Source organism: Dasypus novemcinctus, chromosome 13 (assembly GCF_030445035.2).
Source record: "Dasypus novemcinctus isolate mDasNov1 chromosome 13, mDasNov1.1.hap2, whole genome shotgun sequence".
Classification (NCBI taxonomy): Eukaryota; Metazoa; Chordata; class Mammalia; order Cingulata; family Dasypodidae; genus Dasypus; species Dasypus novemcinctus.
In genome coordinates, this window is record NC_080685.1 from 34,514,642 (window position 1) to 34,586,730 (window position 72,089).

Below are 72,089 nucleotides of genomic sequence, written 5' to 3' on the forward strand. Positions count from 1 at the left end.
GGCTAACAGGGCAGGAGGCCTTCGCAGACTGATTTGGGGAGACAGAGAGGAGTTTTATTGAGAGGCGGGGAATTTTTGATTGCGGATACAAATAATAGTGCTTCCAGCTAGAGCCCCGCCCCCAAGGCCGGCTGCTGATCTGCAGCGGCCTTAAATTGCTCACAATAAAGAGACGTCACCAGGAGGCTGTTTCAGGGACCTGCAGAGTGGGAGAAGTCTGGAAGCCGATTAGGGGAATCTTTTGTGAGGCGTGGGAATTTCGGTTTCGGACACTGATACCGGTGCTTCCAGCTGGAGCCCTGCCCCCTGGGCCTGGCTGCTGATCTGCAGCGGCATTAAATTGGCTGCAGTATAGAGGCGCCCCCAGGTGGCTGTCTCAGGGGCTTGCAGGGCGGGAGGTGTCCTGAAGTCGAATTGGTGAAACAGGCGCAGAAGAGACCCTAGTGAGAGGGTGAATTACGGGGTTCTGACACATAGGTCAGAGTTTGCGGATGTGACCTGCCTCATAGGGCTGGCACCCAGCTGCAGGGATCCCTGAAGGCTGTGTTGCACTGTGGTGCTCCCAGACTCCCTGTTAACCAGATTTGAGGTTGCCAGGTCTGTGTCCCCTAAACCCTGGTAGCCCACACCCCAGAGACTCACACCTCTTGAGTCTGCGATATCACAGACTTTCCATCCCTGAATCCACCACACTCTGAGGTCCATCTGAGGTCCCTGAATGTCCTAGCCCTCAATATTTGAGTTTTTTTTTTAATTTTTTATTTTTTATTGTCCTGATTGCTAATATTGCATTATCTCCTAGTCTTTTCTCCCATTGTATTGCCCAAGGTCTTTTTTTATCCATTTATTTAGGGTTTTTTTTTTTGTTGTTGTTGCTGCTGTTGTTGTTCTATATCTTTTTTTCATTACCTTGTTTGTTCCCCTCCCTTTACCCACCCCCCTTTTTCTCTCTTTCTTTCTTCTCTCTTTTTTTTCTCTCTTGTCCCTCATTTTTTTCTTATTTTATTTTATCTTAATTATACAATAGGTGCTGCAGGAAACACCTCACATTGGCTGGGTTTCCTCATCCTTCGTTGCCTCATTTCTGTGTGAATTGATTTTGGCTACCTACACTATCCCCTTACCCCCACATCTTGATATCCTCCATCATCTACTGTCTCTCCTATATTCCACCTCCCTTTCTTTGATCCCCAAATTGTCTAACTCTTAATTTCTAATACCTTTGTTTTGTTTTCTGTCTTTAATCCACTCTTGAAACTATTGCCTTTCTTTTCTCTTTCCCTCTCTCACGAAAACACTAGCTTTTTAATTCATACCATATTCCTTCCATATTCAGTCAACTACCTCATTATAGGTACTCTACTTACTGCTATAACTCTACACAACTTACATGAATGTAATATCCATCCTCCCAGATCTCATATTGTTGCTCTGTTAGCATTTATTACCAATACTACTTTACACATTTTCCTTGCTTACACAATTGCCTTTCCCTGGCCCTAATACTTTCCTTCAAAGTGAACTCAGCCAGCAAAAAGAAATTAGAATAAGAAAAACAAAGTGACAAAAAGAAGATATAACACTTATGCAAAAACAACAGCTAATTAATCCCCATGACTAGACAAAGAAGCTAAGGAACTGATTAAACCCTTCAATATAAAATGATGACCAGACAGCAACAAAAATCTACAAGCCAAACCAGTAATCAGGAAAACATGGCTGAATCCAATGAACAAACTGAAAATCAGGAAGGGGAGCAGAACTTTGCACAAGTAATTAAAGATCTCAGAACATATATCACCAACAAATTTAATGAAGTAAAGGAAGAGGTTAACAATATGAAGACAACATTCAGAGGGGAAATTGCAGACATAAACAGAAAGATAACAGATATGATGGGAATGAACACCACAATTTAAGAAATCAAAAATACACTCGCAGCAAATTGCAGCAGATTAGAAGAGGTAGACAGAGAATTAGCGATGTGGAAGACAGTATATTGGAAATCAAACAGATAGTAGAATTGATCAATAAAAAGATAGAAAAAGTCCAGATAGGACTTAGGGACCTGAATGACAATGCAAAATGCTCAAACATACGTATTATAGGCATCCCAGAAGGCAAAGAGAAGGGAAAGGAATAAGAAGGAGTGTTGCAGGAAATAATGTCTGAACACTTCCTAAATCTATTGAAAGAGACAGATGTACATATCCAAGAAGCACAATGCTCCCCAAACATCATAAACCCCAACAGGCCCACCCCAAGACATATACTTGTCAAAATATCCAACGCTCAAGGCAAAGAGAAAATTCTAAAGGCAGCAAGAGAAAAGAAAACCATCACATACAAGGGAAGCTCCATAAGATTAAGTGCTGATTTCTCATCTGAAACCATGGAGGCAAGAAGGCAGTGGTATGATATAGTCAAAGTACTAAAAGAAAAAATTTCCAACCAAGAATACTCTACCCAGCTAAACTAGCATTCAAAAATGATGGAAAGTTCAAAATATTCACAGATAAACAGAAATTGAAAGAGTATGCCAACAAGAAACCTCCCCTTCAAGAAATTCTAAAGGGAGTTCTGCAGGAAGAAAGAAAAAACAGGAGAGGCAGAGTTGGAGGAGAGTGTAAGAGCAGCAAAAAAGACAAAAAGAGAAGAAAAAACAAACAAAAAACAAAATATGACAAACACAAGTCCAATCAAAATATGGCTAACATAAATAATTCCCTGAAAGTAATAACACTGAATGTCAACAGATTAAACTCACCTGTCAAAAGATTCAGACTGGGACATTGGATAAGGAAATATGACCCATTTATATGCTGTCTACAAGAAACACATCTTAGACCCAGAGACTCATGGAGGCTGAAAGTGAATGGCTGGAAAACAATCTTACAAACAAACAATAACCAAAAAAATGCAGGAGCAGCTATATTAATATCAGACAAAATAGACTTTAAATGCAAAACAATTGTGAGAGATAAAGAAGGATACTACATTTTAGTGAAAGGGACACTCTCTCAAGAAGAACAAACAATCATATATATTTATGCTCCTAACAAGGGCGCCTCTAAATACATGAGGCAAACGCTGGAAAAACTAAGTGAAAGATTAGATACATCTACAATTATAGTGGGGGATTTTAATACACCACTATCAACTCTGGACAGATCATCTCAAAAGAGAATCACTAAAGAAACAAAATATTTGAACGGTATATTAGAGGAGCTTGATCTAATAGACATATACAGATCACTGCACCCAAACACAGCAGGATATACATTTTTCTCAAGCACACATGGATCATTCTCCAAGATAGATCATACACTAGGCCACAAAGAAAGGCTTAATAAATTCAGAAAGATCGAAATCATACAAAATAATATCTCTGACCACAGTGGAGTGAAGCTGGAAATCTGCAAGGGCAAGAGACCCATATTTCACACCAAGATATGGAAATTAAACAACACACTTCTAGAAAAACAGTGAGTCAAAGAGGAAATCTCAAAAGAAATCAATGACTATCTTGAAACAAATGATAATGATAACACAACATACCAAAATTTATTGGATGCAGCAAAAGCAGTACTGAGAGGGAAATTTATAGCCATAAATTCATACATCAAAAAAGAAGAAAGAGCAAAAATTGAAGAACTAACTGCACATTTGGAGGAATTAGAATAAAAACAACAAAGTAATCGAACAGGAAGAAGGAAGGAAATAACAAAGATAAGAGAGAACTAAATGAAATAGAAAATAAGAAAGCACTTGAAAATATAAACAAGACCAAGAGCTGGTTTTTTGAGAAGATCAATAAAATTGACAAACCTTTAGCAAGACTAACAAAGAAAAAAAGAAAGAAGATGCAAATACACAAAATAAGAAATGAGAAAGGAGATATCACCACTGACCCCACAGAAATAAAGACTATCATAAGAGGATACTTTGAAAAACTATATTCCAACAAAAATGACAATTCAGAGGAAATGGACAAATTCCTAGAAACACATAAGCAGCCTATATTGACAAAAGAAGAAACTGATGATCTCAACAAAGCAATCACAAGTAAGGGGATAGAATCAGTCATTAAAAACCTCCCAACTAAGAAGAGCCCAGGGTAAGACGGCTTCGCAGGTGAATTCTACAGAACATTCCAGAAAGAACTAACACCAATCCTGCTGAAACTCTTGCAAAAAAAAATCGAAACAGAAGGAACATTGCCTAACTCATTCTATGATGCCAAAATTACCGTAGTACCAAAGCCAAAGAAAGACACCACAAGAAAGGAAAATTACAGACCAATTTCTCTAATGAACCTAGACACAAAAATACTTAACAAAATACTTGCTAATCGTATTCAACAACACATTAAATGAATTATACACCACGACCAAGTGGGATTCATTCCACGTATGCAAGGGTGGTTCAACATAAGAAAATCAATCAATGTAATACACCATATAAACAAATTGAAGGGAAAAAAATCACATGATTATATCTATAGATGCAGAAAAAGCATTTGACAAAATACAGCACCCTTTCTTGATAAAAACACTCCAAAAGATTGGAATACAAGGAAAGTTTTTGAACATGATGAAGAGTATATATGAAAAACCCACAGCCAACATCATTTACAATGGAGAAATCCTAAAACCCTTCCCTCTAAAGTCAGGAACAAGACAAGGATGCCCACTCGCTCCCCTTCTATTTAACATTGTCTTAGAAGTACTTGCTCGAGCACTGAGGCAAGAACCAGATATAAAAGGCATTCAAATTGGAAAGGAACAAGTCAAAATTTCATTATTTGCAGATGACATGATCCTATACACAGAAAACCCTGAGAGGTCTACAACAAAGCTTCTAGAACTCATAAATGAGTTTAGTAAAGTCGCAGGCTATAAGATCAATGCACAAAAATCAGTAGCATTTCTGTACACCAATAATGAGCAGGATCAGGAGGAAATCAAGAAACAAATACCATTCACAATAGTAAATTAAAAAAACTCAAATATTTAGGAATAAATTTAACTAAAGATGTAAAAAACTTATACATCGAATACTATACAAGACTGTTCAAGGAAATCAAAGAAGACCTAAATAAATGGAAGAATATTCCCTGTTCATGGATAGGAAGACTAAATATTATTAAGATGTCTATCCTACCAAAGCTGATCTACACATTCAATGCAATCCCAATAAAAATCAACACAGCCTTCTTTAAGGAACTAGAAAAACTAACTATGAAATTTATTTGGAAAGGAAAGAGGCCCCTAATAGCCAAAGACATATTGAAAAAGAAAAACGAAACTGGAGGAATCACACTACCTGACCTCAAAACATACTACAAAGCTACAGTAGTGAAAACAGCATGGTATTGGCATAAGGAGAGACACACAGACCAATGGTATCGAATTGAAAGTTCTGATATAGAACCTCATATATATAGCCATATAATATTCGATAAAGCCACCAAACCCTTTCAACTGGGAGAGAATGGCCTATTCAGCAAATGGTGCCTGGAGAACTGGATATCCATATGTAGAAGAATGAAAGAGGATTACCATCTCACACCCTATTCAAAGATCAACTCAAGATGGATCAAAGACCTAAATATAAGAGCCAAGACCATAAAGACCTTGGAAAGCAGTGTAGGGAAACATCTACAAGACCTTGTAATAGGAAATGGCTTCATGAACATCACACCAAAAGCACAAGCAGCAAAAGAACAAATAGATAAATGGGACTTCCTCAAAATTAAAACCTTCTGCACCTCAAAGGAGTTTGTCAAGAAAGTAAAAAGGGAGCCTACACAATGGGAGAAAATATTTGGCAACCATATATCCGATAAGAGACTTATAACTTGCATATATAAAGAATTCCTATATCTTGAAAATAAAAAGATAAACAACCCATTTAAAAAATGGGAAAAAGATTTAAACGGACACTTCTCCAAAGAAGAAATACAAATGGCTAAAAAGCACATGAAAAAATGCTCCAAATCTCTAGCTATCAGGGAAATGCAAATCAAAACTACAATGAGATACCATCTTACTCCCATAAGATTGGCAGCTATGAAAAAAACAGAAGAATACAAGTGCTGTAGAGGATGTGAAGAAATGGGAACACTCATCCACTGCTCGTGGGAATGCAGAAGTATCCAACCATTCTGGAGGACAGTTTGGCGGTTTCTCAAAAATACTAAGCATAGATTTGCCATATGACCCAGCAATACCACTGCTAGGTATATACCCCGCAGAACTGAAAACAAGGACACAAACCGATATATGCACACCAATGTTCATAGCAGCACTGTTCACTATCACCAAAAGTTGGAATCGACCCAAATGCCCGTCAACAGATGAGTGGATCAATAAAATGTGGTATATACACACAATGGAATAGTACTCGGCTTTAAGAACAAATACACTACAAACACAACTGATAACATGGATGACTCTTGAGAACTTTATGTTGAGTGAAGCAACCCAGGCATTGAAGGACAAATACTACATGACCTCAATGATATGAAATAAGCAAGCTGCCTCAGAGAGCTAGAGACTGGAAGATAGGCTTACAGGAAATTGAGGGGTAGAGGAAGGATGTAAGCTGACATCTACATGGGTGAAATCTATGATAAGCTGGAGGTAAGTATGTGTACAAGGAAGAGATAAAATGGGGGCATAGGGTTACCTTTGGGTGGGGCTTTGCGGGTTTGAGGGGGACTAGGGATGGGCGGATGGGTAATATTGCCCAAGAAATTGGGGGGAGGGTGGGGCAACAGACAAACATAGGAGATTGTCAGGTGTTGGTTGAGACTATAATGCTGAGAAAACCTTTTCAAAATATAATTAGGAAAGTTACCTGTTTAAGATACTCAAAGGGGATAATCTGATGCAGGACAGACTCCTAGGGAATATCTGAATGCTCATTTTGCCAGAGTGGGTTATACCATTGGGTAGAGACCCATATAATGAGAGTGAAGGTAGACCCACATCCTGGGGAGGACTAATGCCATCAAATAGAGGGAACTGTATCTCTCAAGAGAAAGGGTGGTTCCCAGGGCATTAGGGCAGTTGAGCAAGTCAAGCCCTCAACACTGTTGCAAGTATCTCTGAACGTGGCTCCTCAAGAAATGAAGTTAGACTGTCACTGTGGGGCCCAAGGGGAGCGGGAAGTAGATATTGAATAGATGGAACCAAAGTAAATGTGAGGGCAAAAGAAGTGTTTCACAAGAGTACACAAAGAAGGATATAAAAGATGTAATATTACACCAAAATCATATAGGGGACGACAGACTAATAATGTAAACCATAGTGTAAAACATAGGATAACCTAAAAATTTAGAAAATTGTATAGCCTAAATTATAAACCACAATGTAAACACAAATGTTACCTTGTTTGAAAGCTATTGTCTCAATATCTCTTTTGTCAGTAAAGGCTTTTCCTTTCCCTACAATAAAAACCTGATATTCAGATAACTAAAACAAAAGAAAACTATGACTTTTCTTTATGAGGCATATTACAAGTACATCTGAGATTACTTATTAAAGACTGCACATATATTATAGTTTATTTCCCTTAAAGTTAGCACTCTAGTTAAATGTAACATTTTACAGAAATTTTCTGTAAAATGTTATAAATAATTAAAATACAAGCCTGAAAAGAAACTAATCTTTCAAGCTTGTATTTTAACCATTTAACATTGAAAATATAACTTCCTTGTAGGATATCCTGTCAGAAGAAGTATACTGCCGGCTTTAATTTCTATCTTCTTTCAAAAAAAAAAGATCCCACTTTTGTAGTGATAGAAATGCTAGAAAATGGCCTTCAAAGCCCGACGGTAACTTTCATAGTCTGTAGGTGACACGTTTGAAACACTGTATAGAGGGAACTCTGATTGCAAGGGTATTTTGTTAGACAAGTGATTTTTCCCATTGTTTGGGGGAAAGAAAAGGTAATTGGAGGTTTTGAAGGGAAAATCCCCCCTTCCCGGAGAAAAGAGATGGTGAGCTGGGGTCTGAGATGCCACTCACAGCAAAAACAAATTCCAAGTCAGCGCTCCTTAGGCTGTTGGTGGTTCAGGACAGAGTTGTGAATGGGAATTGATGAGGTACAGAGCTAAAACCGTGGGAGCTTTGATTTATGTGGGGGAAATGGATTATTATCCCTCAAGGAACATGCCAACTTGGGCATTCCTTTGGAATGAGCGACCTGGCACCACCAGCCAGCCATGTAGGAAGAACCTTCACTAATGACATGGGGATAGCAGGAAGGATCAACCAGTAGCACATGTTGAACCGGCTGCAGTTCTCTACCTGCCTTGGTATGGAAACGACTCCGACTCCATTTTTAACTGTGCAAATTGCTGGGCTTTCTGAAAATCTCAGGGGTAGAATGCTTCAAAAAGGAAAGAATGAATTTCTTGTATTAAAGCATCTGTGTGTGTGTTGTGTGTCAAACAATAAATGGGAAAAACAAGAGTTGGACCTGCAGATACACCTTTATTTGTGTAGCAAGTCATAAAATTATGTGGCATTATTTAAGGAAAATTAATCAACTAAACAATCATAATTTTAGCACAGTTCACTTTTTTTTTCATATTATGTCTCTAACCCCTCATCCACAAGGAAAAAAAATATTTGACAAAGTTGAGAACATACAGTAGAAGCTCTTTCATCTAACCCATTAGGGCAAGGGAGTTGGTTGATTAATCCAGAAAGTCTGGTAGAACAGAAAATCAAAAGAATGATTTAACTTAAATGGTTTATTTCAAATGAAAACATCTAAATATACTATATATTTATAAATACTTTTATTTAGGGATAAGGCTTTTATTTGAAAGTATTACACTACTGATTGGAGCTCTTCAGGGTTTATGTAGCATAAGACCACCTGTAATGCCTTAGATAAATTCTGATGAATTTAAAGATGACCAGGAACTTATGACACTTGCAAAATAATTCATTTAAATAATACTTCTGGATTTCAATTATTTTGCTTTCTTTTGTGATTCTCTGGCTCACATTTCATCTTTCCAAAGCCCTCAACTTGGCAGTATTAGAAACAAACTTTTGTGCAATCATACCTTGTTATTTTATATAACACAACATTACATTTCATGGTGAAATAAATACAATAACAAAGTCACCACTGTACATGGCTTTAGGAAAACACACATGTGACAACTTGTAGACACACTAGAAAGTAATCTATTAAACATGACTGTTCATTGCGCCATGAGAATGAGTCAGGGTGCTTTAGAGAAGGCATAGAGGATTATAGCTATTCTGTTATATAAAATCATTTTCCTTGTTTACATGTAATTTTCATGGAAATTCAGTTAGTTATAACATAGTCTTTCATTTTTGTGTTGTAACTTAATTTTAATAAGTCAGGAGGTTTTCTTCTAGTATGGGTCAGGATGATGAAATAAAAAAAAGTTTTAATTTATAATTATTGACTCATTGAACTAGAAGACAGGCATCATGCAAAGTAGATAAGTTAAATATCCATTCAGAAAATTCTCAGTGGTCCAGAAGAAAAAATTCAAGGCTCACCAGCTTTAAAAGTTTTAAATAATTTGTCTCAAATTGCATGCTTGTTTTCAATAGAGTTGGGATTCAAAATCAATTCTGTATAGCAATTATAGTCCAAATTATTGCAATAATAAAAGATAGATCCTTATAATGTTTCTATTATAACCATTGTAGACATGGTCAACTGAAAGCTTAGATCCATTCCTGTCTTTTCAAAGCACTATGTTCCACCTGAGCAGCAAGTGTGATGATGTACGTAGTAGTTGTTTTTGGTCCATTATTAAAATAAAGTTACATCTTCTGAAAGACTTAAACATATCGCTATATCTAGACAAAGCAAAGCAACAAATGAAAAATCAAATATGTTCAATTTATAATTAGCATAATAAAAAATCTAACATCAAATTTTGAAAAAGCCAACAATTCTGATAATATTGACCAATGATTTGTTACTGGAAAATCCAGTTACCTACCATTGATATCTTGCTCTCCCTTAAATGCCTAGTTCAAATTTTTTCTCTCTTTCTCTCATTCTACCTTCTCTGAATCTTTTTTTCTTTCAAAAGGAATTAAATACTTCTTTTGGTTCTTATAACTCTTCAACAGATTGATTATCTTGCATTACCATATTTTAAAGTTGCCTGTTTTTTTTAATCTATTCATTCCCCTACCTCCATAAGTCATCAATTTAATCAATTTAGTCATCTTAATTTTTCACTTAGCATGAAACCTACTGTAAAGTGGATTTATTAAATAAATGCCTGTACCCTGAATAAGATGCTTCTAATAACTTCAGATCCTTTTTTCTTAATCCAACCAGGAAAATAATCCTTGACATCCTTTCAACTTAGTATTGTGTCTTCCCTTGAAAAACTATGATGATTTTCTCTCTTTACCAAGTGTAAGGTATGAGTCCTTCTTTCAGTCAGACAATAGACAAGTGCAGATTGACCTCTACCTTTTCTGGAACAGGAGGTAAGGAAAAGGCAACAGTGGTCTTAATCTTTGGAAAATTGCCCAAATTATGTCTGAACTGACACAGGAACAGAGAAAACGTCTTGCCTTTCACTTCTTCTCTGTCTTCCCTAGTTCATTTTTACATGTTTCTTTAGATCACCTTGGTTGCCACAGGCATTGCCAGAACTCTTTTTAGTGCAGTCTTCACCTCCTGGTTCCTCAAACTGTAGACAAGAGGATTAAGTAGAGGTGTAACCACAGTATAGGTCACTGCCACCAACTGATCTTTGTCTGAAGCAGACTTGGACTTGGGCCGAAGGTAGATGATTGAGGCACAGCCATAGTGTACAAAGACCACCGTGAGGTGTGAGGCACAGGTGGCAAAGGCTTTTCTCTTGCCCTCAGCTGAGGGGATTTTCAGGATGGTATTAACAATGAAGCCATAGGATATGAGAATTAACAGAAAAGGCACCATGATCACCAGGATGCTGAGGCTGAATAGTGCCAGCTCTTTAACATGGGTGTCCGTGCAGGCCAACTTGATAACAGGTGCCATGTCACAGAAATAATGGTTGATCCTATTGGGACCACAAAAAGGCATGTCACAGATGAGGTTGGTGGCTACCAAAGCAATAAAGAAACCTGTTACTCCCGACAGAGAAACCAATCCCAACCCTAGCCTTTTGTTCATGATGAGTGTGTACCTCAGAGGATGGCAAATTGCCACATAACGATCATATCCCATCACTGCAATGAGAAAGCAGTTGGTACAGGCAAAGCCAAGGAAGAAGAAAAGTTGAGTGGCACAGGCAACAAAAGAGATGGTCTTGTTGGCTGAGAGAAGGTGTGCCAGAAGCTGAGGAATGATGACAAAAGTATAGCAGGACTCAGAGAAGGAGAGGATGAATAGAAAACCATACATGGGAGTGTGTAGAGTCCAGCTGAAGTGGATGACTGCCATGATGGTTGCATTGGCTACCAAAATTGTCAAGTACAGGAGAAGGAAGATGACAAAAAGCAGCAGCTGAAGCTCCCCTAGGCTGGAGAAGCCTATCAGAATGAACTGTGAAACCACAGTGGTTTTGTTGAAATCTTGCATCTGAATAATTTCTCTCTGTGAATGAGTGTAGAAGAGACAAAAGAATAACTATCAATGTAATAAGAGCATTTCTCCCATGCCTTCATTTTAATCATGTTGTTAGACCAGAACATTGGTGTTACTTACATTCTCAATCTATCTAGATATAGATATTTGCTTTGATGATTTTTATAAGAAATTATTAATTTCCAATAATAGGGAATGGCTAATTATATTAGAGAAATATACAAAAGTTAAAAACAGCAACGATTTAGTATTTTCAGTCTGACATGAGAAAAGTTTCCCAGTATAAATAGAATATAAAGCCATATTTATAATATGGTCAGAGGTGATTTTAGTTTAGTTTCTGATATATTTTTATATTTTCAAAAGGTTTAACAATAAGCATATTTTAACTTTATGATCCTAAATGTACTTCGTTTTTATGCAGCCCAGACTCTTTACATCTCTTTTTGGCTGCTGTCCAAACATAAACAAGGTTAATCTGCTGCCTCCAAAATTGGTATTATTATTTTCCAAAACCAAAACCAAGTTATTAATACTTTTGGAATACACAGGTACCTAAGTTATACATGCCATTTCTAACATCTATTTGTGCAGATAATTATTATAGCATATATACTTGTCCTCTTATCACTTACAGTCACAATTGATGGGGCAATTGGGATGGGACAAGTAAGGGCAGCACATATCAGTGGCCAAATGGAATCAGCAGATAGAAACAATGACAAATGTAATCTAATTATTATTTTTTAATAATACAAAATCCTGACTGAGACCAGTCAGTGAGTCCAGTTCCTATCATTTGACCTACATCAGAAGGCAACATTGAAGAGTCATGATAAGTATGGTGATTCCAGGGAGGAAGGGGTATTTCTATTGCTGTGATTAGTATATCCATTTCCATTATTCTTTTTTGAATGGGGTTAAGACCATTTGTGGTCTTAGAGGAAGAGCAACCAATGCATGTGCCTTTGTTTGCTTCAGGAAACGGGCTTTCCCCCCAGTCCTCTTTCCGTATCACACCCTGTCAAAGCTTTTATCAGTGCAAAATTCACTTAAAATATGAGAGCAAAATTTTCAGGAGCTAATTTCAAACTTTTCCTTCTTTTAAATTTCATAAAATGGGGCAGCAGATGTGGCGCAAGCAGTTGGGTTCCCACCTACCACATGGGAGGTCCTGGGTTCAGTTCTCAATACCTCCTAAAGAAGACAAGTAATCCAGCAAACGAATGCAACAAGATGACGCAAAAAAGAGACACGATGAGGAAACACAATGAGAGACACAACAAGCTGGGAGCAGAAGTGGCTCAAGCTATTGGGTGCCTACCTCCCACATAGGAGGCCCTGGGTTCGGTTCCTGGTGCCACCTAAAAAGAAGACAAACACACAATGAATGGACACAGTAGACAGCGAGTGCAAACAACATGGAGCCTGGGGGAGAGAAATAGATAAATCTTTAAAATTCATGAAATGACATTATAATATATGCTTTCATTTAGAGAGATCTGTCATGCCCAAACTATTTTATTGCTGTAAATGTTAATATGAATAACACATATTTAAGAATAAAATAACAAAAGCCTATTTTAACCCCATCTTTTTAAATTTGTTTGAACTTGCTGGGCATTATGACACTCCTAGTTTTTTAAATGACAGTTAAAAACAAAATCCGTTTGAGTCCTTAATGGATACCCTCAAGTCTAAATCTGGGTTCCAGATTTAACTCTAAATCCTGTGTTCTAGCCATCACATTTTATGCCACTTATTCATTACTTTGCCAGAAGAGTGTTTTTCCCTGAGAGACTAAAGCATGGTTCTATGCTACTTGTTTGAATAAAATTCATTTCTGATTTTACTGGAATTGTCCAATATTAATACAATATATTCTCTATAAGCCCAAGATTGGGGAGAGGAGCAGAAAGGACAGAAAGGGGAGGAAAGCAGAAAAGTCAAGGATATGACTAACACATTCAGAAGATAGACAAGACCAACAGGAGTGTTCCATAATTTTAATCACAGTGTTGTAGATCATACTGCTCCTAATGGCACCCTAAATCATCTGCTTATTTTTTTTTGTAACTCAAACAAGAATTGATTTTATCTGGGATAGCCACTATTCTTGGTCACAGTCATAGTACTACTTTTGTACCATTTGTTATATGTTTCAAAAACTTGCCCCTTTTCTTCCTTATTCAAAGCCTTCTCAAAAACCTCTTCATGTCCCTTCTTCTCTAAGAAGCCCCTCCTTAACTATTAGAACCCACACAGATGCACTTTCTCTTTGTAACTTGGAGATCTTAAAATTAGATGTACTTAGTGAATAGGTAAGATACTATCTTGCATTATTTTATAATTAATTTGTCTTTATATGTCTCATCTCCTTGTATAGTATATACTCATTTGAGGCAAGAGTCATAATAATAATGTATTCTAAATGATAAGCATCTCCACCACAGTACTGGGCACTTAATGCACTTTAATTAAATGCTGAATGAATGACGGCATGGTTTAAATCTCCTTCTATTTCTGAGCTTTCTCATATACTGTGATTTTCCCTAAAATGTGTTCTCTACACTTTTACTCCATATCATTCCTAAATACATTTTTTTGACATTTCTCTCAACATTATCTTTCATTTAAAAAGCCTGGTTTGATGAGCATTCCTGCTCCCTCATTACTTCTATTACTTGACTCCTAAGGCTTCCATCCTGATATGTTAAGGTGTGGTGTGTTTTTATGTTTGTGTACTTGAGTGTGTATGTGCTCTCAATCAGAGTGGAAACTATTCTCATTTCAAGAAAAAAGCAAATAAAATTCTGCTTTGGTGCAGAATACTTTCATAGCAATAAAAAACATTTGTGAAAATGCATTCAATTTTGAAAACCTTGGTAGAAAGTGTTTCCCTCTTCAGATAGTAACTGACGAAGAAAAAACACTTACTTATTTCCAAGAAGTCAAAGAAGCTGATGAGTTTGAGTTTGATGACTAAAACTTTGAGTTTGATGACTAAAATTCTTGGAGGCCTTTTGAATGTTGAAGAAGCAGCAGTAGAAGGTCATTTGGAAAAGCAATGACATCTGTCCTGAGAAATTAAGCAATTGGGAAAAAATTGCACTGAAATACTTTTTAAAGGTTTTATTTGGACACTTAGATGTCCAAACCCTTTAAAATCTTAACTTAGAGATGAAAATAGCCTGGTCTATTTCCATATGTCAATTCAGAGTCTATAATTAGGTAGGAGAGCATTTATAGCCTTCTGGGATTTTAAGGACTAGGGGCCCTTGAGACTTGAGAACTAAAGCCAGAGAGAAAAGAAATGACTAAACTTGGACAAATGAATATTATTTAATGCCAGAAGAGAATAATATAGCTTGCAAAATCTTTACTTCTCTGTAAAACACCAGAAATGTAGAAAATATTCTTGGATTATGGAGGGGTTTACTTTGGGGGGAAAAAATTGCAAAACACTAAGATGCCAGGATAAATCTCCAACCTGGAAATTTATATGAAGACTGATTTGATAAAGCATAAGGGATGGGGGTAGGGGTTGGTGAATGCAGGTATGCTTGGCATTTTGGAGGGTTCTGTATCTGAATTAAAAGTCAAACAATTGGATTTCTTTCTTCACTTTGGGTAGATATAGCAAGGGAATGACATTTATTCAACAACTATTTGTTTGGCACTATGACTTAGAAAGCATTGCACCAAGAATTATAGTGATACAAAGAGAACTACATTATATCATTTTATTTGATCTAGTAGGGAAGGAAGACAGACACTTAATTATATGTAATAAGAGGCATAATGAAACACGTGCCAATGAACAATGGGGCACCTTCAACATCACGAGGACTGAGATGCAGCCAGCAATTTTATGAGTTAAAAAATCCTGGGGAACAAAGCTAAATATAAATGTAATCAATTGAAAAGTCAACACTGCCACTCTAAGCCAAACTCAGTGTGGGACATGACTCCCAGGGATGGGCCTCCCTGGTGCCGAGGAATTACTACCAAGCACTAATTGGTGATGCAACTAGGAAAAGACCTTGAATAAAAGGGGGAAATGGTAAAGACAAATGAGTTTATATGGCTAAAAGACTTCAAAATGAGTTGAGAGGTCATCAGATGAATTGCATTTATGCATGTCTCAGCAGGATTCAGAGGCAGCCAGAGTAGATACAACACCAGGTAGTGGTGTTCCTGAGGGCTACGGAGACACCCAGGTCCTATGGTCATGGCAGATGGCTCTGGAGTTCAGTGCCTTGCCAGAGGGCCCTACTTTGGGATTTGTGCTCCTGAGTGTGATGGAGTTGGACTCAGATGTGACCTCTCTACACATGCCACTGAACCTGGGGTAGGTCCTGGGGTTGGTGTATGTTCAGGAGACTTGAGTCTCTGGACTGTCTATGTGTCAGCTGGGCCCTGAGCCTCAGCAGAGTTGCAGCATCTACTCTCCGATTCATTGGACTTACCCAGGTCAGCTAACAGGGAGTTGAGGATGGTCAACCACCACATCAAGGAACCGAGAGAGTCTACAACTACAAACAGGAGAATCCCATCCATCAGCTATGTGGGATCTAACTCCCTCTTAATTTAGAAGTGAAGTGGACATTGCCATCCCAGGGTCCTCAGGATGGAGGAATGAAATATGGATTAGAGTGGATTTACTGGTATTCTATTATAGAAATATTGTGACTCTAGCAATGGAAAAAACTGTGTTATTGATGTGGAGACAGTGACTATGGGAGTTACTGAGGGCAGGAAGAGGGGAGAAGAGGTGTGATATGGGGGCATTTTCAGGTCTTGGAGGTGTCCTGAATGATATTGCAGGGACAGATGCAGGACATTATATATCCTGCCATAACCCGCTGAATGTACTGGGGGAGAGTGTAAACTACAATGTAAAGTATTATCCACACTGATGAAAGAGATTGTTGATGTGGGAGGAGTGGGGGTAGGGTGGGCAGTGGGGGTATATGGGGACCTCTTATATTTTTTAATGTAACATTTTGTGTGATATATGAATCTTTAAAAAAAAGGATAATAAAATATGTTTTAAAAAAAGTCAACACTGAATGTTTTGTGCCTGCAACATTCAAAGGAAAAAGGAGTGAGGAAGAAGGCTGAAACTTCCTGTTTCTTGTAGTGGCTCGTCTGGTTATTTGAGCAAATCCTGATTCTGAAAACAACTGAAATTGTTGGAAAAATATTTTTAGTATATTCATAAATATAATTAAGAACTGAACATATAGTAGGAATTTTCAGGCCAAAATCTGAGAAAAAAATAAGAACTCAGGTGGATTAACGGAACACTGGAAGATGATTCTACTCTGAAGACATTTACCTATCTGGTTGGAATTACAAACCCAAGCTGTTAATTTGAGGGATTCACAAACAGAGGGTGACAGAAGTAGAAGTCCATAGCGCATCAAAGGTATCTGTAAAAAAAAGTGCATTCTTTGGAAGTATGAATGACAACATCTTAAGATAAAGACATTTTAGAAATAAACACATTCCTTACCCCACTGCTAAGGAGGTACTGATGGAAAAGTTACCATGTTACTGAGAAAAGGCATTGGTCATGGATGGGGAAGACAAACCTATCCCTGAGACATTTGCAACAAAAGCTGGCCCTCACTGAGATTTGCAGCTCAAATTTCTAACACCAGTTGGTCTAAGAAACCTCAAACTCTGAATTTAATTGTAAGTGGATCTAAACTGCTAGTGACTTTAAAGATCTGCCAGAAACAAAGATTCCCTTTGGTGGAAGACAATTTTGCTCAGCTTCTGAAAAAGGACAATATAGAAATTATAAAAACAGAAACAAAAAGAATTTTCATAAACTCTCATGGGCATGAGGTGTGAAGAAATAAGCCAGGCACAACATGAATCCATTTTAAGATGGCCAAAGAAAGGCAATACTGTGGAGATAGAATTTGGGACAGAGGTTATGTTTGAGGTGGTAATAACTGAGAAGAGGCTCAATGGAGCCTTATGAGGGTCTCATAATATTCAATTTATGATCTGGTATGTTCCATTTGTAAAAATTCCGCAAGCTATACACTTAGGATTTGTGTACTTTTCTGTATATTATCCTTTAGTTAAAATAATTACTTAATGTAAAAATATACATATTAGGGTTTCCTCTTTTGGGGATGGTGGCCTAGTTAATTTGGATTAACTCATCCTCTAAGAACAACTTAGAAAAGCTCTAGAAGGCATTGGAAAAAATGGTTTGAAAAGATCAAGACCCTACCAAAAGATTAAGATTCAGTAAAAGCTGGAGAGGTTGTCCTGGTATTTGGAGGGTATTTTCTCAGGAGGAATCTGGCAATTCTCAAAAACACTACAGAAAAATAAAGAGGTTGAGACACATGGATCCAGAGGACAAAAATTAGTTTATAGCCTACCAAAGAGGCAGGGCTGGTGAACTCCACAAGCTTTGGGTTGAGATCCCCAAAGGGAATATCATAAAGATAAGACTGAACAATATTCTCGGGAACTGAAGCCAAATTGCAAATTGTCTCAAACCCCTGGAGACGTGAGCCCAGATTCCCTCTAATACCTGACCTCCACAAGTTCCTATTCTGACCAATAAGTAGATCATGGTGGCATTTTGTATCTCAAGGCATCAGAATAGGTTTATATCTGGTATCTAATAATTCCCAGAAGGTCTGGGTACTTTGCTTTATCCAGTGCACGGATACCTTGATAAATGCCGGAGGTCCCTCTGGGGAAAAATGAAGATCCTCAGGATACGATGGTGCAATGGTTTCAGTGTCTTTCTCAAAATTATCCACCTTGGACAGTTAAATGTTGTTTCCTGGCCTCCATCCTCTGAAAAACTATTATTCTTATCTATATCAGGGAACTCAATTCCCATGCAACATCCCAACCATCCATCATCATCTCTAGTGTACTGGTGATAGATAACAATAATCATAGACCTCTTCAAGGATGTTTGCATTCCTATCTTCAATGCACTTCTTAATTCATTGGTTAGTGATGATTTCCAGGTCCTCTAGTGGTGGTTAGGGATTGGCTGAAGAGGTTTCCCATTGTACTTCCATACCAAACCACCTGTTTTTCTGAGCCTTTGAATTCATTATTTTACAATGTGTAACAAAAAGTGTGGCATTTCCAACTTAACCATGTCACTGTTTAGTTCATTTAGACACCTGAAAGACTATTAATCAATGCATGAATCAACACATTATATTTTAAATACCAGATGACTGCTCCCATGTCGATGAATTTGACTTGATTGAATTTTATGTTTCTTTTCTTGGTCTAAGATTTTTACCTACGTTCCCACATATTCTCTTTTTCCTCCTCTGATACAAGTGGAGGGCCTTACATTCTTTTGGCGTTTAAGCCATTTCTTCTAAGAGCAGAATCTGTGTCTCTCTATCCAGACTGTAGTGTGATCTAGTTCCTGTTGTAGGTCTAGAAACTAAGGTAGGTGATGGAGCTATTACTCCCAGTGCTACCACTTAGTCTTTTAGGCAGAGGATGATGGATTCCATTGATGTGTTTGTGTAGGTATGTATGTATGTATTTGTATTTGGGATTGTCCCTCCACAGGTAAGGGTTGTTTGAAAGAACTGGAGAATCATGATCTCAGCCTCTCTCAGATCTGTTGAAATGTATCCACCCTTGTCTTAAGGTCTTGATTCTTATTTAGCATAAGAGTTCTGATCAGGTTGATATTTAAAAAGATATACAAGCAGACTGTAAGTTTTATACTTAGCCATAGCTGCCCCAAAACTCTCAGTGATAAAGACTCTTTCAAATATGCCATGAAGACATTCTGATTTTCCACGTAGCTTTTAGATTGTTTATTTATAACTTGTAATTTCCTTTTTATCTATGTTCACCCTGTATAATTATAAAGAGCCGGGAGCTTAAAAATTCTCTATAATCACCACTATTTTAATCTCTATGATGCACTGTAATCACATACCATCTAAGTGACAATCTAAAAGGTCAGATGTTACATGGAAAGTAGAACTTGAAAATGATGAACTTGGATATTTAGCTGAGGAGATTTTCAAGGTAAATGTAGAAATTTCAGACTGGTTTCTCCTTGCAGGTTATGTAAAGTGTGAGAGGAAAGGGATAAACTGAGAACAAAACTCATAAGCACAAAAGAAACAGATATTGATGATTAAGTAAACCTTTGCAAATCCTGATAGTGTGCTCTGAGAGTAGGGAGTAGAAGTGGCTCAATGGGGAACTTCCTTGAGCTTCCCAGAAGTGAGTCCCTAGAGAATAGAACTCCATGTGAGAGTTTAACTGAATAACCCTTTGATAGAGAAGGAGTGTCTGAACATGGAGCCAGTGAGTCATTTTCATGGAAGTCAGGAAGAAAGTACATTTATCCAGGAAAGGTATGTGGAAAGTCCTTTTTTCTGATGGTTTGGACCCCCTTGAACTGCACATAAAATTGACAAGTTTTCTGCAAAATTTGTACGAGCAGAACCACTGCCAACCTGAATTGAAAGGGACAGAGAAAGGACAAATTGAAGGAAGAATGGCTTTAAGGGCAGAACCATGGAAGTGAAAGCCTGGACTGAAAAGATCTCCTTGAGCCAAGAGAGGAGGTCTACCCATGTGTGTGAAAAGGGCTGGTTTACCTCTGTTCTTGGAGGAAAAGGGGCTTCTTTCCTGGCAATTGGAGGTGGTGGCCTTGTATCCTGATGTTATAGACTTTAGTATTGTCAAACTCTGATACATACAAACCAGGCCTTCAATACACTGCATTTTGCCTCTCCATGTGACTTATTGGCTAGGTTGGTCACTGACCCCTACAACAATAAAGGTATCTGTTACATCGCTGGTTGTGCTCCTGGAGTGAATGGAGAATATGTTGCAGTTACAGACTCTTGCAGCAGCTGGCAATGGCTTCATATGGCCAGAAGTACAATGGACAATGCCTCCAGACGGGCTCTGTTTCATAGTGCCAAAGGACGTTATGCACCAGGCTAGTGAAACATTGGAGCCTACCTTCCTAGCCTCTCTCTAGGATCAGCTGTGTTGTAGCATGCTGGTTGTGTGAAGGGCATGCCAAGTGGACAACAATTACCAGAGTGATGTAAGTAGAACTTAAACACAATTGGCATTATGTCCTGCTCCCATGGAGAGATAACATGCATTACACTGCAAACCTGAAGCTTAGATTTATTAATTGCAGCTTAAAGATGAACTTGCATATTGACTAGTATTAAGGGCTGTACCCATATCTTTCCTATTCTAGATATGTGCCCAATGATTATGATAATTCTAGATCATATGCAGAGGGATATTGAACATGTTAAGTGTCCTGGTAAACTTAATTCATTTTCTAAGTAGTTAATGAATGTGCCTATAAGACAAAAGAAAGGCTCTCTTAAATGCTGTCTTTATTTTGCTTGCCTTATGCCTGTCTTGTTATTGCCTGTACTGTCTTTGTGAGTTTATATCTAGAAAAGTACCTTTCTTCATACCTCTGCTAGCTGTCCTAAGGATAACTCCTGCCATAGGAACTCAGGTTGGCAGTTCCCCCAGGGGGAAGGGTCCCACCCACAGCCTCGACCTCCGTGAAAGAGACCCAAAATTCTACCTCTTGCAAGAATCTCCTCTGTCACCATCCCACTAATTTTTTTTTTTTTGCAAATTCGTCTTTTCACAGCCAAAATGCTGTTTATTTTATTTTATTTTTTAAAATTATTTATTTATTTTTAAAACTTACATTCAGAAAATATGAGGTCCCATTCAACCCCACCGCCCCCATGCCCCACTCACCCCACAGCAACACTCTCTCCTATCATCATGACACATCCATTGCACCTGGTAAGTACATCTCTGAGCATCACTGCACCCCATAGTCAATGGTCCACATCATAACCCACACTCTCCCACGTTCCATCCAGTGGGCCCTGGGGGGATCTACAATGTCCCGTAATTGTCCATGGAGCACCACCCAGGACAGCTCCATGTCCCGAAAACGCCTCCACATCTCATCTCTTCCTGCCATTCCCCAAACCCATCAGCCACCATGGCTACCCTTCCCACACCCATTCCACATTTTCTCTGTGGACATTGGATTGGTTGTGTCCATTGCACATCTATGTCAAGTGGGGGCTTAGATTCCACATGGACTCTGGATGCACTCCTCCTGCTTTCAGTTGTAAACACTCTAGGCTCCATGGTGTGGTGGTTGACCTTCTTCAACTCAATGTTAGCTGAGTAGAGTAAGTCCAATAAATCAATAAATCAAAGTGTAGGAGCTGAAGTCTGTTGAGGCTCTGGGTCTGGGTGTCTTATTATCAGTCCAGAGATTCAAATCCCCTAAATATATCTAAAACCCCAGCACCAACTACAATTCCATTAAAGTAGCATGCAAGTCTTGTGAAAAGAGATCCCCTCTGAGTCCAATTCCATCACGCAGAAACACCAGCTCCAAAGAAGGGCCATCTGCCATGGCAGTGAACCCCATCTGCCATGACCATAGAACCCGTGGGTCTCTTTATTCCTCAAAAGAACCAATAACTGGGGTTGTATCTACTTTATCTGTCTCTTAGACTCTGCTCAGTTGTGCATAAGGGCATTCCTTCTGACAACCTCCAGACTCTTTTTTAGAGACTCATAGCCTTATATTCTCATTTCTCCTTTCCGTTTCCCCCTTACATTAGGTTAAACAGCATTTTGAAGTCATGTTATTATATGTAGACAGGGATATTCTGCTGATCCGTATTGAACCTTTAATTCAAGGTCATTTTCTAGTTGCATCTTCAGCTGGTATGTGGTAATGATCCCTCGGTGCCAGGGAGGCTCATCCCCACATCCCACTAAATTGACATCCAGACACCTCCTGCCCTGCAACACCCAAAACAGCCCAGTCCAGCAGGACTCCAACCCTACTCAGACGCTTCTTTGCAGGAGAGATTATGAGGTTCACTCACTCAGATGCCATCTTGCCCCTCCTCCTAAAACCAATCTCTATTCTTTGACCCTATTTGCCAATAGATTCTTTTTACTGGCCTAACTAAACTGGTATGTTCTTAAATTCTTTTATGCAACATAGCCAAGAACCTAGAGGGATCCAACTCTTCCCTGACTTCAGAACCTTGATATTGGACTTCTCCTAACCTCAAAACTGTGAGACAATAAATTCCTGTTGCTAAGCGAACTCATTAGCAGGTGGGAAATTAAGACAGGCTCTGTAACAAAAACCAGTAAAGGGGTTTGCTTTTTAACACCCAAAATTTAATTAATTAAGAAGCCACAATAATTTAAATTATGTATAGAGATAGATCTCTCTATCTATATGTATGTAAATATGTGTATATGTATTTACATGGCACATATCTCTTCAAGGGGAGAAAGAAAAATCTACAATCATTGTGAAAAGTTAAACATATCTCTCTTGGTAACTGATAAAATATGATTTTATCTACAAAGATAGTAGAGTACATATCAAAGCCAATGTGAAATGTTGAATGTTTTCCCTTTGAGGTAAAAATCAGTAGCACATTAACCCATGTTCTACTCAGATTTTACCAGAGGTCTTAGAGAGTACAACACAACAGCAAAGGTAAATAAAAGGACTAATGATTAGTAAAGAAGAATCAAATTGCCAATATTGCATGTAATGTGATTATGTGTATGGGAGTCCAAAAGAATCTATAGAGAAATTATTTGAATTAAGCAGTGTTTAGTAATCTTGCTACATACAAAGATTATATTAGAAATCTATTGCATTTCTAAATATACAATAAGAACTTTTAAAAGGTAAATGAGAAATACTATTTATAAAATCATAGAAATATAAATAAATCTAAAATATGATAAGCTAGACCTCTGCAGGGAAGATTATAAAATTTTATTTAAAGACATTAGAGAAAAAAAACACATTAGAGAAGATCTACATAAATAAAGACACATAACAGGTCTATGTATATGAGAATTCTGCATTGCATAAAAACTGTGTTTGATATCAGTAGATGAAAGGATGAATTACACTATGATTACTTAGGACCTATGACTAATCATCATAGTAATGTTAATCATATTTATATAGAATTTTGTATATTCTAGGAACTTTATAATGCTTTGCCTATATTAATTCAATATAGTCCTCATATCAGGGAAGCAGATGTGGCTCAACCAGTTGGGTGTCTGCCTACCACATGGGAGGTCCTGGTTTGGAGCTGCCCCTGTTGCAATGAGCTAGACCCCACCCCCACTGCAAATGTGCTAGATGCCGCCCCTGCTGCAATGAGCAGATGCCACAAACCAGCAAATGCTGTAGCCCATGGGGAGCAGATGTGGCTCAGGCCATCGGGCACTTGTCTCTCATGTGGGACGTCTTGGGTGTGGTTCCTGGTGCCTCCTGGAGAAGGTGAGTAAAGCAATGAACAGAAGGAAGCAGATGTGGTTCAAGGGATTGGACTTCTGCCCACCATATGGGAGGACCCTGGTTTGATCCCTGGGGCCTCCTAGTAAAGGTGTTCCTGTGTGGTGAACCAGTGCCTGTGTGGGCTCACATAAGTGAGTTATACCCAAGATGATGACACAAAAAAAGAGAGAGAAGGGGAGAGCCAAGGTGAGGGGCAACAGAAACCAAGAACTGAGGTGATGCAAGTGACATGGAACCTCTCTCCACATCAGAGGTCCCCAGGATTGAATCCCGGTGAATCCTAGAAAAGAAAAGAGAAGACAAAAAAAGAAATAGATATAGACGATCACACAGCGAATGGACAAATAGCAAAAACAGCAGGGGGGGAGGAGGGGGAGTGAAAAACAAAAACAAAAACAGAACAATGAGCAGACAGACTAGAGAACCATCTGGGGGAGGGGGGTATAAATAAAGAAAAATAAATAAATAAATCTAAAAAAAATACATCAATCTATTGCATAGGTAATATTATATTGCAATTTAATAGATTAGGCAACTAAGACACAGAGAGGTTAAGTAACTTGTCCAAGGTCACAAAACCATATGTTGAAGAACTGAACACAGATAATAAGCCAAAATAATTCATAGTATTTCCCCCTGTATACTATGTTTCTGATATAAGTAAAAAATATGAACCACTTTGTGAAAAATTGTGAAAAGTACAAAAACAATTTATAGGTGATAAAAGGGGAAACAACATGAATATAAGTTATAAAAATCTAAACTGAAGTAAGCTTTTTTTGTCTATTGTGTATTTATTGAATGAAGTTCTGATATACGTTGCAACGTGGATGAACTTTGAAAACATTATGCCAAGGAAAGAATCGAGATAAGAAAGAACATGGATTGTATAATTACATTTATATGAAATGTTTAGAATAGGCAGTTCCATAGAGACAGAACATAGAATAGTGATTGCTAGGGTATAGAGGGAAAGGGGAAGGAGTGATTGTTAATGCACATGGGGCTTCAGAAGTGTTCTGGTATTAGATACTGGTAATGATTGCTCAGTTTTATGTACATATACTAAAAATTATACTTAAAAAGGTGAATATCATGGTATTTGAATTATATCTCAATAAAAAATAACTGGGTTAAGTAATGAATACTGACTTGAAAGATGTTCATAACATACTGTTGCAGAAAAAAGGATTTGCAAAATAATTGAGAGATATTTATTATCTTTATCTCTCTATTCCTATTTATCTATGTGTATTTATTTATAATAAGTATAACCACAAGTGGTAGGTAACCCAATGATAGTGGAGTTGAGGAAGAGAGGAAATGTTAAAAATCTGCTTCATATATTTAGTACTTATTATTATTGTTTTTGGAATTCTAAGGATCGCATATTATTTAGATGGTTTTAAATTTATAACTACATACAATTCATTTTTTTCAAAAAACAACATTAATTAAACCAAGCATAATTCTGCTATTGGAACAGAGAGCAAGTGATAATTTTCTCACTGAAATTAAAAGGTAAAATGTGTTTGATAGCATTGGGAGGTATGGTAGGTTGAATTACATATCACAGTAAAACAAATGTTCTTAAACTTAATTCCATTCCTGTGGATGTGAAGCCAATGTCCATAGGACATTTGTAGATGTTATTTTTAATTAATGTGTGGGCAGAATTCAACAAAACCCAAAAGAGACAGGAGAGGACATCACCATGTCACAGGAAACCATGGAACCCAAGGATAGTCAACCATTCAGAAGGCTGCTGACCCCAGGAAGAAGCAAGCCTTCTAGCCTCTGAAACTGTATGCCGATACATTTGTTGTTTAAGCCAAAACCACCAGTTTGTGGTATTTTGTGATTGTGGCTTAGCAAAACTAAGACAGGAGGCATTTCAGAATGAAGGACTGACTCTATGGTAAAGAGTGTATCACATTTTTGGGACCGCTGAGTAGAATGAAGTAGCTGGAGGGGCAGAGATGAGGAGAGAGGAGTTAAACTTGAGAGTTAGTTTGAGGACAGGCTGTGGAGGATCTTTCAGTGTCTGTCTTTGTTGGTTGCAAATCATGAACCTTTGAAGTTTTGAGGAAGAGAGTGGTACAATCTCTAAGCACTGTCAATTTAGTAGTAGGGAGACTAATAGGAACAGAGGTTTTAGGAACTATTTTATGACCCAGGAAGATTACTACTAAATAATTCTAACACTTGACACTTTAAACTTCTACTATACTTAATGTTGTTCAAAATAGTTTCATCTTTACCTCAAGTAGATGTAGACATAGACAAACATAGCAGGAAGGAGCCGTTCAAAATCCTTATTTTGGCTGGAGGTCAAAATAAAAAAGTAATTTACATTTAGAAATTTTCTAGATCACACTTAGTTCATGACAGTAACATGTCCTCCCTCCCTTGCAAATTTTACCTTTGGCTGTACCCAGATAGCATGAGTAGTGAGGAGGAGGCTGAGAGTGGTTTCGTGACATCATCCTCAGTTTTGGCTATCTAGTTTTCACTATGGACCTGAAAACTCAATGTCTTTTTCTCTGGGGTGGAAAGACTGTAGGGATGTGAGACAAGTCAGAGGATATAGTAGGTTGGTGCAAAAGTAATTGGGGTTTTACATTGTTGAAATTTACTATTTGATATTGGAATGCATTCTTAAATGAAGTGGTTATGGTATACATCATTTTAATGTGCATTTCTCACTTTATGTTTTTTTGCTGATGACTTATTACTTGCTATTTATTTTATATTTATTTTAGACTATGAAAATGATGTTAGACAAAAAGCAAATCTGAGTGATTTTCTTATTGTAGTTCAAAATGGGTTGTAAAGCAGCAGAGACAACTTGCAACATCAACTATGCAATTGACCCAGGAACTGCTAGCAAACATACAGTGCAGCGGTGGTTCAAGGAGTTTTGCAAAGGAAATGAGAGCCTTGAAGGTGAAGAACATAGTGGCTGGTCATCAGAAGTTGACAACAACCAATTGAGAACAATCATTGAAGCTGATCCTCTTACAACTACACGAGATGTTGCTGGAGAACTCAATGTCAACTGTTCTACAGTCATTTGGCATTTAAGGAAATTGGAAAGGTGAAAAAGCTCAATAAGTGGGTACCTCATGAGCTGATGGAAAATTTTTTAAAAATTGTCATTTTGAAGTGTCGTCTTCTTTTATTCTATGAAATAACAATGAACCATTTCTTGGTTAGATTGTGATGTGCAATGAAAAGTGGATTTTATATGACAACCAGCGATGAAGAGCTCAGTGGTTGGACTGAGAAGAAGCTCCAAAGCACTTCCCAAAGCCAAACTTGCACCAAAAAAAGGTCATGGTCACTATTTTGTGTCTGCTGCCAGTTTGATCCACTACAGCTTTCCAAATCCCAGTGAAACCTTTACATCTGAGAAGTACACTCTGCAAATCAATAAGATGCACCAAAAACTGCAATGCCTGCAGCTGGCATTGGTCAACAGAAAGGGCCCAGTTCTTCTCAACAACAACACCTGATCACACATCACACAACCAAGGCTTCAAAAATTGAATGAGTTGGGCTATGAAGTTTTGCCCTATCCACCACATTCACCTGACCTCTTGCCAATCGACTACCACTTCTTCAAGCATCTTTTTTTTTTTTAAGATTTATTTTTTATTTATTTCTCTCTCCTTCCCCATGCCCCCTCCCCCAGTTGTCTGCTCTCTCTGTCTATTCACTGTGTGTTCTTCTGTGTCCACTTGTATTCTTGTTAGCAACACCAGGAATCTGTGTCTCATTTTGTTGCATCATCTTGCTGCGTCTGCTCTCCATGTGTGCGGTGCCATTCCTGGGCAGGCTGCACTTTATTCGCACTGGACGGCTCTCCTTAAGGAGCTCCCCTACTCGGGGCGCACCCCTGCATGGCAGGGCACTCCTTCATGGCAGGGCACTCCTTGTGCGCATCAGCACTGAGTGTGGGCCAGCTCATCACATGGGTCAGGAGGCCCTGGGTTTGAACCTTGGACCTCCCATGTGGTAGGTGGATGCCCTATCCATTCGGCCAAATCCGCTTCCCTTCTTCAAACATCTTGACAACCTTTTTGCAGAGAAAATGCTTCCACAACCAGCAGGATACAAAAAATGCTTTCCAAGAGTTTGTCATACCCCAAAGCATGGATTTTTATGCTACAGGAATCAACAAAGTTACTTCTTATTGTCAAAAATGTGTTGATTATAATGGTTCCTATCTTGATGAATAAAGATGTGTTTAAACCTAGTTATAATTATTTAAACTTCATGGTCTGAAACCCGCAATTCCTTTTGTATCAACCTACATATTCGATAGTTATTGGGACAATGCTAGTGTGTCAGTCACAGCAGGGGAAAGCAGAGAGTGTGGGGTCGTACAAAACCATGAAGTGAGAATTTAAATGAACTCTAGAAAAAAGAGTCAGAAAGCCATATTCTTTGTCATGTACCTACAGTGTGAAAATGGCAATTCATGTAACCCTTTCTATGTTTAATGTGTGTAAATGGAATACGATGCTAAAAATTCTTATTTAGCTTACCTCAAGCATCTAAAAAGAATACATAAAACAAACATGTATATATAAAAATATTTTCTTTATATAACAAACATACAGTATGTGTGTGTGTAAATATATAAGTGATTTCAGAGGGTTCATTATTTTTTTTTATGCCCCCCTTGCGGCTTTTTTGCATACTGTCTGCTCTCTGTGTCCATTTGCTGTACGTTCCTCTGTGTCTGTATTTATATATTTATTTATTTCCCCTCCCCCTTGTGGCTTGCTTGCTGTCTGCTCTCTGTGTCCATTCCCTGTGTGCTCCTCTGTGTTCTCGCTTGTCTCCCTTCTTTTTGTTGCCTCATCTTGCTGAGTTGGCTTCCCATGGTGTTTGCAGGCTGGGTGGCACTCCGTGGCATCTGTGGGCTGGGTGGTGCTCCGCAGTGTGCGGGCAAGCCTGCCTTCACAGAGAGGCCTGGAATGTGAACCAAGGGCTTCCCATATGGTAGACAGGAACTCATCTGAATGAGCCACAGCCACTTCCCAGGTTCATTAATTTTTCCCTGAAAGAAGTCTTTACTACCTCTTCTGCTCTAGTTATCTTTCTTTTGCTATTTTTAGCAAGGATCCCTTGGCCACTTTGGGGAAACATTCATGAATTATATTGGCTATCATTTATTGACCTGATGTGCCTTAGAAAATTACTTAAAGGGGAGCAGATGTGACTCAAGTGATAAGGCCTCTGCCTACCATATAGGAGGACCTAGGTTCGATCTCTGGGGCCTCCTGGTGAAAAAGAAGAGAAAGTATGCCTGCGCAGTGAGCCAGTGCCCATGTGGTGAGCCAAGTGCCCACATGGTGATCAGAGTGCCCATGTGGGTGTCCACATGGCAAGCCAAGTGCCCACGTAGTGAGCCAAGCACCCACATAAGTGCCTGTGTGGTGAGTCAAGTGCCCGTGTGGTGAGCCAAGTGCCCACATGGGTGTCCATGTGGTGAGCTGAGTGCCTATGTGGTGAGCCAGTACCCACACAAGTGAGTCATGCAGCAAGATGATGATGTAATCAAAAAGAGAAAGGGTCAGGCAAGGTGAAGCTCAGCAGAGACCAGGAATTGAGGTGGCACAACTGACAGGGAACCTCTTTCCACATTAGAGTTCCCCAGGATAGAATCCTGGTGAATCCTAGAGGAGAAAGAAGAGAATAGAAGACAAAAAGAGAAATACATACAGGAGATCACAGTGAATGGACACAGACAGCAAAAACAGCAGAGAAGGGGAGGGGAAGAGTTGGGGAGAGGGAGGGGGGCAGAGAAAAACTTACTTACAACTTTACACATTTTGTTATTGAATCCTTAGGACCAGAAATTAAAAGGATATTTCAGAGAGGTTGTAGTGCCACTTGTAGAGAGGTTAAAAATACTTATTTGGGGTACTAACCTGTCTATGTGGGAGCCAGGTTGGGAGCCCTGCATTTCCCACCACGTTGTTAATGGGAGCAATCGAAATTTTTTACCTAGCCAGCCCTCTTCCTGGAAGGTTCAAATACCTGCCCAAAAAATGGTGTGAGTGAAATTTCAAGGGTATTTGTTATTTTTGTTTGGGAATAGAACCAGATTACCATATTATTAATGTTGACTCTTTCTTGAAGCTGTGTGTGGGACATTGCATGAACTACTTCACCTCTCCAGCTTTTGTTTCCTTTTCTGTGAAATGGAGATTAAATAATCTCTAAGGATTTTTGAGGTTATAAAATTTTCTGGAATAGCATACCTGACTAGATAATGTGCGCTTGAAAGAAAGACAGAAAAGGGTTAAATCCAAAGAAAATAGCTGGAGAAGGACCAGATGGATAGGGGTAGCTAGAGGACTGATATAAGGTACTAAAACAAACTGGCTCTTTTCCACTGTGCCTGGAGATGGGCCCTAGCAGATAGGCAGTTTCAAAGTGACAGACTCTGAGACCCCGAGGGTAGGGACGCATGACGGTCATCTGGATCCCTTTGCTAGCCTTTAGGAGTGTGGCAAACATCATCAGAATCAGCCAACTCCTGCAAAGGAGACAGAAAATTTAGAAATAGAAAATTTAACAGGCTATATACTACTAATATCCTAAATTTTTTCTGTGTTAAAGTTGACTTTTCCATTTGCTTTGTATTTTGATATAGTTTTAGGTTTTGGTAACATCCAAGGTAGAGACACTTGCTGAAAAAGAAACCTCTCTGATGTCTTGTTCTAATTCCTTAAAGTCAATTCATCATAAGAAATAGGATTAGGGTTGCTCCCAGTGAGGGGTTAGAACACATCACTGTAGGTGATTGTATGTCCGCATTGTGATGATATGTAAGAGAAGGCCTGGTTTTCTATTCTCAGACAGTAAAATCATTTATTTAAACAAAAAATCTGGTTGATTCAGAGTGATAACTCTGTTTTAAATTGCATCATTTCAATTACCTACACAATTAGATATTTTTAAAAGATTCTCTATACATTGCATTGTTCTTTTTTGAAGTATTTGTTCATTTCTCTTGCATATTTTCACAATTTTTAAAATGCTTGGTTTTACTTTTATGAGATTTAAATTTCTTTGTATATTAAAGAAGTAGTCCTTTATCTTTTTAAGTGTTTAAGGGATTTTCCTCATTTTGTTTTTTATTAATAAGAAATTGATATTATATAAATTTTTATGCATTCAAATATTTTCCTTTACCCTTACTACTTTTTTAAATGTTACCCTTCCCTACTACAAAATTAGATTTATTTACTTAAATTTTTAAAAACATAGTATAGTTTTCTTTTAATTTAGAAATATCTGATCTATTTTATTTATTTGGGAATAAATTTTGAAGTAGTACTTATTTGGTACCTTTTTAATATTAAATGATGTTCTCAACTTCACTTATTTTGAAAATAAGCTTTTGTCATTAATTTAAAATATTACTTTTGGATTTTCCATTCTGTGCTTTGATACCTGGGTCTTGTTTTGTACAAATGTCATTCTATTTTAATGATTATCATTTTATGGTGCATTTTACTTTCTGGCAAGGAGTATCTTATAACCATTCCTCAGAATATTCTTAGCTTTGCCTTTGAAATTCATAGATATTTATGACATTATAAAAAATGGGATGTTGATTGGTATTGAGTTTAATTTTAGGGATTAATTGACATTTCTAAAAAATTGAGACATCTTATCTTTATGCATAGTGTGTCTCTGTATTTATTCAGGTGCATCTTGTATCCCTCAGAAAATTTCTTCATGTCTTCAATTTAATAGATCTTGACTAGCAATTGTTAATCTATTACTAGTTATTTGGAAAGGTATATAATTTAAATCTCCCGTTTTGCAACCTTCTCCATTGATCTTCTCATTCAGGTATGCAGCACTTGCAAAAGAATTCATATAACACAGACCTAACTCTGTCTGCTTGGTATCCTCATTTTTTAAGACTGTCATAGGACTTAATCTTAAATTTTCAGAGGCTGAATATTAGGCCCAGGGCATCTAGCACGTCTTTCTACTCCCTTGGATTACTATGTTGTAGAGTTCACCTCTTCTACAAATTCATTCTGAAACGTTGCAACACTGATTATCACCAATGATGTCTCTTTTGCTCTCTGCTGTCAACCACATATATAACAGCTCTGTAGTTATGTTATCCCATCTCCTAGTAGTAATTATTGCATTAAGCTTTGATACAAATATTTTCCATCTTGCTGATTAAAACTTACCAAGGGGAAATGAGCAGCTTTCTTGATTAAAACATAAGGACTGAAGATGAAAAAAATGAGAATCAGATTCCAAGCAAATTTCTATGAGGGGAAGTTCAAAGTAATATGAAATGGTTGGGAAAATTATCAGCAATTACAAAGATTTTGGGAAAAATACATGGAAGTCATCTCATTAAGCACTGAATGAGGTTGAATCAACTTAGGAAAGTTCAGTCAGTGCAGACAGGACCATGGCTAATTTGCTAGAAGATGACAATTGCTAGAATCTTATTTTTTCATTAGCTACCACTTTCTTCCCATTAGATGTATGCTTGACTGTACTTTTGGTCATTGGACTCAGAGTCCCATTGAAAACAGGTGTATTTTTGCCATAGGCATATTTTAATAACAAGGAATTATAGAAAAAGAAAGGTTCTACACATTTGAAAAAATGCATGGGTGTCTTTTTGATGAATGGCCTTCTAAAAAGAAAGATGGCTAGTGTTCTGGAGAGGTATCCAGAACTAAATTAGTCTAAATGGAACTAAATATTTCATTTTACAATGCCTTGTTTCCTGAAAATGTGCCAAACTATGACTAATATCTCATTAAATCATTAAGAAAGGTATTACTTTTGAAAAATAATAAGATAAAATCAATTCTCTCATTATATCTACTCAATCAATGTAACCAACTCTTGATCTTTATGAATGTTAAGATTTCTATATTTTAAGAGTGCAACATCTGATAAATCATAGAGTAGGCAGCTCTGAATATCTGTCCTTCCATGTAAACATGAAAAAATAAGCAAAATCTTTTAGAACTGACTTTTTCAGAATTCTGGAAAACAGGAAAAGGTTTGCAGCAACCAACCAAATGCTGAATAATAAAAAGGCAAAACTTAGAAAAGTTTTGTGATATTTTTACTTCCTCTTGTTCTAACCCCTCTCAGGCTTGGACTGAAGATGGCAGCCCACATTCTCAGTGTAGGATCCTGGTCCTTGGTTCTGGAAGGAGAATAGCAAATTTTAGTCTCAAATTTTTGTGTTTGTCTGATCTAAACTGTCTGTGGGATACCAGAAGGAATCATGCATGGTACTTATCTCTGTTTCACTAAACTCAGAACCCACTCAGGGCAGAAAAGTGGTGGGCATTCCTTGAAAACATTGGAAGACCACAAAACAAGACAAATGCACTCTAAAACTGCCTGAGACAAAAAAAATTATGGTTGAGACATGCAATAGAATGCCTAAAATCTGAAAGGAAAAGCTGAGGAGGGAATTTCTTTGGGCAGTTAAGGCATTTAAATGTTCCTGTGCTTAATGGGGATTCTATAAAGCCATGAACATATCCAGGATAGGATACATGCTCAGAAATGATCCAAGAAATCCCTAAGCTTTCATCATGGCTGACTTCTAGATTCAGTTCAAGTAGAAAATGAAGAATGAGGCAGAGTTGTAAACATCCTAAAGGAGAGTCCCAGCACAGAGTCAATCAACAAACATCACAAGAGGTATTTGTTTTTAATAATATTCTGACATTCAAGGAAATATCTCTCAAAACAATGGCGGAACACAAGCACAAGGAACAGACACTTCCGTGATCGCTTATGACAAAGAATACAGTCTTTGCAAAAATAGTTTCAAAAAGTTACTAACCAAATGGACAACTACAGTTTCTACAATTGAGAACAGCAAACTCCAGGGAAGGGTTGAGAATCAGGTTCCCAAAGTTACCACAATATAATATTTGAATGGCCAGTTTCAACAACAACAACAGCAAAAAGAAACAAAAAAGCATACAAGAAACAGTAAATAATGGTGCATTTAAAGGGAATAAAAATGGATAGAGACACTTTTGAAGGCAGTCCAGCCATTAGACTAACTAAACAAAACTTTTAATCAACTGTCTTCAATATGCTCAAAGATCTAAAGGACAAAGGACTTAAGGAAACCAGAAAAGCAGTGTATAAACAGAATGATAATATCAATAAAGATATAGAAATTATTAGAAGGAACCAAATAGAAATTCATGGGCAGAAAAGTATAACCAAATTAAAAAAAACTCACTAGAGGGGTCCAACAGTAGACTTGAACAGACAGAAAAAAGGACCAGCAAAGTTGAAAATAGGAAAATTAAAATTACCCAGTTTGGGATACATGGCATGATACATTTGTCAAAGCATATAAAACTGTACAGCACAAAATGTAAACCATAATGTAAACTATAGACCTTGGTTTGTAGCAGTGCTTCAATATTGCTTCATCAATTGTAACACATGTACCACATTAATGTAAGATGTTAATATTGTAGAAACTATATATGTGTGTGTGTGGGGGGGAGTTAATAAGGGAACTTCTTAAACTTTCAGTGTAATTTTCCTATAAATCTAAAACTTATTTAAAACAAAGTTTATTATTATTAAAAAATTATGCAGTCTGATGAGCAAGAAGAAAAATTAATTAAGAAAAGTAAACAGAGCCTAAGGTATCTGTGGGACACCCTCAAGCAGACCAACATATGAATTATGGAAGTCCCGGAAGGAGAAGAGAACAAGAAAAGGGCAGAAAATATATTTGAAGAAATAATGGCTGAAAAAGTCCAAAATTTGACAGACATGAATATACACAAACAGAAATGCAATGAACTTCAAGTGGGATAAACTAAAAATGATGTATGCCAAGACTCATTATAATCAAATTATCAAATACTGAAGGTACAGAATCATGAAAGCGCAAGAAAAAGCAAATGATCATGTCTAGTAATCTTCAAGGAGAGTAACATGTGATTTCTCATTAGAAACTATGGAGGTAGGAGGCAATGGGAAGGCATATTTAAAATGCTGAGGGAAATGAAAAAACAAAGAAACAAACCTGTCAATCAGACTATAAGTGATAAAATATCCTTCAAAAATGAAGAAGTTAAGACACTCCCAGGTAAACTAAACCTGGAAAATTTTGTTAGTAGTGGATCTTCTCTACAAGAAATGCTAAAGGAAATACTTTGCATTTAAATGAAAGGACACAAGACAGTATCTTGAACGTGTACAAAGGAATAAAGATCTCCAGTAAAGGTAATGGTAGGGCTACATATAAAAGTCAGTATTGTATTTTTGGATTGCAGCTCCACATTTTATTTACTACATGATTTAAAAGACAAATGAATAAAATAATTATAAATGTTTTGGGGTACACAATGCATATTGATGCAATTTATGACAACAACATAAAGGACAGTGTAGTTGATTAGGAGCAGAGTTTTTGTATGCTATTGAAGCTACACTGGCATTAATTCAAACTAAGATTGTTATAATTTAGGAAGCTAATTATAGTCCCCATTATGACCACTTTAGAAAATATCATTTTCAGAAGAAAATGAATTGGGGGTCAAAATGATACACTGAAATTAATTAAACACAAAAGAAAGCAGTGATGGAAGAAATGAGGAACAAAAAATTACCAGGCAAGAAAACCGATAGAAAAATGGTAGAAATAAGCTCTTCCTTTTTAGTCATTATTTTAAATATAAATAACTAAACTCTCCAATGAAAAGGCAGGGATTGATAGAATGGTTAAGAAACATGATCTCACTATATGCTGTCTACTTTATAACCAAAGACACAAATAGGTTAATAGTAAAAGGATGGAAAATTTATTCCATATGAACAGTAACCACAAGAGAGCTAGATGGCTATAGTTATATCTGACAAAATAGATTTTAAGTCAAAAACCATTGTGAGACAAAGGACACTAAATATTGATAAATGAGTCAATTCATCAAGGAAATGTAACAATTATAGACATATATGCACTAAGCAATTAAGCCCCCATATATAAGAAGGAAACAATGACAGATTTGAAGAAAGAAATAGATAGTTTTACAATAATAGTTGGAAATTTCAACACCCATTTTCAATAATGAATAGATCATCTAGACAGAAGGTCAGTAGGGAAATAGGGAATTTGAACATTACATACTTAGACATAACATAAATATATAGAACATTCCACTCCAAAACAACAGAATACAATTAAAAAAAAAAGTACATGGGAAATCCTCATACATAGTTAGTGAGTATATAAAATGGTTAACTGCCATGGAAAACCATTTGGCAGGTCCTCAAATGTTGAACATAGAATTCCCATATGACCTTGTGATACTAGTCCTAGGTTTATACCCCAAAGAATTGAAAACAGGTGCTCAAACAAGTACATCTACACACATGTGCATAGAGTCATTATTCACAATAGCAAAAAATAAACAGCCTAAATGCCCATCAATGGATGAGAAAGAAACAAATTATGGTATGTGATTACAGCGGAATAATAATTCAGCCATAAAAAGGAATGAAGTTCTGATATCTGCCACAATATAGAATGAGCCTTGAAAATATTATGGTAACTGAAAGATGCTAGACACAAAAGGTCACATATTATATGAACATATTTTTGTTAACTATCTATAGAGATAGATTGTGGGTTGATTTTGGATTGAGAGGAGGGAAAATGGGGAGAAACTACTTAATGGGAGTAATGAAATGCTTTTTAATTAGAGAGAGGTAGTGATTGCACAACATTTTTAATGCACTAAATGCCACTGAATTGTTCACTTTAAAATGTGAATTTCATCTCAATAAATTTTTTAAAAGGTAGCTCTATATTAATGAATATATAAATTTTCCATTTTTAAAATGATATATATGGATGATATATCCTTGTGGCAGGACAATCTTTATTGACTAATCACAAACTTACTCATTCTTTTCAGTGTAACTGTCTCTGTGCTTGTTATTAGCCAGTTGTCTCCCAGCTCTAACTCATTCTTCTGTATTTTGCTCATGAATGATTGTATTGGGATTCTGCAAATTACATTTTCTTAAACTCTCTTGCCTGCTGGCTTCCAAATAGGTACTACCAGTAGAAGGCACTTATGGGAGATTGGACGGAAGGATGGGGGAGAAAGTGCATCCCTTCTGCTTCTAGCTCCTGTCAGCATCTCCTACCAGTGGCAGCCATGCCATGCTTCCAGATGGCAGTTTTCTGTAGCACTCTGAGTATCAGTTCACTGTACCCCTTCAGAAGTAGCAGCAGCTACCATGCCATGCTTCCAGCTATCAGCTTCCTTTAGAACTCTATCAGCCTCACTGTGCCCCCTCAGAAGTAGCAGCAGCATCCATGCATGCCTCTGAGCAACCAGGCACCACTTATGCCATGCTCCCACATCCACTTGGCATATCCCATAGATCAATTCATTAACTGCAGGATATGTCCCCTCCTCAGTGATTCTAGCAGGAGATCTCTGGGGATTCTCCTCTGAACTCTTAGTTCTGTTAATACCACATTTTCCCTATTACAGGTCTAAGTATAGTAGCTATTCCATTCAAATAGTAATGTGAGTTTTCACAGCATTCCTCTTTGTCCTTTTAAACTTCTACACCCATGTAACAAATTCCTGGGAAACGGACTTGGCCCAGTGGTTAGGGCGTCCGTCTACCACATGGGAGGCCCGCAGTTCAAGCCCCGAGCCTCCTTGACCCGTGTGGAGCTGGCCCATGCGCAGTGCTGATGCGCGCAAGGAGTGTCCTGCCACGCAGGGGTGTCCCCCGCGTAGGGGAACCCCACGCACAAGGAGTGCACCCCTAAGGAGAGCTGCCCAGCACAAAAGAAAGTGCAGCCTGCCCAAGAATGGCGCCGCCCACACTTCCCCTGCCGCTGACGACAACAGAAGCGGACAAAGAAATGCAGCAAATAGACACAGAGAACAGACAACCGGGGCAGGAGGGAATTAAATAAATAAATCTTTAAAAAAAAAAACAAAAAAAAAACAAATTCCTTATAGTAAACTCCTTATGTTTGCAATAATCTTCTGTTTTTCTGGCTTAACCTTATTATAGTTTCTCACATACCAGAAGGTAATACTAAATAGTGTGCATGATTGATGTGGAAAAAGTGGCCATGGTGGCTGCTGGGTGCGGGGAATGGGAGGAAGAGAAGAGATGTGGAGGCATTCTCGGGACTTTGAGTTGTCCTGGGTGGTGCCCCAGGGACAAGTGCCGGATGTTGTATGTCTTCCCATGGCCCACTGGATGGAACGTGGGAAAGTGTGGCTATGGTGTGGAACACGGTACATGGGGTACAGCGATGCCAGGAGATGTACTCACCAGACGCAATGGATGTGACATGATGATGGGGGAGAGTGTTACTGTGGGGGGAGGGGGGTGGGGGGGAATGGGGACCTCATATTTTTTTAATGTAATATCTTTTAAAAAAATGAATAAATTGAGTAGAATTTGGAAAAAAATAAAAAATAAATAAATAAATAGTGTGCATGGGTATGCCCTTTAGACTACTTCCATAATATGGAGAAGCATAAACTGCTCAGTATAAGACAAGGTGAGTGATGAAGGTGGTGCTTTTGTAGAGATTCAGGGTCAAGAGAGAAGAGTTAGGGAAATCTAAAGGCTGTCATGTGGGGGTTGGTGGATGTAGTACAAAGCTGGCAGTCTACAAGAAAGATTTGGAAACAAATAGCTAAAGGTGGCATTTATAGTGAAATGAGATGTATTTCATGATATAATATATCACTTTTATATCTCTTTGGAATTCTTTACTAAATGCTTTTGTGAAAACAAATTTTTATTATGGGTGTAATGTGTATATTAGTTTAGCTAGGGAACAGGAAGCAGCTAAAAGGTGGGTTAACGTCTGTGAGCTTAAAGTTGGATTATCAGTACAAAGTATGAGAAATAAAGGCCCTAAAAGTTGATGGAAGCTTGCCCCTTAGTGTGATTGGTCTGCTCTATGTCAGAAGGTGTCTCAAGAAATCAGTCCTAATTTACAAGTCAGACTGATTACAAATTTGGTGTTAGTGCTGTTATATTGTATTATGGCCAGGTCACAGAATTCCCTAATCCTGCCTTGATTTAAACTTTTCTTTTTCCCATATGTATTCAGCAGAGATATATACCTAATATAATCATGAAATAAATGAAATAAAAATTACAATTTGTTATAATTGGATAAGTTTGTGTCTCAAACTCAAGTGCAGAGTTTTCTGTAAACTCAGTTGCAAAACATGGTCAAGTTTAAAGACTTAAGGGACTTTGGGCTCTCGCTAAAGCCAACCCCAAAAGTAAAGATCTTACAACAACATTCCAACAAGTTGCACACAACTGGAGATGAAGATAACCAAGGGTGTGTGTGAAAAGAGGAATAGAGAGAACAAGATGTTCTATCCTAACCCACGGGTGCAGGCCCAAGGTCAGCTTAATGTTTCAGTCCCATGAAAAAACAAAGAGGAAACATAAAATGTCAGAAGAGTCATTGGGATATGTAGGACCTTTTAATGTACAGTGATCCTGCCCAGTTGTCTATGTTCTGGCATCTGATGCCAAAATAGAAGTATTCATAACTCTTGGAAAGGAACAAAGAGAAAAGAGCTTTCCTTATTCTGCTTCCTCCAGCACACACATTATATTAGAAGAGGGGTTGAACTACATGGTATGATTTATCTTATGCTTAAGATATTACCTTTTTTCACAGATGTCACATTGTTTAATCTTCTATTATTAAAGTGAATATGCATTCTATTCTCTATTAATTTAAAAACTCATAGCTTTTGCAAAGGGTCACACGAGAGCATTGTAGGATCATCAATAAAAGAAGCAGGTCATGTAGCTCAGTATCAATTCTACTCACTAATAGGCAAGGCATTTTTATTCTCTGAGTGCCAATTTTCGCATCTATAAATGATGGATCACAAAAATTATTCCCAGGTTGCTCCGCAGTTAAAGGAAGTAACTCTTGTAAACAGTGGCACACATTGCAGGTATAAACAAATAACAAGGTCAACACCCCACAATAAAACAGAGCTTGTGAATGAAACATCCCATTTTCTTCTCTCTTCCCTAAACCTCTGGAAAGCCTTTTTAAATAAGAAGATTGATGGAAGAAAGAGAAACAATTTAGAAACAAATAATTCAGTCAGGAGACTTTTATTAATAGAGGATCCTGAAAAGCAATCTAAAATGAAGAGGCAGCTCTGCCCATGGAGCTCCCTGTTTGCTCTCATTCCTGTGGGAAGGAGAAAGAAAATGTGTAAATCAAGTTCTGCCTAAACACATGTTCAGATCCCTGAGTTGCATGGAGATGAGCAACTAAAACTCTCCACAGAAAGTTTTCCATTAAGGGCAGGTTTAATGAAATGGATTTAAGCCTACTTTACCTTTCTTGGTCACTCTATATGATATTGGGTCTTCTCTTTAATGTATGACCCTGTGAATGTTGACCACGTTTAGGTTGGTGCCAGTGAATAAATAAATAGAAAGAATCAACTCCCATTAATATATTAGAAATCAGAAATGGATAACTTATTGTATCATTTTCTCACTTGATCATTAATTGAATATCATTTATGTACCAAAAATTGTGACAGGTAACTTACAAACATTATCTCAATTAAAAATTGTGACATGACTATAATGAAAGATTGAGATTTACAAAAACAACTGAAAGAGAGCAATCTAGAGACAGTTGCTGCCTGGGTCCCTAGAACGGAGTCAGGGTTGGGCAGTATTTTGGAGGGTTGGTTTCTAGACTGGCTGAGTTTGGATGCTGGTATTTGCCAGAACCTAGAATTCTAAACACTGAAATTATTTTTTATAATAGACATCCATTGTTTTTCAATTAATTTAAAAAACATAAATGAGCAATAATTCATGTGCTCAGGGGTAGAAGCATTGGTTTCTGCATTTTATATTTGAAGAGGAAGGAGAAATGATCTCTTCCTGAATGCTCTGTCCAGTTGCCTGATCATTTTTGTTCTAGGAATTTTTCCCCTTTAGATCATGTGCTTTGCTGTTTGGAAAGAGCAGGATCCAGATTAATGTTGTACCAGGGAAATTGTTCTTCCCACAACTCTTTGAAGAGCAGACTTAAACTCTTTATTTCTCAAGCTGTAAATCATTGGATTGAACAATGGAGTTAAGATAGTGTAGGACACTGATATTAGAGCATCTTGGCTTGAAGAGGAGTTGGACTCAGGTCTTAAGTAGATAAAAGAGGCACAGCCATAATGGACAATGACAATAATGAGGTGAGAAGCACAGGTGGAGAAGGCTTTGTACCTACCCAATGTAGAAGGAAATCGGAGTATGGCAAAAATGATGTGTATGTAGGACACCAAGATGAACAACAGGGGGATAACCAGAACTAATGTACAGAGCATGAAGATGACAATCTGATTCAAGTGATTATGGTGTGAGGCCACCTTGAGGACAGGGGAAATGTCGCAGAAGAAGTGATGGAGCTGGTTGGAGGAGTGGAAGGGCAGGTGAAATACCAGGAATGTGATGACCTGAGCAACAGAAAAGCCACAGGCACAGGCAGCAGCCACTAGTCCCACGCACACTCCATGTCCCATGAGCACTGTGTAGCGTAGTGGGTTACAGATGGCCACGTAGCGATCATAGCCCATGGCTGCCAGCAGGAAGGAGTGAGAGCAGCCAAGGAAGAGGAATGTAAACATCTGGATGGCACAGCCCAGGAAGGAGATGGTCTTTTTCAGGGACAACAGGTCAACCAGCATCTTGGGTACAATAACAAAGGTATAACAGGTCTCAGAGCTGGAGAGAACAGCAAGGAAGAAGTACATGGGGGTGTGAAGAGCCCTGTCCAGCACGATGGTGGAAATGATGATGACATCTGTGCCCAGAGTTAACAGGTAGAAGAGCAGGAAGACAGCAAAGAGCAGCTGCTGCAGTCCAGCCAGAGCGGAGAAGCCGAGGAAGACAAACTCCCTCACTAGGGTATTATTGGTCCACTCCTTTAGAAAGTACATTATCTTCTGAGAAAGATGAGGAGACAGTGTCAAGAAAAATCCCTTAAAATGAGTAGAGACAAGGGAAATTGATTATCAGAGAGCATGTGTTCTCAAAAATTATCAGAGAGCATGGATTTGAAATTAATTATCCCTCCTCCCTCCTCTTTCTCCAAGACATGAAGAAGTATCTAAAATCAGGCAAAGTGTACATCAAACTGAGTTTCCACAGTAGTTCTAATCCATAGCTACAAAGAAGTTCTTGATATTTCTCAGATTCAAGCATCCCTTTACCTCCATTCCCTTGATGAGACTGTCAGTCAGATTCTTATCCTCTCGATCCTAGTTAACTTGCAACACTTCTCCATTTTACTCTCTCAAAGGATTATTTCCCTCATTTGACAAGTGAATCATTTGAATATACCACATTTATACACAATTCACCTAATCTTCATTAGCTTTTCATTATCATTCCCCTTGTACCTAAAATTCTACTTTAGTTTTAATCCCTGCACAACCTAGACACATATTTTGTCCAACTCTGTTTGGACAGAAAGTATAAACTCCAAGATCTTACACCCTCATTATGCTGACTCTGTATCTTTACTCTGCTCCCAAAGGCTGGACAATGTTTTTCCTTTTCCTTTCTACTTATCTATCCCAAGATGGAATCAGTCTATTCATCCTATCTTTCAGGGAGAACTACACTTTCTTCAGGAGTTTTGTCCATTTTCATCACTCTCCTTAAGTCCTATTGATATATTATAGCTATCTTTTCCATCATCACTTTAACATCTCATCTATCTGTTTTCCTCTGATGCTAGACTAATCTTCTGAAATATAAATAGGATCATATTGCTCAAAAATTTGTTACATGGGCAGCAGACTTGGCCCAGTGGTTAGGGTGTCCGCCTACCACATGGGAGGTCCCCGGTTCAAACCCTGGGCCTCCTTGACCCTTGTGCCATGCCACAAAGGGGTGTCCCCCACATAGGGGAGCCCCATGTGCAAGGAGTGCGCCCTGTAAGGAGAGCCGCCCAGCACGAAAGAAAGTGCAGCCTGCCCAGGAATGGTGCCACACACACAGAGAGCTGACACAGCAAGATGATGCAACCAAAAGAAACACAGATTCCCATGCCGCTGACAACAGAAGCGGACAAAGAAGACACAGCAAATAGACACAGAGAACAGACAACCGGGGAGAGGGGGAAGGGGAGAGAAATAAATAAATAAATCTTTTAAAAAAAATTTGCTACACCATTAAGTTCAAAATCTTTAGTTTGATTTTCAAGGCCTTTTATTTTGGGACTCAAATTATGATTCTAGGCTCTTCTGTAGACTTCTATGAGATGCAAATGTGCTGTGTCTTTCCTTGTCTCTGTTCTTTGCTCATGCTAGTTTGTTTCCCTCTTTAACTCACAAATACTTTACTGCTCTTCTGAAATCTCATTCAAATACAGCTTTTTGGGGGAGCTTTCTTAGTAGCTTCTGATAAAAGAAATTGTTTCTTTCTCCAAACTCATGTAAGGCATTTCTTGCTCATTTTATGTAACATACTTAATTTTGAGATAGTATGTTAGATTGTTCTCATATCTCTCCTCTGCACTAATGTTGTGCCTTTGAGTGGTAAGATGTGAATTTTATTCTTCACCTGAATTCTTTTCAGCATTTAATAACATACTAAGTACCTAATAGCTTCTCAATTAATTGTTATATAATAAAAAAGCTAACTAGATATACTATTATATAGCTCATTCATGGCACCATAGGCTTCTTAGGACTTATAAATTAAGAGAATTTTCTGTGTTATCTAATCCTAGATATGACAATTGCCTAGTAACAGGAACACGTAAAGATTTCTGTAGCACACGGAACCAAGTTTTACCCATTCAAACCTAAAAGAGAAATTTCAGGTTATAATAGGAAAATGGCAGTGGAGCAAATATCCAGTTTTTAGAATTCTATTCCTGAGATTATTTCCAATTCCTAACACTTTTACTGCTCTTTAGAGTATATTCAAAGTTAAGTAAGTGGGAGGGTAATTATAAGGATAACCTTGCATTTATCTCAATTAAAAAAATTTATTATTAAAATTATTATCTTAACTAATATTAATAACAAAAATTAATGCTAATACCTCTTACTCAGCTGAGAACTATTGAATCAAGAACATGAAGTAGAAAGATTAAGCAGTGTGCTTACAAACCATGAGTCAGGCACTGGGCTGTATTTTAAGGCTGTATTTAAGACATATAAATAAATAAGACCCAGTCTAAGACTTCAAGCTCCCAGTTCAAGGATAAAATGTATTTAGAAGAAGTGATTATTATAAGATGATTGAAATGATGAGTATGCCCCTGGAATTATGAGTACACTGAGTAGATGCACCGTTTGTATATCTTTGGAAAAGTGATTATTTTTACATTTATTTCTGGGTTTCTTTATATCTGTTATACAAAAGTTGAGCTAAAGCATGCTTAGAAATATGTCATGATAGTGGATACTGTTTGATTTCTAGTACTTTAATACAGATTTATAAATAGTTAAGGTAACTTCATTTGCACCTTCTGGCTTCCAAGACATTGCTGTCAGATCTATGATATTTTCAACTTTGAAAATTACAATTAAAACCCCAAACCCTGTGAAAGGGACAAATATCCTTCCCTTCTTTCACTTTATTCCACAGTTTCTATGCCCAAGGAGATTGGTAGATTTATTGCTAATATACTATTATCTTTTAAATTCCAGAATCCCCTGTTCTCAGCAATACTAGTGAATTTCTCCACACATAATCTGGAATATTAGCCTCATGAACATATGTAAAGTTGGGTAATATAAAAATAAAAATTGGGTTTGAACTTGACTCTAATCTGTTCTGGAAATAAGACTGTAAATTCGCGAAGTCCCATTTTCTCATTTGTGTGGTAAGAAGAGTAATTCCTTTCTCTTAGAGCTATTGTGAGAATGACTTATGAAATAGAGTAGTTCAAGCAATAGTAAGTCCTCAACAAACACTTCCCCTTCATTACTTTATTGTTGCTCTATGGGAATTGGGTTTTCATTGGTGATATAATGAGCATTTAACTCATAGAAGTTGTTGAAACTGTCTTTTCTGCACTTTCCCAGGGAGAGAATATTCCCCTAACCCTCTCCAAGCCTGACTGAGGGTAGTTTGGTTATCCATTGAGTCCTGTTTTGCCCTAAGAGGGGGAAAAAGGTTACTGACCTTGAAATGCCATCCAAATATTTTGGTATCTGGTTGCTTTGTAGTCAGAGTCACCCATACAGGTTATCTATACCTGGTAGAAAGTAAAGGAGGTTTCCTAAATTGTCTTTTTTTTTTTTTTTTAAGAGGAGAGGGTATTAAAATTAGAAGCTCAAATTAGAAGTTTTCATTAGGGAACCTTTATAATTAAAGATGATGTTTATTATATAAAAATGTTTTATCTATAAATTTGGGTTCAAATCTCAACAATTATTGAGCTTCTGAAGACTAAAATACATCATGTCTAAAGTCCCTAAAAATTCTCATATTTTATGATTTCACAATTCCTAGTGTGTCCTGAGGACTACAGATATACATATGAATAAAATCATTGTTCCTTTCTCAGATCAGAATCAATTAAACAGCTAGCCATATTACAAATAGACTATAAAAAGTACAAACAAAATACCCTGAAAATTTAGAGGAAGAAGCAAATAATTTCAGGCATGGTTTTGAAGAACAAGTAGTATTTGAATACCACATATAAGTGTCTTAATAAAAATATAGGCTTTGTCTACCTGGCATTACTTATGCAGACATTTTGACTGAGCATCTTAATCTTTTTCTTAAGGTTTATTAGCCCTTCAGAATGGACACAAGTGCCTGCTGTTCTGCTGTAAATACACATGGAGACATCTCCATTTACAAAGGAAAAACTTAAGCTTACAGAGGCTTGTAGAATAAGAGACACGGAAAAGAAAATTGTTTCTTCTTTTTTCTTTCTTCCATTTCCTTTCCTAAGCTTCATGTCAAATTCACAAACTAATAACTAAATTAAAGTTCTTTGGGAGCATTGTACCAGCTTACTAGTTTTTCAATATTACTTTTGACATTTCCAGGAAGAAAATATAAGTCACAGTTTTGTTATCAGTTTATCTTTTAGAAAAGCAATACAAGCTAATATTTATTTCATGGTCTGTTGTACTACATAGGATATAAATACTCCATTTGATCTTCCCAATGACCTTATGAGGTAGATATTACTTTTAGTATTTCCGTTATAAAGATGAGAAAATTGAGAATCAAAGAGGTTGGGACTCACATCAAGTTCACACAGCTGGTAGAATGAGCAATAGATTGTAGATCTTCTGATTCCATAGACGACCACACTTTATAATGCAGGAGATGGATGAAGAAAGTGATGGTAACAGAATTGTTAATGCATAGTGAAGCTTATGGAGGCTGTGGTGGGGCGGGAATATAATTTTCATATGTTTGCATATGTGTGTGTGGGGAGATGGTATTGGTGAGAAAGGGAAAGTAGAATTCTCCCACCCTTCTTCCATATGATGGTATTTAATGAAAAGAACTTCTGTTACAATTTTGTTATGTGCTCAAGCCCCAACTCCACCATGTATTAGCTATGGGACTTTGACACATAAAATCTGAATCAATCTCTTTATCTTTATATCATTCAATTTCAGTTAACTTAACTGAAAATTTCTCAAAAATGGAAGAGACAGTGTTTTTGCAGTGGTAAAGTCTTGCACAAATATTAGTTTTGTAATAATAATTTAGAATTGAAAAGAGGAAGGGAGCCTCCTGCAACCTCTCTTGGCTTCAGGATGGATTTAATAGGGTAAAGATGGCTTCCCTTGTAAGGGCAAATACAAACTTAAAATAATAATAAAAAGCTTAATTCTCCCTGTTGAGCATAAGGGAAGAGATTTCCTCTTCCTTCCCATCTGCTTTTGCATTTACTTTAGACAACCTGTAAATATTAGTTCTCTTTTTAAATTCTTTTTTTAATTAATTAATTTTAATGTTACATTAAAAAATATGAGGTCCCCATATACCCTCCATCCCCCTCACTCCACTCCTCCCATAACCACAACCTCCTCCATCATCATGGGACATTCATTGCATTTGGTGAATACATCTCTGAGCACTGCTGCACCACATGGTCAATGGTCCACATTACAGTTTACGCTCTCTCCAGTTTACACTCTCCCCAGTCCACCTAGTGGGCCATGGGAGGACAAGTCCATTTAAAATGTATGTGAATTTAAGATGGGGAAGGTTGAATGAGCCTCTTGCAAATTTTACCACATGAAAAGGTCTCCATTTCTTAGTAGTGTAATCAAGGAAGATATTACTCCTACCTTCCAGTTTCCTGGGAAGAGATTACTATAACTCCCAGTGGACCCCTAGCCCCTATTTGTAAATCTACCTCTGAAATATCTTGAGAATATATATGTAGCAGGTCTTCATAGATTGTCTGTGATGCATTCCATTCTGGTTTAATGCTTATAGATTAATAAAATTATTTTTCTTTCTCTTCTAACTTCTCCTAACCTGGGTTAGGAGAAGATTTAATTTTAAATTATATTTCCCCTACATCCTTTTCAGGACTGGAAAAGATATGCTGCATTAGTCCTCGTATTTTACTCAGGAGGAATTCTAAAAAGCCCAAGTCATAAATGTTATAGCTGTAGGGAATCTTGAAGGGCTAGTAGTCTCATTTAACAAATGAAGAAACAGAACTTCACAGAGTGCTATAATGAGCCCAAGATGAGAAAGCAACTGAGTGGATGTGTTAACAACAGAATAGAGGTCTTTTGTCCTTCAGAAGAATGAGATTCCCACTGTATTAAGGCTGCCTCAGAGAGATGTTTATTATTATTATTACTATTTTACTTTCTCTTTATGTATAGCAATTACTCATTGTGCTCTTTTCCCCAGTTAATGTGTTTTGTACGTGCTTTGCTAGTATTTCTGCCTGTTTCTGAGTTTAAGTTCCCAGAGGGCAGGGGTTCTTGTATGTATTTTTTATCAGTGAACTATACTTATTTGCAGAGCTTTTACTGAATTCTCAGCTCTGTGTTAGATATTGCAACTTTGTCAAGATACTACTGTAACCAAGGTTTAAGAATTAGTGAGTAATTATGATTACAAAATCATGATATAAATGCCTTTATATTAAAAAGTAGACAAATGTTAAACTCTGAAATTACTGAAACTGGCTAGACTTAGCCTAGACCTGTTACTGTGATAGTCATTCCAAACAGGTCTTACCCCTGTTTATGGTTACTCTAGAATTATCTTCGCCCTTGTGTGTGCTTACTATTGTGATGTTATCCACTCCATCCTCCTCAGTTTTATATCCATATGAAAAAATGTTTTCACTGACCTCTACTCTGTATTCTCCAAACCCAGAACCTTGTGACTCAACCCTGGTTTGGTTCTATCCTCCATCCTGTTCAATCCCTTAATGTTTCTTAGTGAAGAAACCTGTGCCAGGTCCACCCAACTTACTCATTAGAATCTTGATGTTATAAAATATTAGAATTTCTGCAGATCCAGGACACCATCAAGCCCACTGACCTCCTTTGCTTGCAGAAACAAATTAACTTTTTCTTTTTGAAACAATGGTGTCTCGGAGTTGGTCTTTAGAATGCATCGGAAAGGAAAAACCCACAGTTACTCAGTATCATCACCTAGTACAGTCCTTTCTGTAAAAAGGTTGTTATTGAAGGTCTTGTAATTAAAGCATTGTTGACATCCTGTTGAATTAAATCAGAACCAAGAGAAGGTTTATGTAAATTTAGGGAGAACAATGAGTCAGTAAATTTAGAATATGTATAAAATGTATATGTATAGTTTTGCAGAAATTCATTTTAAAGCTTAAATAATTCTGGTTGACATTATTTAGAACCATGTCCTTAATTGTGGCTCTCTCTTTTCTATTACTGATACTGACTCAATTTGGACCCCATAATCCTTCTCTGTCCTTACCTGAGATGTGAAACGTAGGTTCCTCCTGGGAGACAGATATTTACTCTCATTTCCTGGCCATTGTCCAGTTTCTAAATATTATAGGTGCTCATCCAAGATGGATATCTGTTTTTCATAGATGGCCCCCATTTGCCTCTCCCTCTTCCTAAGAGTAATCAGGGTACAGAGGCTACAGAAAACAGAATCCAAGTTGAAGCACTAAAAAGGGTTAGGCCAGTTGGAGCTGAGGCTTCTGTCATCTACTTAGGGGTAGACATGGGATAAGGGCCTGGGGACTTAGCTCCAGTCAAAATTAAATGTAACCAGTCTCTTGCTGCCATTTGGTGTCATTGACCAAAGATCAGAACTCACAGCTGATGGTGACTGTGAAGTGGTTGGTACTTTCATTATATTTATTGGGAGTGGGTGGTTCTTCTGTGGTCTTCTGATGCCAAAATCATCACCATAGTGATGTTGCACTGGGTTTAATTAACAGCTGTGTTGATTAGGGAAAATACAGGCAAATAAGCAAACACCAAATTGCTCAGAATTGGGCCCAGGCATTAGAACTTGGGGAGCAGTGAGCTTAGCCACAATTAGACTCAGAAATTTTAGAAAATTTGACTAATTTTAGGTTGATTTCTCAATTTTCCATTATTGGAGGATCAAAAGTGCTAAGTACAATATTGAACATGTTTGTTTAACTTAGAATTGGGGAGGTAGGTCAGGCTGAGGGAGTACATTGAGCAATGTCTTCTTATAGTGAAAACCCAAGTTGGAAGAAGCTGAAAGGAGACTCATTTCACCATCCTAACCCCAGAGTTCAATTTTTCCTACTTCTCTACTGCATCACCCAGAGTCTAATGTAGTGTGATTTTGCACGTAGAAGATACTCAGTAAGCATCTGAATATTGGGAGAATGGATGAGCATAGATAACATTATCCCAATGTTAGGATCAAAGCCAAAGTTTAAGCCAAAATACAATCATTTTATTTATAATCTCCAAATTTCTGGTTTCCACTTTTCTTGAGGCTAAGCTTGGGATGAATACGATTTGAACACTACTTTCCATCTCTGTTTCAGTAAATGTTGAGGAAGTCCAATAACGGCTGATGCATAATAAAAGCTCAACAAGTGTCTGATGAAGAAATATAGTATTAAGAAGAAAAGATGAGAACAAGAAATGATGCCCATGAAGAAGAAACAATGAGTAGAATTTAATATGTTTGAATCTGAACATTATTATCGATGTCACTATTCACAACACTCAGATTTTGTTGTTATTTTCTCCCCACTCTCATCCAATTGCTTCTCCTTAGCCTTAAGGGTGGAGAGGGTGACCATGTAAGTCAGGACATTAGATTCTCCTTGGCCAAAGTGTTTGGTTGAAGATGGCCCCCATGGCTCAAGTCTGGACAATCAGGAACAACAAGGTTCTGCCTCAGTCTTATTTTCACATCTGAAGAAGTGAATTCTTTCTTTTTCTGAATTGGATTTTGGAGCTGAAGCTGCCAGAGGCCATGATGCTTAGCTTGAAAATGGAGCCAAGACAGAGAGGCAGAGACATGAGATTTATCCAGATAACTTTGTTTGAACTCTATGCTTGTTGAAACCATTGTACCACTAGACTTTCCAGTTTACATAAACCAATAGAGTTACATTTTGCTGATGCCAGTTTGAGTTGGATTATCTGAAGTTTTAACCCAGAGAATATTAAATGATAAGACTCCATCTCATTCTAGGATGGATTTCAGATGGCTACTAAGACAAGAATAAATATATTTAAGTATATTAAGTAAATACACTAAGAAATTAGAGCAAAGATAAAGTAATGATATATTAATAAGGTGATTTGGGCAAGATTCATGACAGAAATGTATACCATGAGGACCAATATATTTATTAAATTTGGTTTAAAAACTAAGTACCAAAATTCATACTTGGTAACTCAAGAGACAACATAAATAATTAATAATTTTGTTTTTCATGGATAAAATGTGCAAGGGATATGATTTCAAATATAGACAAGCTGATTGTATTAATGAAACTCTAAATAATCATTGGTGGTCTGACTGGAATAGAAGAAGACCTATAAGAAATTACTATATCATGCCTTAAAATATCAGACTCAGAATCTAAATGAAAATCATAGGTTTATTTATCTAGTCTCAACCCATTCAGATCTCTGGTATATATGGGTCATTACTTTGGATTAAGATTGTCCAGACTTTCCAGGGCAATTCCCATTCTACAACCACTTCAATGCCTCAAGGGCTTAGGATAAAAAACCACAGTACCTGAGGAATTGCTGTGACCTCTTGCCAAAACTTCCCAGCACATTTCCTAATACCCCTTCCCCCCTCCACAGAACAGACACAAGTGTGTGTGTGTGACTTTGAGGATCTGGAAATTTTCACTTCAGTTTCTTTCATCTGGCTTCAAAGTACATTTCAGAATCATCTGATATCTCCAACCACCATTTTACCTCTCCCTTCTCCTCCCCATAGTTCCTTTTTAAAAAACTTTTCTCAGTAATCCTCCACATATTTGCCTTGTCTTCCTTCTTGTCATCTGAATTTCACAAGTTTATCTCATTTCCTGCTCTACAGAATCTTCCAAAGAAAAACAAAAATGTTGAGAGTCAAATATGCCCTCCTTTACTCAGTTCTCCTTCTCTAATCTCTTTGTCCTCCACAGTCAGGAGGATAAACCTTACAAATTGGAATTATTTGAGAAAAAGGAAAGAAGTAGACAGTTCTTTCTAAATGGCATATCTCTTAAGTTCTATTTTGTGAGATGGCCCACAGCCAGACCCCCAGTGTGTTTTGGGGTAGGTGGCAGTTGATTAAAGATAACAGAGAGAAATACCCAATAGCAGGATACAGATAGATATTGGTATAAGTCAATTTCTCTAAATAGGAAGTAAATTATATACAGAAACAGATTACAAAAGAGAAAATCAAAATCATTGTTGAAATTTATTTATTCATTCATTGTATTTATTTTAGAGAACTTTGGGATAAATAAAACATACAAAACTTATTAAATATATTTTCTTGAATAACTATGATTTATACTACACTAAGCATTCTGGGATTGCAAAGATGAATGAGGAACAGTTCTTATTCTCATGGGGTTTTAATCTATTTAGGGAGCATGAAACAATTAAAAGACAATAATGACCTAAATATTAAAATACCAAATGGTTTATATCCATTTACCCTAAACTATTATTTCTTTTCTCTTGTCTTTCCTACTTTGTACACAAAGCAAGGTGACTTTGATTTTACAAAGAGATATATCCATACATCCATGAACAGATTTTGAGGTAGAACTTAACTCATGCCCTTGTCTGGAAAGCCCTTATTCTGATTTCATCACCATATATTGATTTTGCTACTTTTGAAATTATGAATGAATTTATAGTGTATACACCATTTCTGTCTGGCTTCTTTCATTCAAGTTATATTTCTAAAATTTATCCATGTCTTTAAGTGTAGCAGTAAATTTTCATTGCTCTAAGCCATTAAATTATATGAATACACTTTAATTTATTTGTCCAATCTACTATTGATATTTATTTAGGGTATAACTAGGGTTGGGCTACAATGAATAATGCTGCTAAGAACTTATTTGTACATGCCATTTGGTAGCATATGACTGGTTTTTCTGATCTTTGCTAGGAGTTAAACTGCTGGGTTCATCACATACTCTTGCAGATTGAATTTTTAGTTGTAGCTGTTTACCCCTTTCTATGTCTTTTGCCATGTGACTTTGAAGTTACTCCCATTAGAGGCAGAGTATAATACTCCACCCCTAACTTCGAACTTGATCTCAGGACTTACAGTGAAATGTGGGCAGAAGTGATAGTTTTCAAGCCTGAGCCATGAGAAGAATGAAGGTTTCCTTTGACTTCCTTCATCTCTGCCATCTCCATGAGAAGAGCTAACCCCACATAGCTTCTGCCCTTTTAATCTATGCTCTAGAATGAATATAGATGTTCTTAATGTTAATAAGGTATAATTTATCAATCTTTTTTTAGGTAATGCTTTTTGTGTGCTATTTAAGCAACTCTTGCTTCCACAAAATCATAACTTTATTTTCAAATATTACATTCTAGGAAGTTTAATATCCACCTGGAAAGTTTTAACTCCACCTGGTGTGAGACAGGAGTCAAGATTCCTTTTTCTTCCATGTGGATATCCACTTGACCTGGGACTATTTTTCAAAAAAGATTACTCTTTACTTTAGACATGGAAGGATAAAATTGCACCTCAGAGCCTTTGTCATTAATAGAATGAATATACTTGTATTGGCTTATTTCTCAATTGTCTTTTCTATTCCATTGTTCAGTATACCTATTCTTGCACCAAAATTAAACTATCTTATACCCTATAATTTTATTAGAAGCTTGATAATAGAAATGATATTCCTCCAGACCTGTTTTTAAAGATTACTTTGGTTTTCTTGGCCTTTTCCATTTTCACATTCCATATTCCTAGGTATAGAGGATTTTTGTTGCTGTTCATATAAAGAAATATAACTTATTTTTTATTATTGACTTTATACTAGGTAACCTTTTAATTACATTTTATTTATTAGTTCTTATATTTTATCTATAAACTCTTTTGTAATTTGTTTCTAATAATTATGTCAATGACCAGAGTTGAATTTCCCTTGAAACCATTACTATTTTATTTGATTTCCTTATCTCATTGCACTGGCAAGGAATTATAGCACAATATTGAGTAGAAGTGGACATACTGAGCATTATTTTCTCATCTCAAAGGGAAAATTCCCCATATTTCATCAATAAGTAAAATATTTGATGTAATTTTTTAAAGATAGTCTATTAGATTAAGAAAGTTCCTACTATTCCTAGTTTAATACAAGTTTCAAAAAACTTAAAATTGCATATGGAATGTTACTGATTGTTTTCTGCATCTATCAAATGGTCATATTATGCATGCAATTTATATTCTGCATCTACGTCTCTGTCTCTATCTACCTACCTATCTATCTATCTGTCTGTCTACCTATCATCTTTCAATTTTCTATCAATGTGGTAATTTTAAAATGTAAAAAAAAAAAACATATTAAAGCTTCCTTGCATACCTCAGATAATCCCTGCTTATTCATATCATGGAATGCAACAGGGCCTCCTTAACCTACAACACCCTTTCTCAATGGGCTTATCTTATCTTATCTTTTCTGCCTATTTTTATCAGCTTCTGTCTGTCACTCTGAAGGTCTATGTTTTAACGTGGAACACTTAAATTTACTCATTAAGATATACACTCTTTCTCCAAGCCTATGCACATGCCTGAAACATTCTTCATCACTCTTTATCTCCTTAATTTTTAGTTATTTTTCAAATTTCATTTTAAGTATTAGTTACTCCAGGAAATCTATTTTGATTTCCCCAAGATTTAGTTAGCTCTTCACACTATATACAGTCCCTGCATCCCAATTAATTATTTTTTAAAGATTTATTTATTTATTTATTTATTTATTTATTTATTTATTTATTTATTTATTTCTCTTCCCTCCCCCCCCCCCCACCCCGGTTGTCTGTTCTCTGTGTCTATTTTGCAGCGTCTTCTTTGTCCGCTTCTGTTGTTGTCAGTGGCATGGGAATCTGTTTCTTTTTGTTGTGTCATCTTGTTGCATCAGCTCTCCATGTGTGCGGCACCATTCCTGGGCAGGCTGCACTTCCTTTTGCGCTGGGCAGCTCTCCTTACTGGGCGCACTCCTTGCATGTAGGGCTCCCCTATGCGGGGGACACCCCTGTGTGGCAGGGATCTCCTTGCGCGCATCAGCACTGCACATGGGCCAGCTCCACATGGGTCAAGGAGGCCTGGGGTTTGAACCGGGGACCTCCCATGTGGTAGATGGACACCCTAACCACTGGGCCAAGTCTGCCATCCCAATTAATTATTTATCACACTGTGTTGTAATTGTCTCTTTATTTGTCTGCAGTGTTTTTCACCTCTTTGCCTTAGTTACTTTCACTGGGTTCAGCAAGTGTTAGATGTCAGTCATTTTACTTGTTAAATAAGTGAATGAAAATGGAACACACATTCTGGGTTGAGAATATAGAATAAATATTGATCATTATTAAAAGGGTCACTGACAATCCAGAAAAAATCCTTTCAGTTTTGTGATGATTTCTTTCTGAAGATAAACTAGAAGACCTTGGATAACCCAAATTTTATCATCATTTATTTATTAAACAGTGATTTTTGATAGTCTAATATGTGCTAGGTATATCTCTTCTTCATTGATATCACTATCACCGCCATGGTCATCCCAAAATTTAGGTGCCAGTCTGCATCAGTCTCTGAAATGAGTGATAAGCCCTCCAGGAATTCAGGGTGTAAGATCAGTTTGTGAATACTCTCAGATTCATAGTGGACAGACAAAGAATTTATACCATGTATAAATTAGACAGAATTGTATTTTACAGATGAAAGTGTGCTTGTGTGTGCATAATTGTTGGATAGATGGAGCTGGGGGAAAGTGGTATTCTGGGAAATCTGAGACCAAAGAGAATGAGGCTGAACATTACATCTCACTCTATTCAGCTCAATCTTTCCTATAGTAAAAGAGATCCCAAGAACTCCCAAATTCCTCTTACCAGTGGGTTGTGCCAATTTTCTCTCAACAAATACAGCTCAGACTCCTGAATCAGAAAAAATAAGTGTACATGTTCTTAATCAGCTATTAAGATAGAGTCAAATGAATGTTCTCAGGATGTTTTGGACACTGTATTTTGACAATGTAGGGCTAAATAAACAATCCAACTTTATTCTGGCACACTCTTTGCAAACTTTTGGGTGCAGCATGAAAACAAATGTCAGAACTTCAGATATTTAAAGAAAGATTCACTGTTTGCATAAAGTAAGTTCAACTAAATCTGTGATCACTCTTCCATTTCTCCCTCTTTATAGTTTTTCTCTATCCTTACAATCTTAGCTTTTCTTTTTCTTTTCTTGCTCATGTTCTTCATTCTAATCTTCCCTTTTGTCCCTCAACATTACATATAATGACAGCAACATTAATTCTTAAAATTTATCAAATGCTTATTCTATCTTGAAACAATGTGCTATATTTTAAGGTGTTTTCTCATTTAATACTCATAACAACCCTATGAGATAAGCACTGTTTTTAATCATTACCAATTCATAGAATTGAAGTTACTTGTTTATTTTCACACAGCAAGTATACTTGGGAACCTGCTTTTAAATCGAGATTACATGGCTTCTGAGGAAGAGTTCTTTTTTTTTTTCCCCAAATTCTACTCAATTTATTCATTTTTTAAAAAGATATTACATTAAAAAAATATGAGGTCCCCATTCGCCCCCACCGCCCCCACCCCACCACTCCCCCCCCCCCCCCCAATAACACTCTCCCCCATCATCATGTCACATCCATTGCATCTGGTGAGTACATCTCCTGGCATCGCTGCACCCCATGGCCTGTGGTCCACACCATAGCCCACACTTTCCCACGTTCCATCCAGTGGGCCATGGGAGGACATACAACATCCGGCAATTGTCCCTGGGACACCACCCAGGACAACTCCAAGTCCCAAGAATGCCTCCACATCTCTTCTCTTCCTCCCCTTCCCCGCACCCAGCAGCCACCATGGTTACTTATTTAAGGAAGAGTTCTTAAACTGCCTGTTGCTCAAATGAAAAGCTAGGAAATGAAAACTTATTAAATTAGTAACAATTCAGTTGTTTTAATGAAATGAACTTTTAACAAAAGCCACAATAAACTCAAATATATCTGATGCAGCTACATAGGTGAATCAAATTTGGCTGTCTTTTATAGTGTGACATGAAAGAAAGGGAGGACTGTGTTTTACTATACAGCATATCTCTATAGTACTTCCTTTAATGCTTTGTACATAGTAATAGATATGAGAACAGAACTTAGGGCTTTTGAACTGTCAATTTAGTTTGATATTTTATCTGACATTAAGTCCAATCCTAACTTATGGAATAAAGGAAGAAAAATGAAAGGAAGGTGAAAAGGTATATATTCTTTCTATCAGACAAGCACTGAATTCTGAATCGCTTTATATACATTAATTTAATTCCTCTGAAAGTCCAGAGGTAGGTGTTACAGGTTTCATGTTACATAAGGGGTAACTGACAATAAGGGAAGTTAAACTTGGCCCAAGGTACCTAGTAGGAAAATAATCTGAGTCAAGATTCAAACCCAGTCTTTGTGACTTCAGTGTGTGTGCTTTTTACTCTACCCTCAACTTCTTAGAAGTTTAATTCCCCCTTCATTTATCTATAAGTGAATTATTTTTCTCTTTGTCAAGAAATAATTTATTGCAGATGTTTATTTTAAATATTGAAATACGTACAAAAACATTCAGCAATTAAAAATATTCTCTACTGATTCCTTCAGTATAGGAGGGGTATCATTGCCTTCCCAAAAAGGTAATAAATGAAGCAAGTATAATGTTGATCTGAGAAAACTAACTTTTACAGTGTATGAAAATGGAAGTGGCTTGAATCTTTGAAATATCCATGTTAATATGACTTTCTGGGGACTAACTGGTATAACCTATATACTGGATAGTGGTTAAACATGATGAATAATTTTCAGTAGAAAGACTCAAAATTACTTGAAGTCCTTTTTACCCTCTTTCTCCCCTCAAGGAGACATAGAAAAAAGATCATATCTGATAAGAGAATTGAAATTCTATCTAGGCTACTTTTGTGAATCTGACTTTCCTGACTTGGTAATTCACTCATACAGTCTTGGAAAGTGAGTATCTACTCAGAACCTTCCTCAGAGCTGTCTTCACTTCTTTATTTCTCAGTGTATAGACAAGAGGGTTGAGTAGTGGGGTGATCACAGTATAGGTCACTGCTACCAACCTGTCTTTGTCTGAGGAGTACAAGGATGTGGGTCTCAAGTAGATAAAGGAAGCACAGCCATAGTGGACAATGACCACTGTGAGGTGGGAGGCACAGGTAGTAGCAAAGGTCTTTCGCTGTCCCTCCACTGAGGAAATCTTGAGGATGGTGGAAACAATGAAGATGTAGGAGATGAAGATCAACACAAAGGGAACCAGCAATACCAGAATGCTGAGGAAGAAGATGACCATCTCCTTCAGGTTGGTGTCTGTACAACCTAGTTTGATGACAGGGAAAATATCACAGAAAAAGTGGTTGATTCGATTAGAGGCACAGAAGGGCACACTGAACACCAGGACGTTGACAACCACAGAGATCAGGAAACCACAAAAACTGGAGGCTAGAACCAACTGCATGCAGGTGGCTTGGCTGATAATGAGCATGTAGTTGAGAGGGTTACAGATGGCAACATAGCGATCATAACCCATCACAGCAATGAGAAAACAATTGGTACAAGCTAAGCCCACAAAGAAATAGAGCTGTGTAGCACACCCAGAGAAAGAAATAGTTGGATTTGTGGAAAGTAGATTAGTTAGCATTTTGGGGACAATGGCCAAGGTGTAGCAGGTTTCAGAACAGGAGAGGACAAAGAGGAAAAAGTACATGGGGGTGTGCAAAGCCCGGTCCAGGCGGATAACAGTCATGATGGTGGCATTGGCCATCAGAGTGGTCAGGTAGACTAGGAAGAAGATAAAGAAGAGAAGGATCTGCAGATGCCCCAGGTTTGAGAAGCCTATAAGGGTGAACTCAGTGATCATGCTCTGGTTCTCTATCTTCATTGGTCAGTAGTAATCTGCTTCAGACAACCTAAAATTGAGGGCAGAGAGGATTTGACAAAAGTGAAATGCACCCAAAGAAACCAGATTTGTATTTCAGTACAAAACTAATAATACTACTCTAAAAAATGAGTAACAAACAAGTTAAGGCTACTGATTGCAGGATGGGGTAAATCAAGAGGCATGAGGAGTAATGGAAAAGATAAGAACCCAATTTAAAGAGGTCTTAGGAAATTTATCTTTATAAGTTGTTTCCATTATTTGTATTTATGGGTGCATAGAAAGTTCATAGTGTATTAAATAAAGAAGTGATTTAGAGTTTATCCCATTTCATCTTGTTCTATGGAAGAAACTGAGGCTCAAAAGATTAAATCATTTGCTTAACCTACATAAGAGCAACTATTATTGGAAATCATTTATCTTCCAAACCATTTTATGAAAATCTGATTCAGAAAAAAAGAAAGAACATGAAAATTGACCTATCACCTCTCATATCTCTGACTCAGATGTAATGAAGTATTTTCATATATTTAAAAGGGTTTGGATTCTATTTACCCACAGTCAATTTTGAATCATTTGGAATAGGCTTATAATGATCCTTTGTATTAGGGTTTCCCCCAATATAAGTGCATGGGATTCTGGTAATAAGAACTTAATTAAAGCTCAAATTATCCTTAGAGCATCCTTTGGCCTCCGTCTCAATCCCCATGGCCTCCACAGTGTTCTCAGAACACTCTCACTATTATCTCTGAGAAGATTTGTAGTTAGATTTGGGCATCACATAATGCTAGATCTTCAGACCAGTCTTACAGAATGAGACCATATTTGTATTGGGAAAAAGCTTAGAAATCTTATGACCCAATCTGCTCCCAATTCTGAGAACTGCTTTTGAGCAATCTGGTCAAGTATTGTCTAATATCCAGTGAGCTCACTGCCTCACAAAGCAACCTGTTCTCTTGCTAAATAGCTTAAGTGACCCAAATCTTCATATACTGAGCTCAACTATGCTTCCTTTAAAAGTGCAGCCATTTTCCCTGATTTGTTCTCTGTAGGAACTTATAAGAAGTTTAATTCCTTTTTTAATAAATGATAGCCATTAATTATTTGAGTAAAATGATTATATCTCTTTATGGGTCATATTTTCATCCTGACTAAGATTTTCAGTTTCTTTATTTCTTCCTTTTGACTTGGTTTTTGGAATCCTCTTTTTCCTAATCCCCACCTCAGTTGCTTTAGTCCTGAGTGTTAGATTATACTTCTATCCTTCAGCTGTATACAAACTGGCTGGTCCCCCACCATAGAACATAACTAATTTCTGTCTCTACCTCCACACATAAAATTATGTCTACTCTTCTTTATTCTGCATTATCAGTTAATATTTATCTCTCCTACAACTCCCCAGCTTAACATTTATATCATAAACGCTTTTCTGAATAGCAGTACATGACTGATTACTGTTCACACTTACTTCTCCATCAGCTTGTTCTGGAATCATTTGTTGGAATGGTGCAGAGTGAGCCTAGGTTGGAACTGTGGCTCGTCACTGACTGGGTGTATGACCTTGGGAAATCTCTCCTTTGTGCCTCAGTTTTTCATGTCCAAAAGGGCAATAATAAGAGTATAAGCCCTGAAATTGTTGTGAGTGAAAAATGCTTATGAAAATGTTCCTGACTCCTAGAAAGTGTTCAATAAATTTTAGATGTTAGTATCTAGACCAACTCCCAGAGAAGTAAAATATAAAGATCTAGATTGCATAGTTTTTTAAAAACAGAGGTGAGACAATTCCAAACATTCTGTACTTTCCTGTCCAGAGTTTTGTTCTTTGAATTACCTGGATCCTATTTTTAATATTTGACTTTGCACTGTGTGCTTATATGTTTACCCAGTAACTTTGGAAACATTCTCTCTACTCTGTGTGATCCTAGTGCAGGCTTTTTACTCTACCCTTTCTTCTATTCCCATCTCTTCTTCTTCCACCTCTAATCCATAACACACATTTTCCCTTCTACTGAAGCAGATATATATCCTGGTATTCATGAAGCTTTTCTTCTTCCCCAGTATAGGTCCATTTTCAGAAGATTTTGTTAATTTACACTCTCACTTTCTGTTTTTCTGGATGAAAACCTCTTCATCTTTCCTTAACTTTAGTCTTTCCCATATCTGCAAAGAATAATTTTGCCCAGTTAGATCATCATCACATTGTCTCTCTCTGTGTTTTATCCTGGATCCTGAAGCTATGACTAAGAAGGAAGAGTTTCCTCTGTAACTGCAATACAAAGGATTCACTTACATCCACAGGTAGAATTTTGGCACATTCCCAGTTTCCTTTCTCCTGTGTTCCATCAAAATCTAGAGAAGAGGGAGAAACAGGCAAAAGTTTTGGAAATATTAGGTAGCATTTTTCTTCCAGATCTGATTGGGGAAAAATCCAGGAGCCAGGAGCCAGGAGCCTTGAAAAATGAAAGAGAGCTTGGCCTGGCAACTGGGTTGGAGGAACTTGGACGGGCCTGATCTTAGCAGCTCTGTGTCCCTGGTGGCAGATGTTCCTGCTAAATGCCTTGGTCTTATACAGCTGGGGAACCTCAAGGAACTGAGGCCATGGAGAGAGATCTTTCTTTGGGATCTAAGCATTTTAAAAAAGTGTTACTTTAGGCCATGGTAGTTGCTAAGGGCACGGAGAAGGAAGAAGAGATAAGATGTGGGACATTTTCAGGACTTGGAGTTGTCCTAAATGATAAAGTTGCTGCACATTATATATCCTGCCATAACCCACTGAATGTACTGGGGGAGAGTGTAAACTACAATGTAAACTATTACCCATGTGGTGCAACAGTGCTCCAAAATATATTCACCAAATGCAATGAATGCTCCACAATGATGAAAGAGGTTGTTGATGTGAGAGGAGTGGAGGGAGTAGAGTGTGGGGTATGTGGGAACCTCTTATATATATATATATATTTTTAATCATTTTTTTTTTAAGATTCATTTATTTATTTATTTCTCTCCCTTTCCCCCCCACCCCGGTTGTCCGTTCCCTGTGTCTATTTGCTGCGTCTTTGTCCGCTTCTGTTGTTGTCAGCGGCACGGGAATCTGTGTTTCTTTTTGTTGCGTCATCTTGTGTCAGCTCTCCGTGTGTGTGTGACCATTCTTGTGCAGGCTGCACTTTCTTTCACGCTGGACAGCTCTCCTTATGGGGTACACTCCTTGCATGTGGGGCTCCCCTACGTGGGGGACATCCCTGCGTGGCACGGCACTCCTTGCGTGTATCAGCACTGCACATGGGCCAGCTCCACAGGGGTCAAGGAGGCCCAGGGTTTGAACCTCGGACCTCCCATGTGGTAGACAGACGCCCTAACCACTGGGCCAAGTCCGCTGCCTCTTATATTTTTTAATGTAACATTTTCTGTGAATTATGTACCTTAAAAAAAGACCATTTAATAAAAAAAAAGGGGGAAAAAAAGTGTTCCTTTAAATTTGTATATTTGACCCCAAAGAAAAATGATATGGATCAAATAAATTATTTGATTCATTTGATCTTTGTAGAAGATGGATAGCTTTGAATACTGTGATTTTTTTCATGTGCCATTCATTTCAATTCAAGGTTATACTTGCTGAATGAAGGAATATACTATCACTTCTTCAGTTACTAGCTTTATAGATTTAGTTCTAGATTGACTGTCAAGAGATTAAATAAATGACATCTTTGACAAATTTCATATAGTTTCCCCCTTCTTTCAAGTTTGCTAGTTATCAGATAATTTTCAGTAACTCTTCTGCTTTATGCATCTAAGTTTTGCTTGCATTCAAAGCGTACACTCAGTGCTCTCAGTTTTATCACAAAGTTGTGTTGTCATTGTCTCAGTCAATTTTAAAACACTTTTCTTATTCCAAAAAAAAAGTCCCATACACCCTACTATTGACTCTTAGTGTTCAAATAGTACCTTCTTTAACATTGATGCAAGAATATCATAGTATTGCTGTTGACTTGGTCCATAAGTTACGTTAATTGTGTTTTCCCCATGCATCACCACATTCTTAACATCTTTAATAATGACATACATTTGTTCTGGTTCATAGAAGGACATTTTTGTAATGTACTGGTTTTTTTTTTTTTGGTTTACATTATGTTTTATATTTTAGACTGTACACTTTTCTAAATTTTTAGTTACATTATGGTTTACATTATGGTTTACATTTTAGATTATACACTTTATAAATTTTTGGCAAAATTTAACATGTCCTATATCATTGCACTATCTTGTGGAGCACTTCCATTGACCCCCAGTTACCCCCGCTTCCAATAGATAGGTCTACTTTCTTTTTTCTTTTTCTCTACTCATCCCTCTGAACTTTTAATTCATTCTATTTCTTTCTTTCACATACATATATTTTATTGTATTTTTTGAAAATATATAGATCACAAAAAATGTTACATTAAAAAATATAAAAGGTTCCCACATACCTCACACTCTCCACCCCACTCCTCCCACATCAACAACCTCCTTCATCATTGCGGCACATTCATTGGATTTGTTGAATACATTTTGGAGCACTGCTGCACCACATATTATAGTTTGCATTGTAGATTACACTCTGCCCCAGTACTTTCACTGGGTTATGGCAGGATATATAATGTCCAGCATCTGTTCCTGCAATATCATTTAGGACAGCTCCAAGTCCTGAAAATGCCCCCACTTCACCTCTCTTCTTCCCTCCCCCTGCCCTCAGCAACTACCGTGGCCAATTTTTCCAGATCAATGCTACAGTTTCTTCCATTACTAGTCACAATAGTTTCATAGTAGAATAAAAGTAAGTCCATTCTAATCCATATTCTATTCCTCCATCCTGTGGACCCTGGGATGGTGATGTTCACTCCACCTCTATATCGAGAGGGGGCTTAGATCCCACATGTTTAATGTACTATTAATCACAGTCCTCTTCTACCACCGAGTTCACTATGTTATACAGTCCATACATTATTCTCTAGCTTTCTTTAAATTGACATTTAAATCCCTAGACTGCCCTTTTCAGCCACAATCACATTCATAAATCATCAGTGTTAGTTATATGCATATGGGTACTCTTGTTTAATAAACTGAACACTAAGCTGCTCAAATGCAAGGTGACACTCTACAAGACTGGACAAAGAACTGCTAGGGACTTCTAAGTTAAGCAATGCCCAGAAAGCCTACAGATTTGGGAGATGTTTGAGTAGAAAGACATCATAGAACACCTGGACATTCATTAAAGACCTAAAAAAAGTCACACTTTGGTAATAAGGACAAACTGGACCATAGCAAAGGCTAATTGATGAAATAATATAAAGAAATTAAACTGCTTTGAAAAAACATTAAAGTAAGTTACAAGTTATACATATTGATTTTCAGCAAAGGTACAAGATATTGCAATGAGGACAGAACAGTCTTTTCAATGAATGGTGCCAGAACAACTACACATTTATGCAAATAAATATAGAAACTTCTGCTGCACTATACACATGAAATTAACTCAGGATGGAGCGTACACTTAAATATAAAAATTAAACACTAAAACTTACAAGAGAAAGCATAGGAGAAAATGTTTGCAACATTAGGGTAGACAAAGGTTTCTTAGAAATAACACAAAATGCACAGCTAAAACTCTGGATAATTAAAATTATCAAAATATCAAAATTAAAATGTTTTGATTTCATAAGCACAGCATTAAGATATGAAAGGACAAGCCTCATATTGGAAGAAAATATTTGCAATACACATATCAGACAAAGGATTTATTGTGTCCAGAGTATACTCAGAATCTGTATAAGTCAATAATAAGACTAATGGTCCAATAAAAATAGACAATATACTAGATTTGGGCTGAATTGTGTCTCCCAAAATGATATGTTAATGTTATAATCCTCAGGATGTGATCTCCTTTGGAAAAAAGGAGATATAATTAGATGAATCCAAGATAAAGTCACAGTGGAGTAAGGTAGGCCTGTAATCCAATACAACTGGTATCCTTAGGTGAGGAGAAGAGACAGAGACACACAAGGAAAACACCATGTGATGTGAAATTATGCAGCTCCAAGCCATGGAACTCCAAGAATGGCCAGCCACTAACAGTAACTAGGAAGAGGCAGGAAAGAATTCCTTTCCTAGAGCCTTCAGAGAGACCATGGTCCTGAAAACACCTCAGTTCAGATTTCTAGCTTCCAGAACTGTGGGAGAATAAACCATGCTATTTTATATTTTATTTTTTTTAAAGATTTATTTATTTCTCTCCCTCCCCCCCTGCCCCAGTTGTCTGTTCTCTGTGTCTATTTGCTGCATGTTCTTTGTCCACTTCTGTTGTCAGCGGCATAGGAATCTGTGTTTCTTTTTGTTGCGTCATCTTGTTGTGTCAGCTCTCCATGTGAGTGGCGCCATTCCTGGGGAGGCTGAACTTTCTTTCGCACTCGGCGGCTCTCCTTATGGGGCGCACTCCTTGCACATGGGGCTCCCCTACGCGGGGGACACCCCTGCGTGGCATGGCACTCCTTGCATGCATCAGCAGTGCACATGGGCCAACTCCACATGGGTCAAGGAGGCCCGGGGTTTGAAACGCGGACCTCCCAAGTGGTAGACGGACACCCTAACCACTGGGCCAAGTCCACTTCCCGACCATGCTATTTTAAGCATCCTGGTCTGTGGTACTTTGTGATGGCAGCCCTAGTAATATAGTGCAATATTGTGTCATATTTTTGCATGCATGACATACACACAAACACAACACAAGATAGCCAATAAGTACACAAAATACACCACTAGTCATTGGTAACATGCCAATGACACCATGATAAAATACCACTGCACAACTTTTAAAATGGTTAAAATTCAAAATACTGATAATACCATGTGCAAGAAAGAAATGGGGTAACTGGAATCTCCTTACACTACTGTTTGGAATGCAAAAGTACAATCACTTTGTAAAACATTTTGATAATTTCTTAAAAAGTTAAATATTCATACTTATTTAATTACCCAGGATGAATGAAAACTGACTTCCACATTTTATACACAAATGTTTACAGCAGTGTACATGTAGTAACCCAAACTTTTAAAGTGGTGCATAGAAAAATAAAATATACTGTATCTATATAATGGAACTCATTCGACAACAGAAAGAAACAAACTACTGATACATGCAAAACCATGGATAAAATTAAAAATCATTATGCCGAGTGAAATAGATTGGATATTCTATTATTGAATGAATAGATACTATATTACTCCATTTCTATTCAATTCTGGAAAATTCAAACTAAACTATAGTGACAGAAAGCAGTTCAGTGACTTCCTGGGAACTGGGAAAGAGGGAAGGATGGATTGCAAAAGTTCATGAAAAACTTTTAGGAGTGAAGGAAATGTTTCATATTTTGATTGTGGTAATAGTTTTACAATTGTATACATATGTCAAAACTCATCAAATAGTACACTTTAAATATGTCCAATTAACTGTTGGTAAAATATGTATTATTAAAGTGGATTTAAAAAGCCTTAAAAGAAAAGATTTATCCACAAAGTTAAGATAACTGCCTGCCAAAATAAGAACATTAATATTATAAATGTATTCAAGGACATATACAAGAGTCAACTGGAAGAGTTACACATTAAAAAATAGAAAATCAAAAATGAAATCTTTACTGGATATGACTAAAGGTAGATTAGGCACTGAAGAGAAATGGTGATTGACTTTGACGATATAGCAATAGAAATTATCCAAAACGAAATATAAAGAATCTTAAAAAATGAAGAGAGTCTCAGTAAATGGTGATATATTATAAAGAAATTAAAACTGCTTGTGTGTGGATTGTCAGGAGGAGAGACAAACTATTGAAAGAAATTATTGCTCAAAATTTTGCAATTTTAATGAAAACTATAAATTGATAAATCCAAGAAATTAAATGAACTGAAGCAGGATAAACACAAAGAAAATAATACTAAGGAATATCATAATTTAATTGTAACAAATGATTAACAGAAAATTTTAAAAGCAGACAAAAAACAAAAGACAGTTTCAGTATAAGAAAGTTAACAAATACAGCAGATTTTTTTTAACAAAACTAGTTAAGTAACAAGAAAATGAAATGCTATCTTTGAAATTTTAAAAAACATTAACTCAGTCTAGAGTTTGACATTCCACACAATCATACCTCCAAAATGAAGAATTGATATAAGAAGGCATGATAAAGTTGTTTTAAGAAAAACTGTGCTAGGTTCAATTACGTATCCCAGAAAAAACATATCCTTAATATTAATCCATTTCTGTGGGTATGAACCCATTTTATTTTATTGTATTAGTTTTCAATTTCAAGTAAAACATTTCATTGAAATTAATGAGACCAATACAATGTCTAATGATAGTTCTTATAGATAAGTGGGTGATTAAGTAAAACAAACTTTAGAATCTTTCTGGGCCTTAAATGATAGGAAGAGTTAAGAAGTTTAACCTGTAGGTCATTTTCCCAAACAGGATTTCATGGAAAAACACCATTCCATATGCTTCTTTTTTTTTTAATATAGTTTTTATTTTTTTTAAAAAAGATAGATTACATAAATGTTATATTAAAATATAGGGGATTCCCATATGCCCCACTCCCTACATCTCCCACATTTTCCCACATTAATGACATCCTTCATTAGTGGGGTACATTTGTTACAATTGATGAAAACATTTTGGAGCATTGCCACTAAGCATAAATTATAGTTTACATTCTCTTCTGCACAATTTTGTATGTAATGGTGTGTATTTGTCCTTGTAATGTCATTCAGAATAATTCCAAAGCCCTGAAGAAGCTCCCACATTATACCTGTTTTTCCCTCTCCCTGCCCCCAGAACCTCCAGTGGCCACTGCCTCTATATCAACCATATAATTTCTTCCATTTCTAGCATCACAATAAGTCCGTTGTAGAATACCAACCAGTAAATCTACTTTAATACATAGTTCATCCCCCAGTCCTGAGGATTCTGGGATGTGAACCCATATTAAATAACACCTTTTTAATATGTTATTTTTCATTAATTTGTGACCTAATTGAGAGTGGTTTGACCTTAATCTGGTTTACCAGAGTTCTTTATAAGCAGAAGAAATGCATACATGGTGAAGGAAGACCACAGGGAGAGGCCGGAAGTCAACAGACCATGGAAGAGAAAGGAGAGGATTTAACCATGTGATATAAAAGCCAAGGACCCTTCAAGGATCACGGCATCCATCTCAGAAAGTCACAGTCTTCACCCAGCTGATACCTCAGTTTTGGACTTCTCCTTGACTCAAATTTTGAGCCAATAAATTTCTGTTGTTTAAACCAACCTATTGCCTAGTATTTGTCTTAGCAGGAGGAAATTAAGATGTAAACCAAACTGAAAGAAATTTTGGTTATTAGACTTGATTAAAAGAAATATTTAAAAAGTTCTTCAAGCTGAAAGAAAGGGGTCAGAGGTGAAAGCTTGGATCTGCTTGAAGGAATGCAGATTGCAGGAAGTGGTAACTATTTCATTTCCCCCCTCCCCCCAATATAGTGTTTTTGAAAGATAATCAAAATACTTAAATTAAAAAAAGGAAAATCAAAATAACAGTGTGCTTTAGTTTGCCAAAGGCCTGCTGATGCAAATTACCAGAAATACGTTGGCTTTTATAAGGGTGTTTATTTGGGGTAAAAGCTCACAATTCCAAGGCTATGAAAAGTCCAACTCAAGGCACCATAACAGGTACTTTCTCATCCAAGTCAGCTGCCATGTGTTGAAGCAAGATGGCAGGCAATCTCTGCCTGGTCTCTGCCTTCTCCTCTGGAATTCCTCTCTCAGGCTCAAATGTTCTGCTTTCTCTCTGATTTCAGCTGCAAGCTCTGAGGCAAAGGCTCTGCTCTACTTGAGTTACTCTGTGGGCCAAGCCTCTTGGGTCTTTATGCTTCAGTGAACCTCTGTCTTAAACAGCATGATCAAATATGGTAGTTCCCTTTTTCCTCTTTCTCACCCTGTAAGTCCATTTATATCATACCCAGAAAGGGAGCAGAGACTCAACTTGAGTCATGCCTCACTAATGTAATACCCTAAAGTGATCTTATAAAGTTATCTAATCAAAGGCCCCTCAACTGAATTTAATATAATCAAAAGGTATCACACCTACAATAGTATATTAGTTTAAAACATATTATTTTTCTTTTTGGGATTCATAAAATAATCTTGAACTTCCATATGGTGTAGTATGGTGTTTATAACAAATTTACAAATAAAATGTGTAACAAAAAGCACAAAACTAAGTGTGGGAAAGATGAAATTGAATTTCTGTAAGAATTATATTACAAATAAAGTGTTACAATATTATCTGAAAGTTTAAAAGTGAACATTTTAAACAGAATATTAAAAATTACTTAATCCTTTGGGCTATTATGAACTAAATATATTGTATAAACTCATGGAGTTAATAATTAGAATACAGGTCACCAGAAAATATAAGGGTAGAGATTGGAAAGCTGAGGGTTAATCTATGCAGAATTAGTAAAATGGTTTTGTGTAAATCTTTGGAAATGAATAGTAATGGTTAAAGCATATTATGGTGTTTGTAATTAGCAGTGTTATTGCATGGCTATGGAAATGGTTGAAAGGGAAAGTTTAAGGTCATATATATTACTAGAAGGAAAGCTAAAAACTGTAACATGGGACTGTATAAGATAGTAAAACCTCGTGTAAAACATGATGAGAGATATTGCATATATGACTATTTTTACAAAATATAAATATAAATATACTAAAGGGAAGGAAAAAGAATAGTAGTTATGTATAGCAGGGGAAGCATAGAGAGACTGAGAGGTGATGAGTTTTGTTTGTTTTCTGTTTATTATTATTATTACTGGAATAATAAAAGTGCCCTAAGAATGACTGAAATGATAAATGCACAAATATATGATTACACCTAATACCACTGATTATACACTTTGGATGGATTTATGATTCATTAATATGTATCAATAAAATGTATTTGTTAAAAAATTATTCAATCCTGAAGAGAGGGAAAAATGGAAAACAAGAACAAAGAGCAAATGAAATAAAAAGAAATCAAATAGCAAGATGGTAGATTTAAACTCAGTCAAAATGAAACATATTAATGTAAATGGTCTAAACACTATAATTAAAAGACTGGGATTATAAAGCTTGAATAAAAAAGCAATATATGATTATATGTTCCCTGCAAAAAAAAAATTTAAATATAAATTCTCAGATAACAGCAAGAATATGGAAAAAAGACAGCACAAAATTCCCAATCATGAGAAATCAAGAGTGATTATATTACTATCAGGCAAAGTGGACTTTAGCATGAGGTATTTTAACAGAAGTTATGATGAATATTTTTTAATGATAAGAGGAAATTCAACAAAAATCTAATGATCCAAAATGAACCTTCATTTAATAAGAAAACTTCAAAATCTAGGAAACAAAAAGTGACAGGACAAAGAAGGAGAAACACACAGTTGCAAATTATAGTTAAAGATTTCAACACTTCTCTCTTATGAATTAATAAAACAAGTTGATAAAAATGTAGTAAGAATTAGATGACCTAAACAATAACAACAATAAGTTTGAAGTAATTGATATTTGTAAATTTCTATAAGAAACAATGTCAGACAAACATTTTTATTCAAGTGGACTTAGAATAGATAACATTCAGGGCAATTAAATTTATATGAGTAAGTAATTACTATATTAAAACAAATCAGGCTATCTACTTCCACCATTTTTATTCAGAATTGTACTGGAGGTCATAGCCAAAGTAATAAAGCAAGGAAAAGAAATATAAAGGAATCCAGATAAGAAAAGAAGTAAACTATCTTTATTCACAGTGATAAATATAATTCAAAAATAGCTCCTGAGTCTTCTGAGAACCAATAAAGAGTTAAATTCCCTCAAATAGCATAGAATTATATGGCAATTGTCCTCTTTGGACACGTCCTTCCTGAGACACTTGACCTTGAAAAGCCTTTTAAGCCTCTAGTTAAGCACATCTGACCCAATTGAAAATATAGTTCTACTCACACTTAATACACCCCTATAAGACTAAAATTCTCTTCTCCAACCAACAGAATCTAGCCAATTTCTTTATTTCCATTTGTAAAACTGTCCACAATCTCCGTGAATTTGAAGCTGCTTTCACTTTTGTAAGTGATTGGCTTCCTTGCTCCAGCAATCTTGATGTCCTGAATAAATCATATTAACTGCAACACAGCACCAATCTCTCTTTTGACAACCAAAACAGGATTGTTTACACAGAACATCCTAAGCAACTGAAGAAATAGTTAGTAGAACTATTAAGTAAATTTAGCAAGTTTGCAAGGTTCAAAGTCAATATGGACCATGTGGTGCAGCAGTGCTCAGAGATGTATTCACCAAGTGCAATGACTGTCCCATGATGATGGAGGAGGTTGTTGTTATGGGAGGAGTGGGGCGAAGGGGGTGGGGGATATATGGGGACCTCATATTTTCTGAATGTAACATTAAAAAAATAAATGACCAAAAAAAAGTCAATATGAAAAAATCCTCTGCATTTTTTTTTTGAGGTACCGAAGCTGGGGATTGAACCTGGACTTTGTGGGAAGCTGGCACTCAACCACTGAGCCACATCAGCTCCCCTAAGTTGGCTCCTCTGCCCATTTGTTTGTTGTTTGCCTTTTTTGTTTCTAGGAGGCATTTGGACTGAACCTGGGACCTTCCATGTGGGAAGCAGGTGCTCAACTACTGGAGCACATCCCATTCCTGTATTTCTTTATAATAGCAATGAAAGAGAGGAAATTAAAAATTACAGTGATATATAAAATACCATAAAAACATGAAATATCTAGATACAATTTTTTAAATGTCGAAAATCAGTACACTGAAAGCTAAAATATATTTTAAAGAAAATAAAAGAACTAAATAAAGGAAATATAACATGCTAATAGACTAAAATATTCAAAATTATTAACATATCAATTTGATTAAAGAGTCAACAAAAATACAATACAATTTCAGCATGCTTTTCTCTATAAATTGACAAATTAATTCTAAAATGTATATGGAAATATAAAGCATGTGGAATAGACAAAACAATTTAGAAATAAATGAACTCCTTCAGAATAAACACAATTTAAAAATAGATGAACAAAATGTCAAGATATAAGTTCCATTGACTACAGTAATGTTGTATAGATATATGGATCAATGCAATAGAATCTAGAATCTAGATATAGTTGATTTTCAACAATGTTACCAAGGATTCAATGAGGAAAAAATAGATTTCAACAGAATGTGCTGGTAAAATCAGATATAAATACGAAAAAAAATATATACCTCAACACTTACTCCATCTCAGATA

General features: G+C 36.9%; 3 protein-coding genes and 1 pseudogene across 3 annotated transcripts; 1 reads left to right on the forward strand and 3 right to left on the reverse strand.

Moving 5' to 3' along the window:
- Nucleotides 1-10,644: 10,644 nt before the first annotated feature.
- OR10T2 (olfactory receptor family 10 subfamily T member 2) lies at nucleotides 10,645-11,592 on the reverse strand. The gene has a single exon (XM_004469413.2). It carries the CDS (start codon nucleotides 11,590-11,592, stop codon nucleotides 10,645-10,647), a length of 948 nt encoding a protein of 315 aa, XP_004469470.2.
- A 15,168-nt stretch (nucleotides 11,593-26,760) lies between these two features.
- Nucleotides 26,761-28,236, forward strand: LOC139436213 (histone-lysine N-methyltransferase SETMAR-like; annotated as a pseudogene).
- A 2,267-nt stretch (nucleotides 28,237-30,503) lies between these two features.
- Nucleotides 30,504-42,045, reverse strand: LOC101413012 (olfactory receptor 10K2-like). The gene is made up of 3 exons (XM_004469414.2): nucleotides 41,337-42,045; nucleotides 40,651-40,754; nucleotides 30,504-30,548 (listed from the first exon to the last, which is right to left on the reverse strand). Exons 1-3 carry the CDS (start codon nucleotides 42,043-42,045, stop codon nucleotides 30,504-30,506), a joined length of 858 nt encoding a protein of 285 aa, XP_004469471.2.
- A 15,729-nt stretch (nucleotides 42,046-57,774) lies between these two features.
- LOC101411256 (olfactory receptor 10T2-like) lies at nucleotides 57,775-58,722 on the reverse strand. The gene has a single exon (XM_012529367.2). It carries the CDS (start codon nucleotides 58,720-58,722, stop codon nucleotides 57,775-57,777), a length of 948 nt encoding a protein of 315 aa, XP_012384821.2.
- Between the last annotated feature and the right edge of the window lie 13,367 nt (nucleotides 58,723-72,089).

Bases quoted from the DNA above. Each gene is read 5' to 3' on its own strand.
- OR10T2 (XM_004469413.2), bottom strand. From the start codon at position 11,592: ATGCAAGATTTCAACAAAACCACTGTGGTTTCACAGTTCATTCTGATA.
- LOC101413012 (XM_004469414.2), bottom strand. From the start codon at position 42,045: ATGTACTTTCTAAAGGAGTGGACCAATAATACCCTAGTGAGGGAGTTT. The intron at 40,755-41,336 runs GTAGGTACAAAG...ACTCCGTTCTAG, and splicing joins CCGATTTCCTTCTACATTGG to GGACCCAGGCAGCAACTGTC. The intron at 30,549-40,650 runs GTAAGTTACCTG...TCTCCTTTGCAG, and splicing joins TTTTAATTGAGATAATGTTT to GAGTTGGCTGATTCTGATGA.
- LOC101411256 (XM_012529367.2), bottom strand. From the start codon at position 58,722: ATGAAGATAGAGAACCAGAGCATGATCACTGAGTTCACCCTTATAGGC.